The sequence below is a fragment of the Paramisgurnus dabryanus genome, chromosome 7 (genome assembly GCF_030506205.2).
Source record: "Paramisgurnus dabryanus chromosome 7, PD_genome_1.1, whole genome shotgun sequence".
Taxonomy (NCBI): Eukaryota; Metazoa; Chordata; class Actinopteri; order Cypriniformes; family Cobitidae; genus Paramisgurnus; species Paramisgurnus dabryanus.
Genome location: NC_133343.1, coordinates 15,099,937 through 15,172,025, shown reverse-complemented (window position 1 = coordinate 15,172,025; position 72,089 = coordinate 15,099,937). Strand labels below are relative to the sequence as shown.

General features: G+C 38.2%; 3 long non-coding RNA genes across 3 annotated transcripts in view; 2 read left to right on the top strand and 1 right to left on the bottom strand.

Moving 5' to 3' along the window:
- The window catches only part of LOC135734343 (uncharacterized), a 5,081-nt gene extending 940 nt beyond the window's left edge, over positions 1-4,141 (top strand). Inside the window, exons 3-4 of the long non-coding RNA XR_010527280.1 lie at positions 1,396-1,442; positions 4,015-4,141. This is a non-coding gene — a long non-coding RNA (uncharacterized lncRNA). The remainder of the gene's footprint in view (positions 1-1,395; positions 1,443-4,014) is intronic.
- A 35,789-nt stretch (positions 4,142-39,930) lies between these two features.
- Positions 39,931-47,068, bottom strand: LOC135734413 (uncharacterized). The gene is made up of 2 exons (XR_010527319.1): positions 46,668-47,068; positions 39,931-44,046 (listed from the first exon to the last, which is right to left on the bottom strand). It is a non-coding gene; the product is annotated as an uncharacterized lncRNA (long non-coding RNA).
- Positions 47,069-66,390: 19,322 nt separating this feature from the next.
- LOC135734342 (uncharacterized) overlaps positions 66,391-72,089 on the top strand; it is a 6,652-nt gene continuing 953 nt past the window's right edge. Inside the window, exons 1-3 of the long non-coding RNA XR_010527279.2 lie at positions 66,391-66,447; positions 67,658-67,685; positions 69,093-72,089. The exon at positions 69,093-72,089 is cut by the window's right edge and continues 953 nt beyond it. This is a non-coding gene — a long non-coding RNA (uncharacterized lncRNA). The remainder of the gene's footprint in view (positions 66,448-67,657; positions 67,686-69,092) is intronic.

Genomic DNA, 72,089 nt, shown 5'->3' with positions numbered 1-72,089 from the left:
GTTAATGTCAGGACTGTCTGAGGGGTCAATTGGGGCCTGAAGTATGATAGGGATTTGTTTAGGGCTACAAATATATATTACAAATAACAAGTCTTTAAAAAGTCTTTACATTAAGTAGTCTAAACTAAACTTTGATATGTAAACGTTGTTATGTAAACTATAATAACAAGATATTTTATTAGATCACAATTCCAGTTTATGGATTTGGCATTTGCAGTCATTTTGAAATATAAATATAATGGTAGAGAAAACACAATTATCTGTGGATGTGTGTGATTAAGAGTAAGGAAAACTTACTTTTTTATATAATTGAAAATCTCAAAACAACCCTTAAAAACCAAATTGAGTTCTCTTTTGCTGCATCTTGCAAATATTACAATTTTAAATAGGCAAGGCTTAAAAAGGTATAAAAATAATAATGAACTTTCTCGATAATACAACACTGGCACAATTGGGCATGTAACCGTTTTTTTTACCTTAGTGGTGTGCCCTTATTCTAGTAGCTATGTTTACATGCAACCAATTAATCAGTTTGTAATCGTATTGATGGCTAAATCGTATTAAAAAGTCGTCATGTAAAAACCTTAATCAATACGATTGAGGTAGATTGGATGCAAATTTGAATCGTATTGAAAGGGGTGGTGTAGTCCAATCTGTGATCCGATCAGCAGGAGAAAAGTATGCATGTAAATGCGTGAATCGAAGTATTTTGTCGGATGCAAAAATACATTGTGCATGTGCACAGAAAATTTGTGCTCAAGTTCACGTCGTATATTTACCTCTTATTTGCTTTGGTTTGGCTTTGGGGTGGCATTGCCAAGTCCTCTCTTTTTTTCGTTCAGATTTGGGCTACTGTTTAAACTGTCTTTGCGAGTTGTTTTTTCTGCGGGTCAGATATGAAAGGATTTTGTTCATTAGTTATTGGTATTTGGGTTGTGATAAGTCATTGGGATGCTTTTGGGCTAATTTTGAATGTCCATGGGGATGGTTTTGATATGTGAAGCTGCCAACCCTGGCTGTGCGCTTGCACAGATGTTCGGTTTATATAAAATGTACATGAAAACAAACATTTTGAGGTGCAAACATTTAAACATGTTTAGGGTGCATGTAAACTGTATTGTTGTAACCTTTCATCGGATTAAATTCAGTCGGATTGACAAAATTTTGTGCATGTAAACATGGCCCTTGTGATGACAGTTTGTTCGAGGATAAGAAAACTGCCATCTAGGGTTTCAGAACGAAGCAAGAGCCATCAATATTATATATGTATTGTATGTTTATGTATATATACATTAGCAAGTAAATGTAATGGTTTTCTGAATAAATATACATAAATAACATAATGTGTCTAAAAATTATTACACAAGAAATTCAGATCTTTCATGTGTTTTTCAGAGCACTAGCAGGTTCCAATAAAGGCTGGAACAGAACAGACAGAAAAGGTACAGTATACTTTCTTTCCATGTCCGCCTTGCCTACGCACACATCCGTACCGCTTTAAAAAGTATATATTATTTACAGGACATTCACAAATTTAGAAAAAATGAAGAAAAGTAGCAGCTCCACCACTGCATTGAATATACTGTTCTGTATGAGTGTGCAACTCAGCGTTCCCACAACGCGCACGCTTGGCATCTGTTCCTCAGACATGAGGGCTCGCGAAGCACGCACACAGCACGCAGTCAACACATGCGTGATCACTAAACTAAGTTTTCTTTCTTGTTTAAGTGAACATAAACAGCTAGATGTGTCAGTATCAGTATATTAAAGCAGTGCAGTCTTAAAGCTGTTCTGGGTCTTAAAGTGACAGTAGCCTACTGCTTTCTGTGTCAGAAATGTTCTTTCCACCCAAAAATGAAAATCACTCACTTTTCTTAACTGAACAACTTTTGCAGCTGCACATTTAATTCATACAGTGAGGACTGTGCAGTGTTTTGTGTGTATTTATTGCTAATGTTAAATCATAGATTCTAATAACTAATATTTTTACATTTAATACAGATGCCTGAAAAGTAAAACAAGATGAGTATAGTGTTATGATAAAAAAAAAAAATTTGGTTGTTTGTCAGTAGCATTGTTGTAGTGACAGCCAAAATACATCGGCCTAGGGCTGGGCGATATGGCAAAAATCCATATTGAACGATAATGATATATATTTCGATGTAAGTTGTTAATGCTTCCAGCTTTAAAACATTATGCCAACAATGCTTGAAGCCACAAAAATAAGAGGGTTCATTTATATTTTAATCTGCGCCTCGTCAGTTTTTAGCTAGCCAAACCACTTCCATATAAAGGAATTCGTGCTACCTTTTTGTCCACAATTTATCATCTTTGGATATTCGTTGCCACTTCCACTCATTTTTGTTTAGTTTTTTTGCCGTTGTGTCGAGTTTGCAAAGTAGGAAATGGACTTTGTACTACTCATGTGTATTACATATAGGCCAATGTATTTTGGCTGTCACTACAACAATGCTATGGCTGTCACTACAACAATGCTACTGAAAAGCAACCAAATTTTTAATATTTCCTCTTAATCATAATACTATACTCATCTTGTTTTACTTTTCAGGCATCTGTATTAAATGTAAATATATTTGTTATGAAATTGTCTGTCAACATGATTTTAACATGAACCTTAGCAATAAATACAAATAAAACACTGCACAGTCCTCACTGTATGGATTAAATGTGCAGCTGCGAAATTTATTCAGTTAATAGTAGTGAGGGGTTTTCATTTTTTTTGTATAATGAAAATTGAACACTCAAGACAGCTTTGAACACCCAAGACAGCTTTAAGACGGCACTGCTTCAATATACTAATAAACATACAGCTGTTTATGTTCACTTAAACAAGAAAGAAAACTTAGTGAGCCCTCGTGTCTGAGAACCATATACGAGCTATACATGCTGGTAAACAGGCACGTCACCTTGTGGAAACGCACAGTCGCGGTGGATCTGCTAATTTTCTGTTATGTTTTCAGTTGATAAGATGTGCTTTTTGATTACTGAAATTTAATTTAACCAGAATCCAGAATAAAACGAAAAACACGGAATTTGAGAAAAAATTTAACTGAATCTGGGGAAAAAACAATAGGGCCATAGCTGTGCTAAAACCTGACTCCAATTGGCTTTTTTGAGGTCATTCAATTAAGGGTTCACATTTTTTTCACAAGCACTAAGATGTTTTTTGGTAGTTCTCAATAAAGACATTTAACCAAAATCCAGAATAAAACGAAAAACACGGAATTTGAGAAAAAATTTAACTGAATCTGGGGTAAAAACAATAGGGCCATAGCTGTGCTAAACCTGACTCCAATTGGCTTTTTTGAGGTCATTCAATTAAGGGTTCCCATTTTTTTCACAAGCACTTAGATGTTTTTTGGTAGTTCTCAATAAAGACATGAAAGATCAGAATGTTTTTGTGTAATTATTTTTAGACACATTGGGGCGGTTTCCCGGACAGGGATTAGACTAGTCCTAGACTTAAACAGTTTTAAGAGCTCTCCAAACTGAAAACAACTTGCACTTACATATCTTAAAATACATCAGTGGCCTTTGTTTTACCTCAAAATGCACACAGGTAATGTTTTTAGTAAGGCATGTTTGTTAAAACCAATTATATTTCCTAATTAAACTAAGGCCTAGTTCTGGATTAAGCTAATCCTGGTCCGGGAAACCGCCCCATTATGTTTATCAATGCCCTTGACTTAGATAAAGTTTAGATTGCATTTTATGACAAATTTGTTCAGAAAACTGTGAAATTCACATACCTTTTCTTGCCACTGTATATAAAGCCATTACAATGTTAATCTATGAAGCTATAAGTCTTCCACCCTAAAGTACCTGTCATTGTTTTTGAAGCAGAATAGCTTGTAGGTAACATTTAACCCTGGAGAACCCACGGGTCAAATGTGGCCAATGTTAATTTATTCTAAGAGAAGGGTTCTTGGGTTCTCCAGGGTTAAACTAACATGCTTGCATTTACCTAATTAAATAATTTTGTTTCTTTTCAAGAATCTGTCAGAAGAAATTCAACTACTGTTCGTGCACCAGATGGTGAAGTAGAAAAGTTCGTAAAAACTTCTGCAGCTTGCATCTGACAGAGATGCAAAAAGAATAAGAGAACGGGCCTGAAAACAAGCAAATTCAAGGTATTTCAATTGTTGTTAAAGGGATAGTTCAATAGATATTCTTTCATCATTTTCTCATCCTCATGTTGTTCTAAATCTGCATGATTTTTTCTGATGAACACAAATTAAGATGTTTTGCGTAATGATGGTAAAAACACAGCACATTGTAACCATTGACTTCCATAGTAGGAAAAAGTATTTTGAAAGTATTGTGATATATGATGAAGAAAATATTTTGATAAATGATGGTTAGCACACAGGTGACGGTACCCATTAAATTCCATCATATTTTTTTATTCCTTCTATGGAAGTCAATGGTTACAATCTGCTGTGTGTTTACCATCATTACTCTAAATATCTTCTTTTGTGTTCATCAGAAAAAATTCATACAGGTTTAAAGGTAGGGTAACACATTTTGAAAAATGCTAACGGTAGCCGCCTAGTAATGAAATCACGATCCCACCCTTAAGTCAAATCGCCATCCAAAGTCACGCCTCTTTCAAAACACATGAACATGCTAAGATCAGACGGTCACATTTCATGTCTCATTCACCAGTGAGAAAACTTTGCAGTACAAAGTGAATAACACTTCCAAAATAACCAACATAAACAACTGGTTTATATCAGAATTAGTTTAAGCACACGTTCGGTTGTGTAGACGTAGTAACTATATCGTTATGCTAATCCGTAAACGAACACAAATTTCATAAGCAACACAATGTTTCATCAAAGTAGAATATCTGAATCCATCTCAATACAAACATATCGCGTACCTACCTTACCAAAATAAACAACGACCCTTTCAGACCCTTTGCCTCCTGCAGCTGTTTGCATCTCGGGCTAAAGCAGTAAAGTTACAGATGTTAATTTGGGTTTTTGCTCTTGCTGATCCAGGCAGTTTTTGCTGTTGTTGTTATAAAAGATGCCTTTCGTTTTGTGGCTCCTGTACAGGTTGTCAATTCAGCAGAAAAGTTTGCTTTTCTTGCTGTTTACAGGCAGGAGGTGAGCGCACATGAACACGCATCTTAATACCAAGTGTAAACAGCCTCTTAACATTTACCCAATTAAACATTAATGCCTTCAGTCTATCTGATGAAGTAACCATGAGTCATTTTCTGTTCCCCCTCTTATCTCTTTTCTCTCAGTCTTTCCTTCTTTTAGGGTACACTTGAGGAGTGTCCAGATGTTTATTAATGTTTTATTAATGTAATGTTATGTTTCAAATAAACATGTAAACATACTGTATATTTTTCTTTCTTTTTTAAACACCTACAGTAAAGTGTGACACTTAACACATTACAAGCATCACAAACATTGAGGATAGAACTTCTAATGTGCAGTTTAACTTTTTTTAACTAAATATAATAAAAGTTTTTTTAAGAAGGGATAAGTACATGCCATCTTAAGGGCTAAGGTTATAAAGTATTGTTTTGTGGAAAAAACACTTTAAAAAAAAAATTTGGGCTAGTTTCGTCTGAGTGTACAGTTTAACCTGGCATGATTCTGGCACTTTGCTGGCAGTGTCGGCTGACTTTAAGCACCCGGACATTGGCCAGTTTTGGCTGAGTGTACAGTTTTAGCTGGCGTGATTCTGGCACTGTGCTGGCAGTGCCGGCTCACTTTAGGCACCCGGACATGGGCCAGTGTACTTGGGCCGATTCTGGGGCGTCATTCATCCCAGAGTTGGCCCTTTTCTGGCAGCCGGAACTGGGCCGTGGTTTTTTTTCTGGCCTGCCGGATTTGGGCCATTATTGGGCCAAACTGTTTTGGCTACCTGGGTAAGGTTGCCCAGAGGATCCTAAGGGGAGAGGTCAACATCTAATGATAACTGACAATGCTGACGAGAGATTGTTGACTCTGCGGGTTGAAGTTGAAGGCAAGTCTGAACCTATGATGACTGATACTGGAGCAACTTACACATGTGTAAGTCCAAATTATACTACACACCTCCACCTGTTTGAAACATTTTGAAAACAAACAGGATTTTAAGGAAAACTCCCAGCTGACACCTCTGACTGCTCCAGTTTTTCTGTAAGCAAAAGCCAAACAAGTGATTTTAGCAATATTAGGTTCTAAGCACACCCATTATTTATTGCCCGGTGTAGATTAAAATTGCAAATATCTTGTTCCCCTGAACTTATATTAACAGTGAGGTAGTTAGAAAAATTACAATGATGACACCACAAGCAAATGTATACTGGATAGGAAAATTTAGAATAGAATATATACATGATAATTACAAAATGGAAAAAGTTTGTGAAAGATCAAATTAATGAACATAGAAGGTACAGTCTGAATTTTTACCGTATTATGATGTATGACCCCTTATCCAGAACAGATCTAGAAAAAGAGTGAATAAATGAGAAGGAAGGATAGAAAGTTCCCCTGATTTCCTCACATATAGAATAGGGCCCCAAGTTACAGCTTCACAGATAGACACTTGATTTAAAAAAAAAGAAAGAAAAAAAAGAAGAAGGATTTTTGACTCTACAGCACATGTAACTATTTTGCAGGCAAATAATTTTTGTATTAAGATCTTTGCCATATGATGAAAAATAAAATAGGGAACGCAGTAAAATTCTATACTGCTCATTTTGGAAGAGAGGAGAAACAAGAAAGTTGTGTGCACCATGGTTCTGGCGGTAGTTGCAACTGATAAGATAGAGATGCTTTGGCAGTCATCCCAGAAGTACAGGCAGGCCTAACATCAGAAATAGAGCAGCTGATTCAAACTAATTTATTGAAAAGCTAAAACATATGTGAGTTTAACAAAATTTTGCAAAATCCGTAAGAATTAAAATAGAAAACAAGAGGTATCCATTTGACAGGACAATAAAATGTATTAGAAGCACTATTGAGGCATTAGGAGTTTTTAGTAGAAACATCAAGCTATTGTAAAACACCAATATTTTCTGCAGCTAAAGCTTTTATTTTTGTTCATGATTAAAGAAATATAAATGATGTATTTGAAGATTGGCCAGCATAAGTTCCAGATCCACACACACTGTTAACGAGTATCCCTCCGGAAGTAAAATGTTTAAATTAAATTGACTTATGCTCTGCTTTCTATAGTATTTAACTGGACGAGAAATGCAGAAACTTCACATTTACCTGCGAAGGTAAACAACTCACTTATTCTAGGACAATGTGCTATTCCAATATGTGGATGACCTATAAATTTACTATCCCACACTTAACCCCTGCTGTAGAGATTATAAAAGTATTAAATAAATTATATGAGGGGGGAGGCACAAAGCCTATAGAGCTAAATTACAACATTGTTAAACATAGGTTAAATATTTGATAAGATTAATTACATATAATACTGAAATTATGACCCAGCAAATTAGAAGTCATAAGCAATGCACTATACCCCGATTGTTCTCGCCCACAATTATCTTGAGAAGCAAGGTCGAAACAACTGATAAACAAGAGTACTTCATTTTAGATTAGAGAATTCGTCCAGCTGTACTTCGCTACATTAACAATAAGGTATGTGCAAGCTAGGGCGAGGCCATGAAAACCAATAAGCAGAATATATCATTTTAGATATGAGGCAGGATGCAGCTGCACTTCTGCTGCATCAAACAAATAAAATTAATTGTGGCAGACCGAGACCAATGAGAAGAATATACGTCATCTCAGATAAGAAGTGTTTGATCTTACTGTATTAAAATGGAGTCAGTTGTTGGGAGGGCAGATGATCTTTTAGCATCTCTATGAGGGGTATTGATTGTCTCACTTTGTTGGCTCGAGCGAATAAAGTAATGTTTGTTTGGCACCTGGAACCTTTGTCTCCTGAGTATTTTTTCTTATGAAGATTCAAGCTAAGACTTTTTGCCACAACAGTCTTGGTAGTAGTGTGTTCTTAACCCTTAAGAGATCAGGGACATTTGTAGGGACATTTTGTGCCATTTTGATTTTTAAAACATCTTGACTGTGATGATTAAATATTGCCCAAAATTGCCAGAGGTTAATCAATTTTGGACCCCAGGGAGTTAATCTTAACATATTGGCATATAAAGGGTTATTTTTTCACAAATTTAATTAATATTCGATATGTATGTTTCAGGCAGAAGTAGTTTTAAAAGATTTAATCGTTTTAAAAGTGGAAAAAAATTATTGATGTATGATATTTTTAGAGCAGTATTTGGTGTCATTTTGTGGCTTTAGGATAACAAGTGTGAGTTTTGTATAAAATGTTGCTACCAATCTTTGACCCATCCCAGGGTCTAATAATGATAATAATAATAATCACATGGTAGTTCTAAAGTGCTTTTTGGAAAATATTTAGTTTTTTTTCTGTTAAAAAACATGTGTTAAAAAAACAAGGGTTAAAATTTCCACAAATTTAATTTGATATGTATGTTTCATGAAGAAGTAGTTTTAAAAGACTGAATAGTTTAAAATGGAATAAAATATTGACATACACTCTAACAAACGGGTTAAAATGAACCCAACTTGGGTTGTTTTGCAACCCAACGCTGGGTTAAATATGGACCAACCCAATGCTGGGTTATTTTAACCCAACAAGTTGGGTTGTACAATCAACCCAACTCGTTGGGTTGATTTTTTTAACCCATCTGTTGGGTAGAAATAACTTTTTGTTGGGTTGAAACAACCCAATGTTTGGTTAATGTGTTTAAAGCTGAAATTTTGTGGTTTAAATTGCTTTCATACCTTTCATTGTGGTGTCTATAAATAACAAAGCATAGATTTAATTGAAAAAAGCATATTTATTGCACATGAACAATAAAAGAGTACATAGCCCTACACAAACAATCAACTTTCTGATAAAAAAATATATTAGTATTATATCTCACAATCTAAAATGACAGATACCCAGTTAACATTACAATTAGATCAAGTAAAAAGTTGTACAAGTAAGGGATAATGTATTGGCAGCATGTCATCACAGAAAAAAGCCCCAACAGTTTCTTCAGGACAAATGTCACGAACATTGGTTTAATAATTTGTAAATTTAATGTCGGATATGTAATTAATAGACATTGATATTTAATTTTTGTGTAATATAAAACTGTACCTGTCAAAATGATTTGCAGCATTGGAGTTTTTAGCAGTAGTAGAATGTCACGACTGGCCAATCAGAATCTAGCATTTTAGAGAACCGTGTAATAAGAAATGGTTAATATAACACATAAGATCAACACCAAGTTGCACAAACAGTCAATATATGATCAACATGAGTTATCACCTTAGCATGACAAATAACTACACAGACTTCTTATAGAAAGGGATTCCGTTCTTGGGAGTTTGTAAACAACAGTCAAAAACACCCACACTGATGCGCACTGCTTAGTAAAATTAATGTCCAAAACATAAAAAAAGTTTAAAACATGACAAGATCACCAAGGAGGGTGTATTGCTGGAGTGACTGTCTGTCAAAAACAACGAAGGCTTGATGGCAGAGATCGCCATCTTCCAATCCAAGGACAAATGGGAATGGTTTTGTCACCTCAGCCTCTCAGAAGAATGCAACCATGTTGGTCCCAACCTGTTGAAAACAGACGAAACACTTGTTAGAATGCAGGCAAAGACTCTAAATGCATGATGCAGCATTATTATACAAAACCAAACAATTAATATTTCATACACACAAATGTAGTATCTGGTTTAATTGTAATGAAATTTATAAATTTCTGTTTTATTTCAATAACCTTACAATATACTCTTTGTTCATGCCAATTACTCAGATTCACAGTAATTTCAGATTCTGCCACGTCACTTTACCTGGCAGTAAGCCCAATTTTTTAGATTTTGCAACAACCTGCATACTTGCCCTTATTATTTAATATAGCCAACACTTTATTAGCATATATTATGTAATGAATACAGGGCTGGACATTAACGTTTGTCCCTAAAGTTAATGTTTTAGAGTTGCGAGTGAAAGACAATTTTTCTTGTCCGAGTTTTTACTCTATTCCTACTTGTAAACATGTCTTCTTGCTAGTTTACAAACAAAATATTAAATGTTTTAGGTTGCTTGCAAAGCAAAGTGTGCAATACTTCCATTACTTACATAGACTTAAGATTTTCTTCCCACTTTTGTAGACAGGAGTTGGAATATCATCATGGGGTTCTGTAGAGATTAATGTTTAGTTTAAATTGGTAACTTTATTGTCATAATACTCAGCAAACAACTATTGTATTCCCAAGTAGGGCTGGGCGATATGGGGTGAAATTATATCTCGATATATTTTCTATATCTCGGTGGGCGATATATATCTCGATAGGCTTTGCGTGAAAAATACCCTCCCCAAAAAACTACTGCAAAACATATGTCAAAATCCATAAGGTCTTTTATTTTTTGAAGTGCAAAGAGGTAGTTCACATAGGAACAAAGTGCTTCTGAAACATTTAAATGGATAGTTTACCCCAAAATGAAAATTCAGGCACCATTTACTCACCCTCATGTTGTTACAAACCTGTATAAATTTCTTTGTTCTTATGAACACAGTAACCAAACCATTCGTGTACCCCATTTACTTCTATAGCATTCGTTTTTTTCTACTATGGAAGTGAATGGGGTCCACTAACGGTTTGGTTACAAACATTCTTCAAATTATCTTCCTGTGTGTTCATCAGAACAAAGAAATGTAAGCGGGTTTTTAACAACATAAGGGTGAGTAAATAATGACAGAATTTTCCTTTTTTTTAAATTATACTTTAACTATAAAATAAAAAAAATTATATATTGTCTTCTTTTTATTCAAAAATAAAACAACTCAACTTAAGATATTAAGTTTTTCTGAAAACCCTAAGGAGATAAGGGTATTTATCCTGGAATAACATTTTTAGGAGTAAATGGGTTAAATATGAGAGAAAACACTGTTGTTGTTACAAATAAAACTACAGAACACGTGCGCTTGCATACCGCATCATAGGGAGAGAGAAAGCTCTCACATCAAGAAAACGTGTGTGTGTGAAGCACTACTGCTAACCTTAGTTTAGTCGTGATAAACAAAATAAGTCGTCTTCTCTGTCAGTAACATCCGTGACTGACGACATTTACGCGAAAAAAAGTTTACGGAGAAACGGACATTAACTGTGCATTTACACCAGCGGAAGAGGCGGCAAGCACGGATGATTTACATGTTAAGTCAATGCAAACACGCGATTAGGCATCCTGCGGCGCGGTACACGCGGTAGCCGCGGCGCGGATGGCGCGGAACGCGTGGAAGCCGCGGGGCGTTCCGCGCTAATTAAGCGTTGCCGCGGGAAACGCGCGAGTTCAAAAATCTGAACTTTGGTGGAATTCCGCGCCACGTTAACCAATCAGGAGCTTGCTGTAGTAGTGACATGATTACAGGAAGCGAGCGGAGTTGTGTAGTCTCCGCGGAGTCGCAGAAGCCCCTCCCATGACGCGGATTTCCGCGTGAATTTCTCGAATGACTAGAATTTCACCCGCGGCTTCCACGCGAGAATGAAGCGAGTGAACTCAAATGTTCAAGCGTCCAACTACGCGCGAATAGCGCGTTTTTGCCGCCTCTTCCGCGGGTGGTGTGAATGCACAGTAAAGCACTGCCACCTTTTCACTGTCACGAGAGAGAGATGCGCGAAGCGCTTCACACAACGCGCGAGAGAGAGAGAGGAGCGCGTTGAGCGCTCGCAACAATGAATTTAAGCCGTTTTAAACAGTAAAATATACATGTAAATGGGAATCATGGAAGATCTATTCGTGGTGGGCGCCGCCATGTTAAATGAGACAACATGCGAGGGGAGGGGGAACAAAAGCAAGGAGGCGGGGGCGATCACAGCACACAGAGAAGGCAAAGTGGCGAAATCAGAATTTAATGTAAACATTATATCGATATATACGATATGCCAAAATCCATTTCGAGTTTTAAAAATATATTGATATAGTTTGAAAATCGAGATATCGCTCACCCCTATTCCCAAGTGTACCTGGAAGATTTGTTGATGCTCCTGGTTCTTGGCTGGGAAGTTGCAGGATTCTGTCTGTAAAATGCAATGCTCATGTTTCAAATAGCTTTTCGGCATAGTCAGGAAATAACACAGAGAAGTCTTGTGAACTCTGAAAATGACAAATCATGCATTCATTTTCAATAAAACTTTAATGTAAATTTATGCGATAATGAATGCTATATGGGCTAGCTTGTCAGTGAACTACGGCTGCGTGTAGTAAACGGTGCTTCACCTGTTTTCAGATGATGGCAATTTACTACTAATCACAGAACCGGCTTTACCGATGAGATAGGCTTGACAATTTTATACAATTAAAGAGATAGTTGGGCCAAAAATTATATTAAACCCATGAATTACTCACCTCCAAGCCGTCCAAGATGCATATGTCCATCATTTTTCAGACTAACACATTTTCAGTTATTTTAGAAAATGTTTTAGATCAAATGTAAAGTTATGGGGTCCACTCCTTCAAGTCCAAAAATATTTGCATCCATCCTACACAAAATAAATCCATATGGCTCCACGATAATAAACAAAGGCCTTCTGAGGGTAATCCGTGCAGTGTTGTTGTAGAAATATAACAAAAATAAATAGCTTCTGCTAATGGCGCCATCTTGGTCGCGTCCGCATTTAAGATGAGAGCTGTCCTGAATACAGAGGAGTCTAATGCTGCCTTCACGTGCTATCGTAATTATGGTAAATACCAAAATCCCACTTGGAAAATGCACATGAACACCCCTCATGTGGTATTTTCCACTGGGCAACTCGTAAAATATTTTGATGCCCGAGTTGCCGAGATGAGATTACCTTTGACCTTTTCAAAATGGCGGAGAGCAGCAGCAACGTTGTGGTTGATGACAACAAAAGCAATGGTAAATACCAGTTCACAAATGGAAAATGCACTTGAACGCAGCAAACTGGTAAATTCTAGTTCACAAATGGAAAATGCACTTGAACACAACACGCTGGTAAATACCAGTTCACAAATGGAAAATATCTTCTTTCCCATAGCACGTGAAGGCAGCATTAGATGGCGGTGTTACCGGAAGCTAGTTATTTTTGTTTATAAAGTTTAAGTATAGATGTTTCTACAACAAAACGGTGCGGATTACCCTCAAAAGACCTTTGTTTATCATCGTGGAGCCATTTGGATTTCTTTTGTGAAGGATGGATGCACACTTTTTGGATGTGAAGGAGTGGACCCTGTAACATTACATTTGATTAACTGAAAGATCTAAGACATTTTCTAAAATATCTCAAAATGTGTTTGTAATGCCTCTGAAAAGAGGGAGAAGAAAACTCATAAAGATGCTGAAGTTTCCCCACTGCGAACTTTATGTGTAATCATTTTCATAGCCATTGACAATAAACTTTACAAAACAGCATCAATTGTCTTTTCCTTTTACACATTTTTACATAAACTGTCAATCAAATATAGTTTTAGTTATTTATAATCAATGATGCATGAATTAATACAGCTTTTTAGAAATATCTGATACAGACAATTCAAAATAACATGTACTCTTCAAATAACTCTCATCTGAACATACATTAATATCTTAAACTGTAATTCACTTTTCACATTCTTCAATATATTTAAATTTTTCTCAGTAAATTAATCAGTCAATACTAAATTAACAGAAATAAACATTAAATGTAATACGTAAAAATACATTAGACTCTCAATATATGGCCTCATGTTGTTATCTGGGCCTTACGCCATTTCACGCTTGCCCTCGTGCATCTCTAAACTAGTACACATTTAAACATTTTCCCCAAAACACAATCAGTATCATCTTAACATTTATATACTTTTAAACCTTGTTCTAACATCATTTTATTCGATTGTAACATTTTATTACTTGAGTTAATACCTGAAAAGAGGGAGAAGAAAACTCATAAAGATGCTGAAGTTTCCCCACTGCGAACTTTATGTGTAATGAAGAAACCCCGCGAGTTCTCTCCCAGTGAAGTGAATCAGGCAAAAGCAATCGATCGCCCCCTGCGATCGAGCAGGCAAAAGTAATCGATCGAACGCCTTATTGTACCCAACTCATAAATCTAATAGGACATAGATGAACTAAAATAACAAACAAATTACATCGTTATATTTTATAAACAGTTATAAACTTAAACAGTTACACTTCACCGAATGATGGCTTGTAAACAGATACTTCACAGAATAAAGACTTAATAATTTCAAGGTAACACATTTCAATAGATAACAGTATATGAATTATAAACATATCCACACCATATGTAACGTATTTTCACTGTTTCACAGATTAGATTAATTAATATTTCTATGTAAATACACATGTCAATTATTTTGTTTTCACTGCTTCACAGATGAATGAATATTTCTTTGTAAATGCATATTTCAAAGCTTTTATATTTCTGTAAAATACACATTTCAATTATTTTCACTGCTTCACAGATTAATGAATATTTCAATCTACCACACACTCCCCGACAGAATAAATGTCGTCTCGACATTATATTTCTCTTTCAACAAGAGTCTTTCACTCACAAAAAATGTTTTCAAGAGTTCTTTTAACGGTTTTCCGTTTTAACAGTCCATAGATTGTCTCAAACTTGTTCACTTTCTGAAGCAAGTAAATAGTGCCTAAGTATTTTAAAGTGCAAAACTTGAAAGAGGTAAATAACAACTGTCCATAGTTTCTTTGAGTTTCAATGTTCAACAGTCTCTCAAGACTGGTTCATAAGGCACACAGTCCATTGTTTTCTCAAAATTTCAAAGTCACAAAACTGTTAAAGGCAATTGTCCTTAGACAAAACAGTCCATACTTTTCAAACTTTAACAGGTCAAAGAATGTTCATGGCAATGTTCTTAAAACAGTCCATCAGTTCAAAGTTCCAGACTGTAACAGTCTTCAATGCAAATAGCAACTTTAACAGTCCATGGTTCCCATTTAATGGACTCCATACACAAAAGGCATCTGGACACAGTATTGCTGAACAGGTGGCAACCATGTCGACAGTCCATAAGCAGACACGTATGGTAAGTTTGGTTGTGGCGTTTGCAAGATCCCATTTAGTTGCCTGACATTATAAATCGGTGTACCCAGTTCATCATAGGTAAGTAATCTTGGTGGGTATCTTTGTCTTCTAGGTAGCTGGTTAGTTTCCTCTCTTTGACTCTCTTGGTCACTTTCAGGGAATGACATGGGAGCAGAGACATGTTCATCAACAGGTACGTTTAACTCTTGTTCTGTCTCGTGGTCTGTCCCTGCAGGTGGTTCTTGATCCTCTTGGTCACTCTCCTCAGACGACATCGCATCAGGAACTTGTTCCAGGACCCAATTTTGCTGCTCATTAGGCTCTATGGTAGGTAGTGATTCGAGACTTTCAGGTTCAACTACACAGTTTGGTTGAGGTACTTGTGGTTGTACATAATGGAAATTGAATTCATCTTCACTCTCATCATCAGATTCCACATGGCTGCTTTGAGGCTTTTCCAATGCACATTTGGGTCTGACTTTTGCAGGTGGAGCATTTTCAAGAGGTAGGTGATCACAAGGCATTAGTAAGTTACGATGAAGAACTCTGGATCGTCCCTTTCCCTTTTCTGGCTTTACTTCATAAACTGGGAGCTCACCACCCATCTGTCTCACAACTACATGAATGTTATCTTCCCAGAAATTTTGAAGTTTTCCAGGGCCCCCTCGTGGTGTTAAGTTCTTTACCAGAACACGATCACCTGGCTGCAGTGTAGTACTTCTTACCTTACCATCAAAATTCCTTTTGCTCCTGTCAGCAGATTTTTTAGTACACTCTCTGGCAATTTCATATGCCTCTTCCATTCCGCGTTTCCATTTCTCCACATATTCTTTCTGATTACAGGTAGACATTTCTGCATTCAAGCCAAACAACATGTCGACCGGCAGTCTTGGAGACCTTCCATATAACAGGTAGAAAGGAGAAAATCCTGTTACTTCTGAGCGGGTACAATTATAAGCATACAGTAGCTTATTCAAGGAGTCTTTCCAGTTCGACTTTTGACTTTCTGTGAGCGTTCTCAGCATTTGTAACAATGTCCTGTTAAAACGCTCGGCTTGGCCATTGCCTTGCGGATGGTATGGGGTCGTTCTGGAGCCGATGATGCCACAGTACTTTTGAAGCTGTTCAAACAACTGATTCTCAAACTCTCCACCTTGATCATGATGGATGCGAGAAGGGAAACCAAATTTTAAGGCAAAGTCATTAAAAATCCGATCTGCAGCTGTTTTCCCTGACTTGGAAGTAGTGGCGTATGCTTGGGCGAATCGGGTGAAATGATCTACGACCACAAGTATATACTCAAAACCTCCTTTGCAGCGGTCTAAGTGGAGAAAGTCAATTGAGATCAGTTCAAAGGGCTGGGTCGTAACAATACTAGTTAATGGGGCTCTTGTCTCATGACAGGGCTTTTTCTGCTTCAGGCATCTGCATGTTTTGGTGACATAATGCTCAATGTCTGCTTGCATATATGGCCAGAAGAAACGTTCACGGATGAGTGAAAGAGTGCGATCTGTCCCTTGGTGGCCCATTTCATCATGAAGCTCTCGCAAGACTGTTCCTTTAAATTTTTCAGGGAGGACCACTTGTGTGCGTGTGGAAGTGATTCGGCAGAGGATTCCATCCTTGTTAATCGTAAGCTTTCCCCATTCACGAAACAGGCATTTTGTTTTTAGGCTGTATGATTTGAGATGTTTCACTTGCGGTTTGGTGTTGGACAGTTTGCAATCATACACAGGACTAATACTCTGGTCATTAGTTTGCGCCTCTTTGATCTCCTTCACCGACAATGGAGTTATTGTTGGGGCTGCTGGACGGGCTTCAAGAGATGAACAGTTGGTTGACACTGACCAGGGGATGCTGGGACCTTCTTGAGCTTCTACAGCTTGAATCGTTGCACCTATTACATCAGATGACAACTCCTCAGAACACTCTTTCATCATTGTGCCAATGTCAAGGGGTAATCGGGACAGTGTATCAGCATCAATATTTTCACGGCCGGGCCGATATTTGATTGTAAAGTGGAAATCTGCCAATTCAGCGACCCACCTGCAACCTGTGGCATTCAATTTGGCAGTTGACAGGACATATGTAAGGGGGTTGTTATCACTATATACGGTGAAAGTTGGGGCATAATACAAATAGTCACGGAATTTTTCGGTGACTGACCACTTTAAAGCGAGGAATTCCAGCTTGCCTGAGTGCAGGTGGTAGTTTTTCTCAGCAGCTGATAAAGTCCGGGATCCATAGGCAATCACACGAAGTTTCTCACTTTGTTTCTGGTATAATACTGCACCTAGACCTTGAGCTGATGCGTCGGTATGCAGTATAAAAGGCTGTGAAAAGTCTGGGAAAGCTAATACAGGAGGCTGAAGCAAACAGTCAATCAGTTGGTCAAGAGTGCTTTGGTGTTGTTCAGTCCAAGTAATGGGCTTACTCGAGGGAACAGCAGTTTTCATGCACTTTGTCTTTAATCGTTTCTTGCTTTCTTTCAGGTGAGCAGTATTTTCTGGAGTACTCTTTAACAGGTCATATAAAGGACTAGCAATGCAAGAGAAATCTTTAATGTACTGTCTGTAGTAGCTAAGTAGACCAAGCATTCTTCTTAGCTCACCAACATTCTTTGGTTGTTTGTCTTTCAGGGATCGGACAGCTTCTGTGTCAGCAGGATCAACTTTACTTCCCTCTGCTGAGACTATTCTACCCAGGTAACGTACTTCAGGTTTGAAAAGCTCACACTTACTTGGCTTAAGTTTGATGCCGTGTTGCCTAAGTCGTTGCAGTACTTTTCTTACATCCTGGACATGGTTCTCAAAGGTCTTACTAAACACCAAGGTGTCATCCAGGTAGGGGATGCAAATCTCATCTCGCAAGCCTTCTAAACACTCTTCCATACATCGCTGGAAGGCTGCGGGCCCATTCATCAAGCCAAAAGGTACGCGGACCCATTCATATAGGCCCCAAGGTGTAACAAATGCTGTTAGATGTTTACTCTCCTTTGACATGAACCCCTGGTGGTAGGCCTTCCCCTGATCTAATGACGAAAACCAAGAATTACCACCAAGGCTGTCCATAATATCTTGTACCCTTGGAATTGGCTGCCTATCTGGGTGAGTCTTTCGGTTCAGGTCCCGATAATCGATACATAAACGGAGACTTCCATCTTTCTTCCTCACACACACGATTGGAGAGGAGTATGAAGAGTTGGATTTTTCAATCCAGCCTTGGGCTATGAGGTCATGTAAATACTCTTTCATCTCCCGATAAAGAGGCTTTGGTACTGACATGTAAGTACGACTGACTGGTTCATCATCTTTAAGGGAGATACTCAATTGCAAGTTTTGGATGCACCCAATGTCATTGTCTGACTTAGAGAATGAATGGCACTCTTCCTTTAACATTTGCTGTACTACCTGTCTCTGGTGTTTATTCAGGTGGCTGACATCGACGGGTGGTACCCATTCATCGGGACTGATGTTATTGTGACAAGTATCTGCAGTCTGGATATTACATACCCCGACAGAGGTAGGGTTTGTGGGCACATTAAACATGCTAGCAGGGAATACATTCTTGACGAGCTGTAATGTACCCATCGGGGTCTGGCCCATGAGAGTTACATCATGATCTGTGCCATTGTACACCTCAATCACGATATTTGTTGGAGCTCCTTTTCTCAGCCTCACTAAACTGTCTGTGAATTCAAGCCCCTCTGGCCACTGGGGGTTTACATCAGGTTCAAAAATGAGTGTGCTATCCTCTTTAACTGGCTGCATGTACACTCGACATGAGACCTGCACAGTACTATGTTTGGGAATGTTAACATGTACTTTTGTAGTTTTCACTATGTATTCACATGAATTCTCTGCACTCACCAGTTGGATGAATGTCTGAACTTTGCTCCTTTTTAAGCTGGGGAATGCATCTTTCACAGTTTTCTCCAACGTTTTGTTGACAGTGTTTGGTTGTTTTTGCTCAATGAAGTTCACAATTTGTTCTATCACATTGAAACCTATTATAGGGTGTGAGAGGTTCTGACCCCTAGCTACAAGCATAGGAATGACAAGTTCAGTTTGTTGTGATGTCTGTGATGATAATCTGAATTTCACTTCAACATACCCAATATAGGGCAGCTCAATGCCATTGGCAGCCACAAGGTTCAACGTATTTGGAGCCTCCAGGATATTGGAAACATCTCTCAACGGGACTTCTGGTAAGTATTTCTCTTTCCACAGTTCATCAATGACACATACCTGAGAGCCTGTGTCCCATTGTGCTTGAGCTGGTTGGCCGTGCAGGTAACACTCAATGAGACATTGCCTTCCAACTAATGATGTCACAGGGGAATACTGATTCACTTGGGTTTTGCAGTTAGTGTGAACACTCATGGTTATGCAGGGATCTGACACTGAATTCTGTGAGTTGATACAAGTTCGCTTGTGTTCAGTCCAATGGTGAGTTTGGCAGTTTTTACAACAATACAGTACCTTTTTACATCGTGAACACTGTTTCATTTGGTTCTCCGTTTTTCCACAGGCTGCACATATTTGGGACGGGTCAGTGGGTCTGGCTACTCCCTGTCCCGCGGAAGTAACCTCTCTCCATTTAAAGAAGTCTCTCTTGAAGGCTTGATACCACGAATCCTACATCCTGCTTGGAAGTGCTCACTACTGCCACATCTAAAGCAATGCATGCAACGGTCCTCTGTTCTTTGCTGCTGACAACTAAAGCACTTTCTGGTTTGGGGACGACTATTCGGTGCATAATATTGTCGAGGCATATACTGGGGTTGGAATTGAGTGCTCGGATTTGTTGGGTTGGCACCCGGTGATGCCCAATATGGTTGCACAGGACATTGAACAATTTCTCGGTCAAAGGCTCTCTGTGTAGGAGCGGCGCATTGTGGTGAGGCAAAGGCTGGTTGCTGCAATGATTCTCGAATGTGAGCTATTTCAGCACTGAGTGTTTTTAGTGATGCTACATCAGTTCTCAGTTCTTTAAGTTCTGACAACACACTAGAGGATGGTTTTGGTGCACTTGAAGTCACACTGGATTTCTTATCAGTAGTTTCATCACTGGACGTAACTGAATGAACAACAGTGTTTGTGTGCTGTACATTGGTTTTCTTTTTCTTTTGCCTTTCTGTCTCATTAGCACAAGCAATGTTTAATCTCTCCAACAGAGCCTCATCTGTGGTTTTTGTGTCAAGAAGAAGAGGCTGCAGATCTACCTTAATGCTGTCACTTTGGAGACCGGTGAGTACAGTATGTAAGAACATGCTCTGAACTAATGCTGGATCATATTTAAGGCCTGATTCTGCCTCTTGAGACGCGAACAAGATTTTCTGACGCAGATCTAGAGCGCGCATTAGGAAATTCTGAGGCGTCTCTTTGTTTCCTTGGCATTCAGAGGTAAGCTGCTTGTAAAGCTCGGTTGCACTTCTTTCTTGGAAGTGGGAACGCAGAATTCGTCTGAGCGTAGGTAGTGTTAGATTTGGCTTTCCTTCTAAATAACTTCGTAACTGTAAACCAGGAGAAATGGCACGAATGACTGCATCACAAATCTCGCATTCTGGGTAGCCTCTGCTTAGACCGTTCTCAATCTGGTGTGCCAAACTTGAAAAGGTCAATTTCTCTTTTTGACCTGGCTCGCCGATTTGTCCAGAGATTTTAAAATCTTTGCGCCATGGTGAGCTTAAATGTTGGGCATTTACTAAGGGTGTAGCAATTTGTGGTTGAGGCTGGATAACGCTTGGTTTTGTGCCAAATTCGTTCAATTGTTGAATTTCACTCAATTTTTGTTTCATTGCGAACTTTAGTTCATCTAACTCCTTTTGTAATTTATCTTTTTCTGTGAGTTTGCCTTGTTCTGCTGACTCATTTTCAGTAACTGTACTCAGTTCCGTTATTTTATCCCTCACGCTTAACAGTACAGACATGCCCTCATCTTCTAGCTCTGCTATGCCCTCTTCAAGATGTTGCAGGATGTAAGATATCAGAGACATGCGTGATTTAGATGGGACATTCTCTTGGTCTGATATGTTCAGGAACTCACAAACACTGAGAAGTTTGTCTTTGGATAGGGGATTTAACATGCCGATGACTTCAACTTGCATTTCCTCTAGCACGGTTGTCTCCATTTTTACATTAGAGTGGACCTTTTCACTGAGTAGTGGCTTACTTGAGACTGAATGAACTTATCTGTTTCACCTGATGATCTCTTTGGCCTCAGGTTTACGGTTCTTTCTCTCTTTCTTGCCTTTACTTCAGGAACTTTTCCACCCCACTGCTGATCTGGGTTGTTTTAGGGGATGTACTGCATCAGAAGTTGTCTGCCAGGTAAGCGACGACCACCCTCTGAAGAGTAGATCCCAGCGGTGCCTCCAAATGTAATGCCTCTGAAAAGAGGGAGAAGAAAACGTCTCGGTTACATATGTAACCCTCGTTCCCTGAAGGAAGGGAACGGAGACGTCACGTCGTGACCGACGAATTGGGAACCGCTTCGCGGGTGACCTATCTGCTTCGAGAAACCTTTAAAACGCCAATGAACTTGGCATGCAGATAATTGCATCTGCCGGCGCCGCCCCGCCGCACAGGTATTTAATGAGCGGCAGGTGCAGTTATCAAATCAGCTATTTTTTGCTGAGAAAGCTGGACAGAAGGAAAGGGTCCGGCCGATATCAGCAGTGGAACAGCAAACTGTGGCGACGGGACGTGACGTCTCCGTTCCCTTCCTTCAGGGAACGAGGGTTACATATGTAACCGAGACGTTCCCTTTCAGTCGGTCACTACGACGTCACGTCGTGACCGACGAATTGGGAATCCCTACCAAAGCGCCACTGAAGCTGACCCTTCCAGTGCCTGCATAAACCCTCCGACTCTCCTCTTTAAGGGAACGGAAATGGGGTTGAAGCAGAGGCCGGTCACTACTTGTTCCTTAACCCACGATAGTGACTAGGCGAACTGGGAAGCGAACTCGTCAGGCGGGACTAAGATCGCTGCGGAAAGAAAACCCTCTAGGGGTCTACCACTAAGGTGATGGATAAAAAGACACGAGGTCTATAAAAAATACACTCTCTTAGCAACACTAGAGAGGCGCGGAACGAACTCCGCTAAGGGAAACATGGTAAATCAGAAACTTTCCACGGAAATACTCACAAAGAAACCACTAGGGGGCGCAATGTGGGCGCTAGCCTCACCCAGATAGTCAAGGATACATCTAGTGAGAGGCTGGCAGCCGATGCTCCGCAACATCGGCCACCAAGCGGTGGAGGAGACAAAAACAGCTTTTTGTAACGTTTTTGCCTTAACTGCCTTCCATAATGGTGCGGTCGTGCAGCACCGAAAAGAAAGGCACCAAGCCGACACAGGAGCCGTTCCTCGATGTTCTCACTGATCTGACGAGAGAACTCGAGAGGATACCGGCTCAACACGAACACTGTGAAATCTAGTGAACGTATTAGGTGTCGCCCAGCCAGCAGCTCTACAAATATCTGCAAGTGAGGAACCACGAGCCAAAGCCCAAGATGAAGCCACGCTTCTGGTTGAATGGGCTCTCAAACCAAAAGGGCAAGGAATGCCCTGTTCCTCATACGCCAGGGCGATTGTGTCTACAATCCAATGAGACATCCTCTGTTTAGTGACAGCTTTCCCTTTCTGCTGACCACCGTAGCAGACAAAGAGCTGTTCTGAGGTCCGAAAGCTTTGAGTACGATCCACATACACACGTAGTGCACGCACAGGACATAACAAAGCCATGGCTGGGTCTGCCTCCTCCAAAGGCAGCGCTTGTAAATTCACCACGTGATCTCTAAAGGGAGTGGTGGGAACTTTAGGCACGTAGCCCGGCCGGGGTCTCAGTGTAACGCTGGATTCAACCGGCCCGAACTGAAGGCACGAATCGTTGACCGAAAATGCATGAAGATCCCCTATCCTTTTAATAGAAGCCAATGCGAGGAGCGTCAAAGTTTTCATAGTGAGAAACCTGACGCTCACAGTCCGCAGAGGCTCGAAAGGGCAGTGCTGAAGGGCTTTCAGCACCATGGACAAGTCCCAAGGAGGAATAGAGGGAGGGCGCGAAGGATTCAGCCTCCGTGCACCTCTTAAAAACCTAATGACCAGATCGTGCTGACCCACAGATCTACCGTCTATGGGTACGTGATGCGCGGATATTGCCGCGATATCTACTTTAATGATAAGTGTCTTCTCCAAGCGGTGCTGGAGATATAAAAGCACAATACTGATCGAGCATTCCCGGGGGTCCTCTCGTTGAGAAGTACACCATACAACAAACAGGTTCCATTTCAGCGTATACGCCTGCCTCGTAGACGGCGCTCGCGCTACAGTGATGGTGTTAGATACCGCCTGGGGTAAATCACCTAAAACCTCCGCGCCCCGTCCAGAGACCACACATGGAGGTTCCACAGATCGGGGCGAGGGTGCCATAATGTGCCAGGGAATAAGCCAGGGAGGGACTGTCGCGAGGAGAGTGAATTCTGTAAAACCAATTCCTAGTTGTCCGGTACGGCGCAACTAATAGAATGCGCTCCTCGTCCTCCCTGACTTGCACAGTGTCTGCGCTAATAAAGCTTACTGGGGGAAAACCCCGCGGCCAGCTGTGTGCCAGTGCATTCACGCCGAGTGTTCCCTCGGATAATGAATAAAACAGGCGACAATGGGTTGTCTCTGAAGAAGCAAACAGATCTAACTGCTCTGCCGAAACATTTCCAAATCAGCTGAACCGACCGGGGGTGGAGCCGCCACTCGCCGGGGCGCGCTGCTCATGAGAGCGCGTCTGCCGCTGTGTTCAGCGACCCCGATATGTGAATGGCACGAAGAGACCTCAGATACTTCTGACTCCAGAAGAGGAGAGACGGGCGAGATGCGACAGGTGACGAGAGCGCAGACCGCCTTGGCGATAGATATACGCTACAGCCGCAGTTTTGTCGGTGCGCACTAATACATCTTAAGCATCGAATCACGTTGATGAAACGGACGAGCGCAAGATATACAGTGCACAGCTCGAGGCAATTTATGCCAATGTCGCTGGAATGTCGACCAGACCCCCGAAGCGACGAGCCCGCCGTACGTAGCTCCCCACCCCGTTGTAGAGACATTTTTGCCAACAATAGCATGCCTGGAGACCTATCTCAGTGGCATCCACACCCTGAGAAACGCTGGGTCTGACCACGGGGTGAAAGTGTGACGGCATCTCGATGTAATTATAATACTGTGAAAGCCGGTGAGCCACGCTCTCCTCGGGACTCGGTCATAAAGCCAACACTGAAGCGGTCTCATATGGAGCAGCCCGAGCGGTGTCACAGCCGCAGCTACTGCCATATGCCCCAGAAGTTTTTAAAATTATTTTAGTGGAACCGCAACCCTGCCTTTAAATGTTTAGGCAAGTCAGAATTGACTGAACACGCGCTTCTATGAGACGTGTTGTTAAATCGACCAAATCCCGTTATATTCCGAGAAAAGAGATCCTCTGCACGGGGCAAAGTTTACTCTTTTCCCAGTTGACCTGAAGACCGAGACGAGCGAGGTGTTTAAGTACACGATTTATGTGTGTGCACAGCATCTGACGAAACTGAGCTATTATGAGCCAATACGCCAAAACGCCAACACCGCTCTCTCTCTCTCAGGGGCTGCAGTGCGCCCTCCGCAACTTTCGTGAAGACACAGGGAGAGAGAGAGAAAGCCCGAACGGTGAGACTTTGTACTGATATGCCCACCCCTCGAACACAAAGCGGAGAGACGGCCTGTGTCGGGGAAGTATGGAGATATGAAAGTACGCGTCCTTCAGGTTGAAGGCTGCAAACCAATCCTGTGGGCGGATGCATTAAAATATGCTCCTCTGCGTAAACATTTTGAACAGCATTCTTTGAATGTGAATTCTGTGAATTCTCGACTCAGTACGCAGATCTAGGATCGGACGCAACCCGCCACTCTTCTTGGGTACAATGAAGTAAGGGCTGTAAAGCCCCGACTTTATCTCGGCTGGAGGGACCGGCTCGATCGCGTCCTTCGCCAATAGGACAGCAATCTTCCGCACGCAGTACGTGCGCATCGGCAGCCTTCACCGTGGTGAAGCCTGAATATTTGAGAGGTAGCCGGGCACATTGAATGTATAACCGAGACGGATCGTGCGTAAAAGCCAACGCGACGGGCTGGGAAGCTCTTTCCAGGCCCCCAGATACCGAGCGAGAGGAAATTAACGGCACGATGTGTACCCGTGGCGAGCGGAGACGGGGAACTCAACGACGCGTGCTCTTTGGCCGCATTGTGAGATGTTGTGTGTAATGAAACACTCACCCGAAACCCCTGATGGATGCTGAGCAAAGGGGCTCCCTTGTAGATGTCCCGCTCGGTACATCCGCTGGCGAATGAGGAAGAGGAGAACGTAGGGTTTTGAGCCCGTCCGAAGCTCCTATGTGCCTCCGGGGACCTGGAGAAAGAAGAGGAATTCGCTCTTTGAGGTTAGTGGGTGCCGATTGAAGTCGGCGGAACACAAAACGAAACCAAGGATTCCCCACCCGGCCCTCCTACGGGGTGGGGGGGGAGAGTGATATTTTCACCATCTCCTGACGAGCGATCCTCTCCATCTTCAGGTCGCCCGACTCAGAGCCGCTAAGTTTCATTTTCCACCTTTGTAGCGGGCTGAGTGGGCGGGTGAACAGCTTACGACAGGTTCCTCAGAGCTGCCGGGATGAAGGAACGAAAAAGCCGTAGCAGGACACCCTCGGCGAAAAGCAGACCAATATACTGACGTAACGGAGGGGGCAGCTAGGCTCCGACGTGGCATGAAGCCTCAGTCTGCTCAAAAGCGGCCGATCATTGTGGACACTCTCAGCCGTGTCGCCGAAATGGCTGGTCTAAAAAGGAACATTAGGGCGATTATTAATGACCTACTTAATGCCCGCAAGACACAACCAGAGATGGCGTCCCTGGACCACCGGGGGGTGGGCATAGCACGTCCGGCGGCCTGTGGGGTGAACCCAGTCGCTCGTAGCGCCAGGTCAGAGCCACACAGGATTCTTTAGTTGCCGGACCGTGACCTCGCCTGTGCAGATCCTTCAGTGCCGTAGCCTGGCGGACCTGCATCGCGCCATGGCGCGCACGGCAGAGGCCGCCTCTCACAAGCCCGTGGGTCTGTGAGGGGAGGGAGGCTGGTCTCTTGGAGCAGCATAACCCTTAGCGGCCCCGCCGTCAGGAGAGGTGAGAGGTGATGGCTGAACGGTCGGTTCCGGGAGGAAAACGAGTTTTCCACGACCGTGTCAACCAACATGCACCCCGGGAAGAAAGGCACAGAAGGTTGGGGCTGTTCTTGCAGTCCTGAAGTGCCAATCATCTAGGCGGGACGGTGCGGGTGGGGGAGGAGCTCTCCGCTCCACAAAGACCGTCTCCGCGCTCCCGAGCGTACATGGCCGCCACTCGGGGTCGAGCACGGGAGCCCCTACCCAACCCGAAGGCGGGAGTGGGTCCGAGTCGGCGACCGAATAGACGACCCCCTCTCCGATGCTGTGACAGACATAGAATCCTCGTGAGGACTGAAAGAGGACGAGAGCACGTAGAACACGCGCCACCCGTCTCTTACGGCACCTCTGGCTGTGGATGGGGGTGCGGAGAGTCACTGGACGAACCAGCTAACCGATTCAGCACCGTTTATACGGAGATAAGATTTCCGGAGTTTTGCCACCGCACCTTTAACGGGGCTCCGCAACGGAAAAAAGGGGGTGACGTTCCCGGAGGTACGAAACCCGTCTCCGCCATCCAAGAGGTTCACGCTCTCTTAGGAGTATGAACCCTCCACGAACGCCGCCTCAGCATGCACTCTTGCGCACGAGAGAGGACGATCGTGGCCACCCGGGGACCCATACATTTGCCGCATCCAGAAACACGGACAGAAAGACATCTTTAAAAAGACGCTCCTGCCTCAGTGCAAGTGAAATGCTGTCTTTAAAAAGACGCAGAACACCGCAATACTCTTTTAGAGGAAACACTCTTTTAATGTGCTGATGTTGATGAAGCACACAGGGGAACGGCTACGCACACACTCAACTAAGAGTGAGAAAAAATAAAAATAAAAAGAGAGGTGGAACACCCGCGAGCCTCCGCTGAAATGCCTTTGCCCAACCAAATCAAACACGCAGAGTTCTCCAAAGAGCAGAGAGTAGCTTCTCGTGAGCAGTCAGTCTGCCAGCTTTCGAAGCTAAAAAGCTGATTTGATAACTGCACCTGCCGCTCATTAAATACCTGTGCGGCGGGGCGGCGCCGGCAGATGCAATTATCTGCATGCCAAGTTCATTGGCGTTTTAAAGGTTTCTCGAAGCAGATAGGTCACCCGCGAAGCGGTTCCCAATTCGTCGGTCACGACGTGACGTCGTAGTGACCGACTGAAAGGGAACTCATAAAGATGCTGAAGTTTCCCCACTGCGAACTTTATGTGTAATCATTTTCATAGCCATTGACAATAAACTTTACAAAACAGCATCAATTGTCTTTTCCTTTTACACATTTTTACATAAACTGTCAATCAAATATAGTTTTAGTTATTTATAATCAATGATGCATGAATTAATACAGCTTTTTAGAAATATCTGATACAGACAATTCAAAATAACATGTACTCTTCAAATAACTCTCATCTGAACATACATTAATATCTTAAACTGTAATTCACTTTTCACATTCTTCAATATATTTAAATTTTTCTCAGTAAATTAATCAGTCAATACTAAATTAACAGAAATAAACATTAAATGTAATACGTAAAAATACATTAGACTCTCAATATATGGCCTCATGTTGTTATCTGGGCCTTACGCCATTTCACGCTTGCCCTCGTGCATCTCTAAACTAGTACACATTTAAACATTTTCCCCAAAACACAATCAGTATCATCTTAACATTTATATACTTTTAAACCTTGTTCTAACATCATTTTATTCGATTGTAACATTTTATTACTTGAGTTAATACCTGAAAAGAGGGAGAAGAAAACTCATAAAGATGCTGAAGTTTCCCCACTGCGAACTTTATGTGTAATGAAGAAACCCCGCGAGTTCTCTCCCAGTGAAGTGAATCAGGCAAAAGCAATCGATCGCCCCCTGCGATCGAGCAGGCAAAAGTAATCGATCGAACGCCTTATTGTACCCAACTCATAAATCTAATAGGACATAGATGAACTAAAATAACAAACAAATTACATCGTTATATTTTATAAACAGTTATAAACTTAAACAGTTACACTTCACCGAATGATGGCTTGTAAACAGATACTTCACAGAATAAAAACTTAATAATTTCAAGGTAACACATTTCAATAGATAACAGTATATGAATTATAAACATATCCACACCATATGTAACGTATTTTCACTGTTTCACAGATTAGATTAATTAATATTTCTATGTAAATACACATGTCAATTATTTTGTTTTCACTGCTTCACAGATGAATGAATATTTCTTTGTAAATGCATATTTCAAAGCTTTTATATTTCTGTAAAATACACATTTCAATTATTTTCACTGCTTCACAGATTAATGAATATTTCAATCTACCACATGTTCGTCTAAAAAATGATGGACATATGCATCTCGGATGGCTTGGGGGTGAGTAAATCATCAGTTTAATATCATTTTTGGGTGAACTATTCCTTTAATCGTGCAACCTTACATACCACTTTTGAAAATGACATACTCAAAGCAAAATAAGCAGGGATTCTTAATAAAGAAATGCTTTGATATGCCTCATTGTAATATCAACATATCACTTTAAATATTAAAAAACAAGTGCATTTTCATGTTACCTGTAAATAACTTTGTAAAAGCTGGTATCAGAACCTCAAAGTTACATTGTTTTAGCTTCTCCAGGAAAAAAATATCCATCTTTTATCCATCAGGGTCTGGGGAAAAGAGCCAAAACTGTGATTTAAGTGGGCATCATCAAAAACATTTGAAAAAGACAAAAATGTCTGTAACTTACACAGACCAAATGAGAGTTCACAATATGTGACCCTGTCTGTGAACTCAAGGCTAAAGTTTCACGATCTAAACATGATATTAAGAGCATCAGTTTGATTTCAACTTTTACAACAAACGATTATTTATTTAAAACGTACACGTTTCTTCCTCATATTAACGTTATCTGTTTTAAACTGAATTTCTAAACCATTAGAATACGTTACATTCTAACGTTTCTAAAATTATTAAAACAAGCCATGTTTTAGACATATTTCATAAAACGTTTGATCAAACGAAATATTTAAATAATTTAAAAGCAAGCATAAACATCGTTTAGATTTACTGGGCATTACAGACTAGCCAACGGAAGCCAATACAACTTTTAATAAGAGTTATGTCATGTGAACCATCATTTTGCATACTTTTGCATTCAGAGATAGTTTAAATGACTAAAAACAATGATACAAACCTTTTCCTTCAAATAAATCAGAGATAATTCGATGAAAAACTGTTCATGAATCCTGAGGTAAACTCCCGCGTCAGGTATCGTTGAAGTGAGAGACAGGAGTTCAGCTGAGCTGACGCGTCTGTGTGGGGGAAGGGAGGATTTCTCTCAGGGGAAGAACAACACTGACACCCGGTGGTCGCGCCGGTAACATTCCGACTTTGTGTAATTAAACTTAAAAATTGGCGTTCACTTTACAAACCGACTGCAAATTTGAACATTATACATATATATTCTCGCCTGAACTTATGTTTAAAATACATTTTGTGGACTAGAGAAAGTAATATTGAGAAACAGCTATATGTATCTATTAAGTTGGCTCTGCTTCAAAATTACCCAACATATAACCCAACAAGTTGGGTTACACAAAAACTACCCAACACTGATAAAACAACCCAACTAAATAACCCAACTGGCTCAACCCAGCAGTTGGGTTGAAAAAACAACCCAACGTTTTTTAGAGTGTATGATCATTTTAGAGCAGTTTTTGGGATGGTGTCATTTTTTGGTCTTAGGAACACATACATAAGTTTTTAAGGAACTCTTGAGGGTTAATAGCTAGTCCCACACCATGCAGATGCTGTCCACCTGGGGGATAGCCTTTCCAGTAGAAGGTGTAGCCCATGTCTTCCCCTGTTAAAGACCCCTCATCAAGAAGCCTGGTTTCACTCAGGGCAGCAATGTTGATTTCATATCGGCTCAACTCGGCTGCAACCAGGGCTGTCCTTTGATGGGGTATTTCAGACGTGACATTGAAGTCCAGGAGGGTTCTTGTGTTCCATGTTGCCAGATTAAGGTTGTAGGATTTGTTTCTTCTGTTTTGACCGCAGAAGTAGAATAACCCGACAAGCGCGGTAACCTGTCCAAGTGTGAGTTGAGTGGGTATTTTTTAGGCCACCTTTTTTTAGGCCCTTCCTCAGCTTGAGGTGAGCAGTGCGGTCCCTGAATAGGGCTGCTCAGTCACATAAGGGGTATCAAAATACCAAGAGAGTGATTTAAGAAATCATAAGAAAGTCTGCTTTCGAATCGCTCTTGCGTTTTCTGTGTTCTTCGTCATAAACATGCTTGATGACAATGTGCAGAGCGACGACATTCGGAACCTAAATTCATCAGTCGAGTATAAGACACAAGACGCTGTAAACATTATGGGCCCTATCTTGCACCCAGCACAATTGACTTTGTCAGTGACGCAGTTATCATTCGTATTTTGCACCGGCGCACAGCTGTTTTTTCCCTCCACAAACGCACGTCGGAAAACTAGGGAATGAACTTGCGCTCCCTGGGCGGTTCAGCGCAAAAAAAGAGGCGTGTTCCGGCGCAAACCATCCCTGATGCTATTTTGCAGTTTCAAAAAACAATTGCGCCACTGACCAGAAAAAAAAAGTTTAAAGTCAGTGGCGCGTTGCGCGTGGTTCATTATGCTATTTTAAGGGCGCATGCTTGACCATAATGTATAGCGTGCACAACGCGCATACACTTTGCATCTAATCTACACAGATGCAACAGTTATTTTTGCAAATCATAAATTGTTACACTAAAAAATATTAATACACGAGATAAGGGAAATCATAGTGGTGAGCATTGTGGTGATAGTTTTTATTTATTGTGTGGCTGCGTTAAAAAATTCTCATTCAAATAACGATTAAAATATTTTCATAAGTTAATAATAATAAGTTTGTTGTGTGGCTGTATTACATTTATTTTATGTAAATAATAATTAAAATGTTTTCACAAGAAACCTTAATATATGTGAACTTGATTTGTAAGAGTACTTTGGGGTTGGACCTTGCTTGCGTTTCTTGGGTCCGATTTCAAAGCCCTTAAACCCTTTCAGCGGTGAGAGTGGACACAGCGATGTCCTCTGCTGGCGTCAGGTCCTGAGGCAGATCCACCTCCCGTTACACGGCGTGCCCGATTTATGCTGGCAAGCTTGGGATTCCCCCGTCTCCTGACATCATTGTAGCGCTTGGCGCAACGATATGCCAGCTGATGAGACTGTGGCTATTTCCTCTCACGCCTGTTTAACCTACGCTGATTTGGGCGGGTTTCTCCTATCCCCATACAAAATAACTTCTCTGTCTTTGACTGCTCTTACAAGAACGTCGGTCTCCTCGGCTGTAAACCGCTCCTCGCGTGCGCCTGGTAAATCCGTCATAATAATAGCAACCCGCCATGGAACTTGCGCCCTTGCGTTTAAAGGGAATGTTGGATAGCGTTCTGATTGGTTTATTTGACGTTACGCCCAAACCACACCTATGAATAATGAACCTACTTCAGACCAACCCCTTATTGATTTGCGCCCGGCGCAAGAGTTACTTCTCACGCCGGGAAAATAGCAACAGCGCCCAAGATCCGCCCACAAACTCACTTGCGCGTTGCGCTTCGCACTTGCGTTTCAGATCGTTAAAATAGAGCCCTATCACTATAAAACATTTTGTGGGAAATCAAAAAAATCAAGCATACATGAAACTAATCGCTTTAATAATAATCATTCAAGTAATCATAAATCAAAAATAACTTTGAATTTATCATTTGCAAGTGTTTATAAGCCTTGCAAATGTTTATATTTAAGCGATTTTAAACTATTTAAGTCACAAAGATGCTAAAGTGAGCTGTTGCACACACACTCAAAAACCCACGTACAGAGATGTGCGTTTCAAAAAACACGCAAACACATAATTTCTTTGCGCTTGACAGGTAATATATACACAAATTATCTTATTTCTTTCTGAACTGTTGACTTACAATAAATGACTGTTTTTATAAGAATACTTGCCAAGACTTTGGTATTACAAGATAATTTGTGTATATATTACCTGTCAAGCGCAAAGAAATTATGTGTTTGCGTGCTTTTTGAAACGCACATCTCTGTACATGGGTTTTTGAGTGTGTGTGCAACAGCTCAGTTTAGCATCTTTGTGACTTAAATAGTTTAAAATCGCTTAAATATAAACATTTGCAAGGCTTATAAACACTTGCAAATGATAAATTCAAAGTTATTTTTGATTTATGATTACTTGAATGATTATTATTAAAGTGATTAGTTTCATGTATGCTTGATTTTTCATGTATGCTCTGTTTCAAATAGAGATCTCTCCTTTCTCATGGTTAGATTGTCACTGTGATTATTATAAATGACTTGTCTATTTACTGTGGACATTCACTGAAAAAACAACTAATAGAATACATTTTTTATGGCAAGTTGTAGCATTCACTAATAATAGTTAATTTTCTTTATGGCAAGTTGTAGCATTCAGTCATATTAGTTACATTTTCCAGCTGAAACTAAGTAAAATCTACTCAGTTTTGAAAGTAAAGGTAAACAACAATGCTATAGACTACAAATCCAGAGCTACCAAACACGGTTTAAAATCTTATATGTGATAAATGAGCTGAGTATGGATGATAGATTAAGGTGACCAGACGTCCCCGTTTTCCAAGAACAGTCCCGTATTTTTGGTGTTCTGTCCCCGACTGGAGCTGTCCCCAGAAATTTTCCCGTTTTACAGCACGTCCAAAACAACCAGCAAATACATTGAAAAAGATCAATCAAGATTTAACCTTTAGACTATCAGTCCGGAGTAATCGTGTAATTATTATTTTCACCAGCAGAGAGAGCTGCAAGCAATTACTTGGTTGTGCGCTGCTACTTTAGTGAAGAAGAATTTACTACGAGACATCAATCAAGTATCATAAGATATAAAAAGTTAAAGTTATTGTAGTTAAGGTACTAACTACTACTGTAAGTAATAACCAATGAAGTGAACTTTTCACTGCATGCTACTGTTTTGTGTAAATATGCCTGCATTTTGCATCATTCTCTCAGTTCTTCACGTTTACAATGCTATGAAATCAGCTGAAGTAGTAACTTAGAAGTAACTATGATGAAGCATGTCATATCTGTGCATTGTATTAACGAAAAAAATAGATTTAAGGTACAGAAATTGTTCAATTACTTGAATGAAAAACATTGCAAAAAATTTCTTTCTTACCTAGTTTTTTTTTTGTCTTGTTTTCAGTACAAATATATAAAAAAATCTTAAATCAGGGTGCATTTTGTTGATGAGCAAAATTATCAAGGAAATTAAGACCGGATAAGCCCGGATCCATACACCGACCTCTGATTTCTGTCTGAACTGTTGACTTACAATAAATGACTGTTTTTTTAAGAATGTCCACAGTAAATAGACAAGTCATTTATAATAATCACAGTGACAATCTAACCATGAGAAAGGAGAGATCTCTATTTGAAACAGATGTCAGCATTCTAGCCTGGCACCACTGTCCCAGCGAGAAAAAAATCTAATTAATCCTCCTGGTTTCATGTCATGTGATTAAATTAAAGAAGCCCCCCCATGGGCTAGGCCTGCTACAAACATTTCCAATAACCGGCAGCTTTGTTTTCCTATTTAAGCCTGTTTCCGCTCTCTGATGAGGAGATAATTATGCCACAGTCTTGCCTGCACTTCCCTTACATCCAATGTTATTAAAAAGAGAATTAGGTTGTAGGTTAAAGACTCATTTAATTGCCTTTATGTTAATGAAATTAAGAATAGCCACAAAGGCAAAGACTCTAATTCTTTCCAGTATGTGCTTCTAACTGCCAGCCCCCTAGAGCAGTGGTTCTCAAACTGGGGGCCGTGAACCCCAGGGGGGCCGCGAGATGGTGCCAGGGGGGCCCCAGTTTTATGACATTTTATAAAATACATTAATTTATCATAAATTCTGTGTAATTAAACCTCAGAAAAATAAGGCTACTAACCAATAGCAATATGTTGTATAATTTAATATGTTTTGTTTTATTAAAACATTCCAAAACTTAATAATTTTATGTTATAAATTTTCTTTTGGGGGGCCGCAAAGGGATGCATCATACCCAAAATGGGCCGCATGCCAAAAAAGTTTCAGAACCACTGCCCTAGAGGACTGCTTATTTCTTTAGCATTACAGAGATAGAATTAATGTTCATACCACTTTACCATCCATGACACATATTCTACAACTTTCTGAACAGCTTTCATGATAATTCCAGTCTGTGCAGAAATGTGTAGAATATGCACAAAAACACATAATGTAATTTTATTTAGATGTATTTTAATTCACAGAATTCTTACAAAGTATGTTGTCTCCAAAAAACTTGTGTCCTTTTATGTCACATCCATAACACATGCATAATTCCTACATTTAAAACGGAAAACACATACATAGACTGACTGATATTTTTCTGATGTCTGGACTCTATCATTAGAGGTTATGAAAACATAAACAGATGGTTCTATATTTTGATAAAATAATTATCTGATAAATTATATTTTAATTTTTGACTAAAAACTTCACATCCATAACACTGGAATAGTTCATATGCCATATTATTAAAAAAAAAAGATTGTTTAAAATGATGGGGCCTATTTAGCTTGTTTGAAAAACATACTACCAACATAACTGCAACAAAATCCAGCAAGCTGCTATATTTCAATGTGGGATTCTGTCATTCTTATCTGTTTAAGATGTAGGCTATATAAATCTTGCTTCAATGGATGAAAGTATGCATAAATGATATTGTGTGCATATAAAGATAATATATATGTAATGTAAATTCAATCTGACATAAAGCAGGAAGCGTAATGAAGGTAAGCCAAAAGCGTGTTTAAGTTGTTTGTTTACAGACATATCTATGCAGAAACCAGGCCAAGGGGTGATGAAGAATGAGAGACCATCTCCCCAAGCAAAATAATGACCTGAATTCCCCCTCTCCTCCTCCTTGCATTTCCTCACTGTGCCGCCAAGTGGGCCAACATTTTTCAACAACTTGCTTTTATACAAAGACAGGCCCTCTTTATGAAAGCCCTGACCCAAACAACCCTTCTCCTCCTTTTCGTGTCTTCTTTGCTTCCTCTAAAGGACAGTAATCCTTTTCGGCAGGTCCTTAGTAACTTGATCAAATACCATGTGTCATTCCATACCACTTATTGGCCAATTAAGTTAAGTTCTCATGCAGGGGGTCTTGCTGCTCGTGTGTTATCTGTGGATGAATTGATTTGTAGCCATTTGGCAATTGCTGAACCATGGTTTAATGATCTAGATTATAATACTTGTAATTCTTCTCAGTCAGGGCACTTGCAGGCACAGCTGTTGGCATAGTAATCCCTGTCCTGATACGCTGAGTACCAGAGAGGCACTAATCTGTCTCTCTGATTCCCTGCTAGCATTTTTTTATTATGATTATATATGTAAAAGGTAGGGCACACACACACATTTTGTTTGGGTTGAGTCATATTCAAATAAGGTAGCAAATGATTTTTGATCTGTGTATATGATAAAGGCCACACTGTGCGCACTAAGCTAATCACCTCTGCTTAGGTGTATTAAAATCATTCAGGGGCGGATTCCTATGGACAGAAATTAGACTCAAAATTATTAACAAATACATGCACAGTTATCTGTGAACTGGATGCATGTTACAAATGTATTTTTCTATCCACGAACAAATGTCTTTAGATTTGAATATGTGAAATTCAGAATTTGAATGAACGTGTATCGATTTGTACAAATGTACAAATACAAATGTTTTATTTTGTATTCAAATATCATAATTTGCGCGTGCAAAAGGGAGATGTGCATTTGTGGATCAGGTGACACGCGTGCATTAATCCCATTCTGTTAATTTGTATATTGAGACTTTCATTTTGCCGTTTAAAGCATTTTATGAGCGAAATACAAACAACTATCAATGAATGAACTAAACAGATGTCTTTGATTTTGTGTCTGCGAATTTCAATATTTACGTGAATGTGCATCGATTTGTACAAACGGAGACATATTTGTGAATTCAGTTGGCATATTTCGTATCATTATTTCACAATTTGTGCACGCAAAAAAGAGGATGTGCATTTGTGGATCAGGCGACGCGCATGCATTCATCCTGTTCTGTTCATACAAGTTTTGAGACTTAAGTTGCGTGGTTTGCATTGAAAGATCCACGAGCACAGCTGTGCTAAGAAAACAGTTACCACTAGGTGGCAGTCTAACGGAGTTTCACACATGGTGGTGAATTATGTTTCCTGTGTTCCCCTTTAGTCTGGTGTTTTTATAGCATTAAGTTTATTATCTATATATATTAAAAGTTTTAATGGCTTGGCTACTGAGATGTGTATGTGTGCATGTATGTAATGTATCTTTATTGTCCTTTAATGGTACATCACCATGACATACATACAATTGAATATGCCCCAGCCTGTTTATATATAAATAACACTTCACATCATGGGTGTGTGCTATATTTATGTATTTATTAAGAATGTCCCCATAATAATTATTAAAACACCCAGTAGAGAGGTTATAAAAAAATACCACAATAGAAAACTGGGGAAGTAAGAAATATTTAATAAACTGCATTATAGAATACATTAAATTATTGTTTTTTTTTAGTATAAACCATTTAAATCTTCAGTCTTTATAAATATATAAAAACACCGTGATGAAAACGATATACTAAAGGGAAGGGAACAGACTTTGAACACCTGAAATCAGTTGCTTTGCTTAGGCCCTACTCATTAATGCTGGTATCGCCAACGCCAAGATGGACCCGCAATCCTGCACTGACAAGCCAACCGCATGAATGCAACCATGGCGCTTTTTACGTTAAATTAATGAAACTAGCTATGACCTTCTTGTTTTTCACATCATACATGTATAATGAAGGCCAAATAAATTGGTAAGAGTTAAAGCTCCACTGTGTACTTTTTTGAGTGTACTACACTCACGCTGGCCGCTAGCTGAAGCCTCCAGAGGTTGCATGTGTAGGCGGTATACGTCATCAAGACAGTATTATTTCAGAATATTAATAATTATAAATCTGACAATTATTCTTAGTTAATTGTAAATTGATGTAACATGCTTATGACTTGCGAATGTAATGCTCAGTTAATTTAAATAAACCAGGCTTGATGACGTATGCAGCCTGCGACCTGTGTAGCTGATAAACCTGCAATCTAATGCTTTGATTTGAAAGCCTGTTGAAGACACATTCTCGAGGACATTAAAACAAGTCGCCAAAGAAGCGAAACGGGGATTTTAAACGACAACGCAACAGGAAAAACATCAAGACCAAAGTCAATATTGGAGTTGGTTTTCCAAGATGGGGCTCAAGGGACACTGAAGTTGCTACTTTCTATCTTCTTCACAGGTAATTCAGCATATTCGTTTACATCTATACAGTCTATGTTGTAAACTTGAAGTTTTATAGTTCCTTGGCTAACTATAGCATGGTTATGCAGTTAGTGTAAACACGCATGTGGTTTAATGTGTTCGAACAGCCACACGCCGTCTCTCCGCCCATTTATGTAATCTGAGGTACTGAGATAAATGTTTTTCATCTTTTCTGACCTCTAGCACAAACACACGGTGACAGCCCTATTTTTAGCCTTTCATTGATAAAACGCTGCTGATCTGCGCGTCTTTCGTTTCACGTGTGAAAGTTGAGCAATCTTTTTTCACCAATATCAGAGAAAGCTCTTACATATTGTTGGACTTTAAGGCGTCCATTGCATGTTCATAATTAGAGGAAAGGCACAGTATTAAAATTAAACTATTTATTGATCAGATATTAAAAAGTTTTACAGCGCGCTTGGTAGTATCAAGGCCACAATCGGCAAGCGACTAACCCCCAGCATTTGGGGAAACAATTATTTATAGAGTATGTGACGTCGATCTTCTTCTTAGAATCTCCACCCACAAAGGCTGCTTTTCCTCGTGAATCTGACTCCCTCACCACGCCCAGTTTCAGCCTGTAGGCGAAGATGGACACACACAGACAAAGAAAAAACAAACTGTTCTCCGCACAACTTTGAGAGTCCTGCAATTTGTCACTTTCCCCCCAGTACTTTTCCACTTCACATATGATTGACTTCACATAGCATATTATAATGCTTTCTTAAAAACAAATCATTAATAAAACATTCATTTATTCATAAAAAAACATAAGCTGTAAGATGAAAATGATTATTATGTAAAACACATTTCAATATCATAACATCATTTCATTATTTGTAAAATTGGTTATATGAATAAGACACACATTAACTTTAGATAGATAAACACATATTAAATCTTTTACTGCAATACTACTTCTAAGCAAACACTTTAATCATTATTAAAAACCATCTGTTAGGGAAGAAAACACACACACACACACACACACACACACACACACACACACACACACACACACACATTCTTGTTTCCATGTTTTGTGGGGACATTCCATAGACGTAATGCATTTTATACCATACAAACTGTATTTTCTATTCCCCTTACCTGCCCCATTCCCTAACCCCAACCATCACAAAAACCTTTCTTGTACCTTGGATTTTCAATAAACATCATCTTGTTTGATTTATAAGCTTGTTTCCTCATGGGGACATCAAAATGTCCCCACAAGGTGTTGTGGATTTTTTTTAGTGATTATGAAAAATAATTTTCAGCAGAGGGTTCCATTGCCAAAAGATGACTTTATTGCATACAACAATAAGGCCGAGTTGGTGGCCAGGCAACTAAAGAGTCTTTTTCAGAATGCAACCTAATATACAGTTCTCTAAAAGTTGAAACCCCTCCCATGTAGTTGTTTTTAGCATGTTTTTATGTTTGACAGGTGTTGTGACTTCATTCCTTCCAAATGTCAGCCTATGCATTTTTAGCTCCAGTATGCTCTCAGTTACCATATTTTAAACCCTGCATACATTGCAGTCTTTAAGACTGCTAGTCTTCAGCTTACAAGCATGAGACATGTTTACTTGCAAAACACATTTGAATCTGAATACCATGTTCACCAAAGATATAGTTCTGAATTAAAAAATCTTCTTCATTACACCCTTTGAGACTTTCACAAGTCTCACCCAAAGTGCAACTTCATAATCCAGTTCAATTAAGTTAAGCTAATTAATGGCCCAACTAAGCCATCTTTCCCTTACCAATGACTAAATCATGCTGCCGCACTTTGGTGGAGTGTGGAACAAACATCTTCTCTTGGAGAAGTAAAAGAACCTGCTCCCTAAATTAACAAACCTTTATGATCATGGAATATACTTCATTATGTCATTGTTGCTGTAAAATCAGAATTCATAAAAATATTCATCATAAGAGTGTAAATTAGTCAAATACCTTTTCAATTCTTAATATTTTCATTATCTTTTTCTGATGTGATATTACCATTTTCTAACTTTTGCAAAACCCATTTTGATGCACTTTGTAATTTCCTATATGAAGTAACTTTTCATCTTGATATTTCCATTAACATTTGTTTCAAAATAGGGAGTACACAATAAAATAACAATCCATCCAATTAAAATCACAAATCCTTATCCTCTGATAATTTGCATCCTTTACCTTTTAATAAGATTCATCCTTTAACCTATACCTTTAATCATTTGACATACAAAAATATGTCTGTGAGAATTTGACAAAAAAATCACCCATTTTCCTAATTTTAAATCACACCAATTCCACATTAAGATTCTTTCTTCCTGTATTTGTCGCAGTTTCTATCCTACACTCTTAAGCTTATTGATAGCTTCAATGAATATCTATGTTGTATTTTTAGCATAACATTGATCTCCATACAATAAAACTATACCCCTTTGTAGTATCAAATTGTTTTTCTAAAATTGTTAAAACATCATTAGTTAAATTTAATAAACCTTTGTTGATTATAGTAGATATAATTTAGTAATTCTAGATTAAATCAATATTTATTCTAACCATGATTTTATCTCATCTCTTGCTTAAATTGTAACATATGGTAATACCAAACCAATTTAGGGATAAACTATTTTAGTTTTATCATTCAGTATTTTGTTCAATATACTTCAATATAATCATGATGATTTCTTAAATTAACCTTAGTCTTGTACATATATATTTCTTCTATAATTGCAAAACCACCATAAGTTATCATTTCCCATCAAATCAAAATTAAACCAAAATAATTCTGCTTACATTACTGTTTGATCTTCATATGTCCAGTGCTATGATCTGATTCCCACATTCTTTTTACTGTATACTAGCATTGTCCACCCTTTCCATACCTAAAGCCAAAATTATTAAGGATTTATAATAGCTTTTGGAATTTTATATTTGATTTGTTCAAGTTCTATGTTATAGAATATTCCCTTTAAATATCTCACATCTTTAGTTCCATAAGGTTTACTGTAACAGTCATATTCCTTAGTTTCTATGTTATTTCTATCTCTATTTTGCCTTTTTTTCCTATTTTAATGCTTTTATTAACTTTCCAAAATTGAGACTTTTTACCAAAATATGCCCTATAAAATGGATATTTAATCCAGAATTTGTCAATTTGTTAAATTGAACACCCCTATAATATCATGTTGACTTTTGATTATTATTACCTTTCATAATTCAGAGCATAATAAGCAATTGTTCATACCCATTTCTCTTAGCTTTGAAAGTTACCCATTTGTACTATTCATTATGTTTTTTGTTGTTTCCCATAAAATGTCCAAAATATATTTTTTCTTCCGTTGATGTTCTTTATATTCTTTTGATGTCCTTGTCTCCTTGTTGTTTTGGTATCTTCAGTATTTTATCTAGATTTTGTTTCTGCAGAGATTATTGTAGAAAAAATTTTCACTGGTGTTACTGGTCCTCGCTGAAGTGTTACTGATCCTTGCTGATAGGTGAAAAGTTTATTGAAGGGAAGTTTGATTATTGACTGTAGTCGTGTGAATTTACCATATGTTGCTGATAATTGTCAAACTGGTTATTAGCTTTATTTTTCAATTTTCATGGCTAATTCCTTGAACTTTTCCTTGTGTGTCTTTTACACATTATCAGCAACTTTGTCCCTGTGTATTGCTTGTGAACTCCACTGCTTTGCACTCATTGGTTGTTGCTCCTGAAAGTCTCTTCTCATTTACATGTTTTTCTTAACTTTGTTGCCATTGCTTGATATGCCCTGAGTGGTCATTACTTCGTTCTTTTATCTCTTTGTAGGCTTGAATTGCTTTAAATTTTTCTGTTGTTGTCTTCTGTATCATGTCTTTTATTATTTTCTTTTCCTCAGCTCTCCTTTTCTGTATCGTGTTTTTGGTTCTCCTTTTCTCCCCAGCTCTCCTCTTCAGTATCGTGTTTTTGTTGTCCTCTTCTCCGACTGGTATTTTAGGAACTCTGTGCAATGGCTCAGATAACATCAGATGTGCTCCTTCCCCCTGGCCTGCTGTTAGGGCAGCTCTCCCTGATCCTTGTTTTATGTCAATCTCTCCTGAAGACCCTCAGATATACTAGATCCCATGGCATAATATGGCATTTTATCTCCATCTCCTCATCAGGCTCCTTTTCTTTTTTCCTGCACACAAATAGCTTATGCATACAGTTAGTTTTATCACATAAGATCTCATCTTTATTTGTAATTGTTCCAAAAGCTCCATCTGCAGTCGTTCCAGGGGAAGTCCTTTTTGGGGATGAATTTTTGTTATATAGTATTGCGCAGACATTGGTATTGGCATTGGTCGACCAATAAGCATTCCATGCAGTGTTAGTTTGCAGTCTGTCACTCGTTATTGCAAGAGACAAAGCATCCAGTCAGTTCAGTTTCATGCTTTCACATTTTTTTGCTGAGTTTGACGTTGAAGGGATGGTATACTTTTTATGATTAAGGATGGTAAACACATCTTAGTCTTTTCTTTGTTCTTTATTGTTGCAGTATTCACTTTATTGTTTTTAAATAAATGCTGATCTTGGGATTACTTCTTCTATCATTCTTTTTTTTATCATTACTCTTGGCACAAACTTTACCTGTCGAACAGAAATTTAACCAGTATTGAATTTAGATATGGAGACCATTTCTCAAATATGGAGAATAATACCCATTTTTTTTTTTTTAATCTTTAATTTTAATTTGTTCTTTAATACCTGTTTTTAATTTGAAATTAAAACCACCCATCTGGAAAGGTAACATTTTACTGTACAATAGAATGATTTATCCCCAATGTGTACATTAGATGTCTTGAATGTCTTTCTTTGTCCCCCTTTAGGTGCCACAAAATATTCCTAACATCCAGCGTGTTCTTTTTTTCCTTCTATCTTCTAAGTAAGGCTTTTGTATTAACACTATAGAAGCACAACTTCTGTATGGCATTCTGAGGCTTCTTTAGCTTCCAAATCTGCTGTGTTGTTACCATTAATAAAATTATCATTCATTTTTATATAAGTTTAATCTTTTATGATTGCCAATTAATTTAATAATATTGTAGCAGAAATTAACCCCACTTGTCCAGTACATTGAATATATATTCCCTCATTATTTTGAAAGCCTCTTTGTTCCTATACCAAATTGTATATTGTTTAATTTCATAAAAACATACAAATATTTCTTCTGTTTGAATACTTAAATATATAAAGCAAAGATCAATTACAATATTTGTCATCTGGGAAACATTTGTTAGCAATGTGGATCTGGATATCAACTGGTTAGTCTTACAATGTCATTAATTGGATACTTCAATTAGTACTTTGTTCTCTACATCTTTTAACAATTAATACATCTTCTTTATCTTGCATGTTGTTATTATCTGTATTTATTCTTTGCATTTACAAATAATTTTTACTTTAGCACATAAGTCTAATGTTATTCCTAAGCATAATGGATTTATCCCTCTGGCTTTGTATAGCTTTTTGTTTTCATCATATCCCATAAATCCTTTTCTTCCCAATCTTTTCCAGTATACAAGAGACCTGTGGAAATAAATCAGTTACATTAAGTCATTATTCTTTTAACTGATTTTCAACCATACTCTTAACTACTTCTTATTTACCTTCCTGTGATGGTATGTCAATTTCTTGTCCTATATTTTATTTTTTCCACTTTTTAAGTTGAATATCTTTCTCATGATCATATTATAATACACTGAAGTTCCCACTTTGATAACTTTGCATTAGAAATTTGTGCTTCAATACATTTTCCAATTTATTCATTGTTTGTTGTACATCACTATTTATTACACTAATATACATTTGCTTTGATTCAGTTAATATCACTTTAATATACTTGTACCCTTCTGGAGAACACTAAATCCAATGGCTTAATTCAAATTATGCATATCTTCCTAACCAGTAAACAGGAGTGTGATTTTGATATGAGAATAGATATGGTCATGGTTTTGTTTATTGTTTATAGACATACATTGAATTAGCAATACTTGTCCAGAGAATCATATTCTTAACAAATCTTACAACTGGACCATAAACTGGACTTTGAAAGGCTGCTGTCACCCTCCCCCCTTCACTCACAGAGCTGGTACATGGATATAGCGAAAGTCTCTCTTGGCGTGGCCAGGCTTTTTGTAGTCCTCAGCATGTTTTCTTTGTCTCTCCCAGTTCAAGTTGTTTTCTTTCTGGGATGGTGATGCTGCAAAGTCATTTATGATGGGTACAGGAGGCTGTTTTTTGGAGGAATTGCTGAAAGTAGCTGAACACAAGAGTCACAAGTGTTATTCACTTTGCATTTCAAAACAGTGTGATCATTCCAGGGTCTCCTTCTGGATTTCCTTCAGTCTCTTTTTATTGTCTCTAAACAAAACTGGATTCTCTATGTCTCCCAGTTTTCTCTTTGTGCTTTAGAGTCCAAGCAGTGGCTGCCACACTGCTATGATATGTTCAAAAATAGTCCCTCCTCATGTAACGTTAGTCCACAGGTCAGAGGTTTGGAGGATTTCTTTCATTTCTCCATTGCCACAACTTAGTCCTTCTCCCAGCCCCATGAATGCCTGAGGGTAAGTGATCAGCCTCCCAAGGTCCTTAATACCTTTATTAAACTAAGAAATTGTAAGGCCAATGGCCTAAGCCAACCTTTATCTTTTTCCCCATATCCACATTTCTCCATCAGATAAAAAACTCCTTCTTACTCTCCCTCTCTACTCTCTTCTTATTTTACTTCATTAATTCTTTTTAATGTTTTTCTTATTTTTATTTCTTATTTTTTATTTATATCTTCCTACCTCATCTTCTTTTTCACATCTTTGTGTAAACAATGCCACTTGTCTTTTTACTCTACACACTTATACTATTTCTGATAATAATTAAATTTCTTTCATTTAGGATATTTCCTCATTTGTAAGATTCACTCCCAAACCTGTTTAATTTTCCTATTCTATAACTACTGATCATTTCATTTACATTTTACCTATAATTTCCACAGTGCCCTTGAGTACTGGAAATCAACCTTCTACAGTGTGCATGATAAATATAGATTAACATTTAACACACTTTCTTTTGTTCCATTATCAACTTCCTTTAACATTCTATCATATATATGTTCCCCTTTAATCATTAATTATGCCAATGCTTTTTTCTTCAACTCCATCCTTCTTTTCTTTCTTTTGATTCAATATAGATTTATTTACAATATCCATTTCTTTACACATTGCAACATCAAATGTTCCCTTCATGACAATTTCTTAGACACATTCTTTATTAGATCTCTGCCCAATAGATATTTCCACAAGAATACCAACTATGACTTTTCACTTCACCTGTTACTTCTCCATTCAATCTTTTCTATCATATTTAGCCATTTTTTATTTTTTTTTTAAATTAGAAAATTAACAAATAAAAACACTTTTATTCCAGTTAACTTTCAAGCTAAGTAAACATCAAGCTTACCATTTTCTCTCCAATATTACTTTTTCTACACTGCAAATGTTTTTCAAGCAGTTCCTTACTTAGTTCATGTTTCTCTTTCAATTCCATTTGTTTCATTTGTCAAGTAATACTATTTTTTCCTTTAGTCTTAAGCACAAAGATGTTTCATTGGATTAAGATTTAAAATATTGATGTAAAAACCTCCTTTCAACCTATATATACCATTTACTTATAGTTTTACCTATAATCTCTTATTACTTTATTATATAAATAATATATTATTATTATTTTACTTATATTATTTCACTTCACTGCTAGCTCTTTCATCCACAGCACTCAGTCAGGCCTGCACTCACTCTATTTATAAAATACACCCAGTCATTCACACTTTAAACATGACCCCACTTGTTTTTCACTGTTGAGGATCCTTTCCACTTTTACTCACAAGTCAAACTTTTTATCATGCATTAGGGCGGTATCCACAGAATAATATTTTATCCGTTCAGACCTATATAAATATATATAAAGAGCGGTTTCATAAAAATTAATTCTGCCCGTGCAGACCCCTGTCCACTTTTAACACTTTTGTTTCATGCTCTATTTATTTATGTTTTATTTTTATATCATTTTTATCCATACACTGTAAAATATGCAGCATTAATGTCAAATTAACATATATGTTTGTTACCTTAAAATAACAAAATAAAACATGAATGGCTTGCAAAACCAAAGTACTTTTCCTTTTGCTATCATTATTTTACAGTATATCCACTTATTCCATAAGCATTTTTAATAGTCTGTTCCAGTCTACCTGTATCCGTCAAGGCCCTCTTACAGAATAAACACAGATTATTTAATTTTTTCTTATTTTTTTCATACACTGTAAATAAAATGCAGTATTGATGTCAAATCAACATATGCTTAAATACTTAAACTATCAAATTGAAACATGGATTTGCTTCCAAAACCACGTTACTTTTTCTTTATACAAATTATTCATTTACAGTGTATCAGCTTATTACATCTAATCAATAGCCCTCTTGCAATAAGCATTTTTTATAATCTGTTACAGTCTATTTATTCGTCAAAGGCCCTTCGTCAAAGGCCTTTTATATGTTTAAAAATAAACACAGATTATATATTTCATTGCCCCTCAGCAATTTAACTTTTTATTGCCCCTTAGCAATTTATCAATCTGTTCCAGGTTAATGCTAAAACAAGGCTTACTTAGCAAAACCACAGATTACACCTTGAGCTCAGGCTGTTTTAATCCCTTCTTCATCATAAAAATATCACACCATGCATCAAAATCCTTGGAAATGGAACCCTTTTTAACTTGTATTACTCTTAGTTCTTATGTTGGAAGAGCATTTTGAAAGTCTGTCCACCATGAGCCAACCCAGATGAGCAACACAACAGTACACCAGTAAATAAGCAAAAACTGCTTACCTGGTCCTGTGTATGCCGCTCATCCAAACTCAGCCCACAACGGTCATCCACCTCCATGCTCCTTTCCAGCAATAAGGCCGAGTTGGTGGCCAGGCAACTAAAGAGTCTTTTTCAGAATGCAACCTAATATACAGTTCTCTAAAAGTTGAAACCCCTCCCATGTAGTTGTTTTTAGCATGTTTTTATGTTTGACAGGTGTTGTGACTTCATTCCTTCCAAATGTCAGCCTATGCATTTTTAGCTCCAGTATGCTCTCAGTTACCATATTTTAAACCCTGCATACATTGCAGTCTTTAAGACTGCTAGTCTTCAGCTTACAAGCATGAGACATGTTTACTTGCAAAACACATTTGAATCTGAATACCATGTTCACCAAAGATATAGTTCTGAATTAAAAAATCTTCTTCACTCATGGGGACATCAAAATGTCCCCACAAGGTCACAAAAACTCTGGTATTCCTATCTTTGTGGGGACAATTGGTCCCCACAACGTGATAATTACCAGGTACACACACACACACACACACACACACACAGACAAGATGCCTAATCATAAGCATATTCTACATTTTATAATAAGTATTTTAATGCAGTGACTAGCACTGGTCTTGGTCTTGACTTGGTCTCGGCCTGTCTTGGTCTTGACTCGGTCTCGACCCTTTAAAGTATTGGTCTGGTCTCGGTCTCGGCCTGTCTTGATCTTGGTCATGACTTGGTCTCGGTTTAGGTGGTCTTGACTACAACACTAGGGTGTACTCCTTTTTGCATCACCTAATTTGGTTTTAATGTGTTATTTTTCGTATCCTTAAGATGGTAAGTGACTTTCACACTTATGTTAAGAAACATAAATGTTTAATAAAACTGGTGTGTAAAAATACAGCACACTGGTCTCATATTTACTGACAAATGGAGAAAAATCTTAATTTTCAAATGGGGTGTACTCATTTATGCTGTGCACTTCTACATCTATGATGGCACAGGGGAGATTAAATTATGAAAAAAATATTTTTTATTGAACTATTCCTTTAATCAAAAGTGTCATCATTTTACGTAAACCCTCTGCTGTTAATTTAAATTCTTTGCCTATCTATCTTAGGAATGTTCACAGTTCTGTGTTGCTCAATGTGTAGCTCTTTGTATGTGTAATACTTTGTTTCGTCTACGGTAGTTAGATGGAATTGTTTCAGAGCAGACTTGGGTGAGAGACCTTAGCCCATTGTCTGGCTCAACTTGACCCGACCTTCCTGGTTAAGCTGATGTATTGTAGCCTGCAAATCGTTTCAGCTGAGGGGTGCAGTTTCTTTGTGAAGAAATGGGGAAAATAACTTTTTAAAAAGAGCATCTCTGCAGTCTTGGGAGAGGCAGATCGGTTTTGTTTAGCTGCTCCAGACAACTTCAAATCTGATGTCTGCTGGCTTGAGGCAGTGAAAAGAGAAAAGAAAAAAATCATCCAATACTGAAAGGTTTATTGTTGCCTTCTCTGCACCATATGAACACTAAGCTGAAATAATGAAAGGATACACTGTCACCAACACATTTGAAACGTTGTTTTATTTTAAAATGTATTTCCATATTCCAATAGATCTCTATCTTTCCAGTAGTCCACCCAGATGCAAGAAGCGGATATGAATAGAATGGAGCTCCAGTGCCAGTCCTCACAGGCTCAGTAAGTTATGTTTCATAAAAGTCTGACAATTCAGCAGCAATAAACAACTTGTTTTCTAGATTGATCCCCACTGCTGTCGATATGTTCAAAGGAAGACCTGCTGATGCTTAACATTGGTTTCTAATCACATTTTTGTCATGCAGCAGGCCCAGGCTTGTACCTTACAAACTCGTCTCAGCCCTATTTTCTCACACCCTCTGTGGTCTTAATAGTCTGGCTTTGTCACTCTTCTTTAGCAGCCGACCCAAAGACAACCTCAATTTAAAATGTAATTAACCCTGACATCACATAAGATCTCATTGCTATAAATTCAAGATCTTAAGAGTGAAAAACAAGAACAACAAACAAAACACAGCCAACCAGCCCTCAAAGCAGGAGAAAAGCTATGCAGATGTTACAGTTCAAAGAAGGAAGCAGGTGTCTTCTTGATGCAACACATTTATTGAAAGGTGGTTTGCATGTATCTGCAAAGAATATTGAACAGGATTGATTAATTTCTCACGGAGCATCTCAAGTCACTGTTATCTGCTGTGTGCATTCACTCATGTATATAAAGCACTAGAACTATTTCCCAAACACTCTGATATAACCTACTTCACTGTTCATCAATATAGTATAAACATATTCATTTACTAACAGAAATAAACAGTCATATAAACACATTTACTCAATTACCCCAAAAGTAACATAACATTTCTTCAGACTCACTATATTCAATGTATTTCACATACAGGTTATTATTTATCTCTCAAACATTCCCTTAGAAATCATAAATTCTCTATGTAAGCACTTATTACATGCTCTAAAGCAACTTCACATCATCTGAGGCCATATCTCTTTACTCTTGCTTCATAGCAATCATATTATCTCATTTACGTTTCTATTGGTCACACGATTACCATGGCGACCTCCGCTTTACACAAAATGGCGGACACTCGCAACTACATGTGCATCATTAAACTCACGTTACACTGAAACAGTTGTTTCACTCTCAAAATACAAGTAACAACGTGATGGCTTTTCATCTCTGTGTATAATAGTAATATTTGATTTTAAAAGAACTTTCAATACACTTACATCAGTTACACCCCCTGCTGAAAAAACCAGCATGGACCAGCATGGGAATTATGCTGGTCTATGCTGGTTTAGCTGGTGGTCACAGCATACCAGCACCAAAACACAACATATGCTGGTATGACCAGCATGGGATGGTGGTGCTAATGCTGGTTTAGCTGGTGCTAATGCTGGTTTGTTGCTGGTTTAGCTGGTGCTAATGCTGGTGCTGATGCTGGTTTGATGCTGGTTTAGCTGGTGTTCACTTGCAAACCAGCACCAAAACACAACATATGCTGGTCTTGCTGGTATGCTGGTTTTTTCAGCAGGGCCGTTTTGTTCATGAGTACTCAAAGTGAGGATTTGTAATTCAAACTCACTCAAAACATTAACCACTAGTGATAATCGTTCAAAAACACATTTAACTTGATATATATACTTAAATTAACCTTACCTGCAAAGAATATTGAACAGGATTGATTAATTTCTCACGGAGCATCTCAAGTCACTGTTGCACAATGTGTGCATTCACTCATGTATAGACAAGTTTTTGAGCCGTTTCCGCTCTACGTCTTAAACTCCTCCCATCGATGCAACTCACTTCCGTTCTGGCGGGCTGGGTTTGTTTTGCTAGCTAGCTCTGTTGTGCTGAGAAAGCACTGATATCGCATTGACAAAGAGGATATAACAATTATAACATGAAGAAAAGTGGTTCGGGAACGACGTGTGCGATAGTTGGTTGCAAACACTCGAGAAAGCACCTGAACGAGTGGTTAGATAGAGTGCTACGACCACAAACCAGCTACGAAAAGGCAATGTCCATGCGCTCCATTGTTTACATTTTTTTCGCAAGCCTGATACCGACTCGGACCTAGAGAGAGATAGTAAAAACAGGTTATTATTTATTTGCAGAGACGGACACTACTTGAGTACTTTGAGTAAATTTTCCAGGCATCTGTGCTTTATCAGAGTGTTTGTCTTGGGAATTTTTTTTACTTTACTTTACTAATAAATGTTCACTACATTCTAAAGCATATAATCATACTGTGTATTCCTTTTATATTGCATATTAAAATGTATTTAATACCTAATTACATAAAAAATGTGTACTTTTACTTTCTTGAGTAAAAGTAAGTACTTTTTACTTAAGTAAAAATAATTATAAATGTTCAATGTACTTAAATATTAATTATAAACCAAAAACTTGAAAATATGAAATGTAGTGGAGTAAAAATTATGATAATATGCTTTGTAATGTATGTTTTCCAAAGAAAAACACTGATAAAATACAAATACATACTCAAGTAGTGTCCACCTCTGCTTATTTAATATGGAATATGTTATATTTGTTTGTGTTCATTTTAAATATGAAGAGCTCTTTTCTAAAACGCAATAAACACCATTTTAAAAAAAATGACTTTGTCATGTCATTTTGCTGCTCCATCAACGTTTCATGACAACTCACTATATTTAAAATGTACTGCAACAAGCAGTTTCTTTCCAAACCGCAATAAGTCAACCAAATCTTATTCTCTCCCTCTCAATTTTTTCGGTGCTGATGCAGTGTTAAAACGTTCATATAAACAGCACCTAAAAGCTGTCTCATACAACCAACAAAAGTAATGAATATGTAAAATATTTCAATGAGACATTTTCATTGTTTATTAATAAACAAGTGTTCGGTTCATGATGATATCAGATCCAGTTCATGCCTCGGAGGATTTCAGATTGTCCATTGCTTTTCCATCTATTGCCATGGATTGTACGAAGTAAGTTAGGAGCAAATCTTGCTGTATGTTATGCTGGGCCACGTCGTTATGTTATCCTCCCTGTTCTGCACTGAATTCGGGTGGCGGAGAGTAACGCAATCTCCAGTCAAAGTAGTAGAACCGTGTTCCCAAATTGCTGTGTTTACATCGGCAGACGCTGCGCAAAGCACCTCCGGCGGAAATGAAATGCATATGTGTAGTGTAATGGCGCCGCCCACGATTTGGCGCGTAAACTTGTCTATATAAAGCACTAGGCAGACCTTCGCGAGAGCTCCCCCTAGCTGTCTGTATGATGCAGACCGCCTTTTTAAACACAAACACACTGCTCTGTAGACCTCTTTTATAATGATAAGGGTGTCCCTGAATAAGAATTTTTATGTAAACACTCAAAAGTAAACACTCAAAATTTAATTGGGGGGTCTTCTGTTTCCTTTTCTTTTTTTCTTTCATTTAACTAGTACCACACAGACACTATTCTGCCCTACAAAGGCAAAAGACCCGCTCCATTGAAGAGAAGAGCAGAGATCATCCATATTCATTAGTCAACCCCACAGTCAATGGACATTCCGTCTCTGCAGCCATTCACTGCTGTGTTGAGTTTTAATCCGAGTGCTGGAAACATGACATCTACTTGTTTACTCGTGACTGTAACTAAAGTTATCTCCAGACGCGAGTGTGACTCGATCGACGTCCAAACGCACACACAAACACACAATGCCTCATATTTGAAGCGCTTTGTGATATCATTATAAAAGATGCGATTGCACACATCACATAACTGTTTACTCGCGCCTAAATCTCCAGACAGACGCGAGTGTGTGTGCTTCGTCAGTGTGATGGGATCGATGTCTAAACTAACACACAAACACACGATGCCTCATATTTGACGCGCTTTGTGGTATTCTTATAAAAGATGCAAGTGTGTGTGCTTCGTCTGTGTGACGCGATGTCCAAATACACACACAAAGACACAATGCCTCATCTAGTGAGTAGGTGAGGCTTTTGTAGAGCAGTAATGGACAGCACATTTTAAAACATTAATTGGTGCTTTTAGATTGTTGAGCTATTTAAAAACACAATTGAGATGTGCTATAATGCTTAATTTCAAAAAGTAAACTGACTATGAGCACAATTGTCATGATTACATGTAAACTACAGACAATTTGTGCAAGCAAGTGTCTGACAGGCTTGTCCCAAATGGATCCATAAAAGGAAAAATAGATCATTAAATTGCTTCTGGTCTACGGAAAGCCAGTCAGGACATGTATGACTATTGAAAATGGGCACAGCTCTTGTTTGTGGTGTCCCACAGCTCAAGGTTTGGGTACAGAGTGGGACATCAATCATTTCCTTACGGGCAAGGTGCCACTGCTTCATTTCCTGCTGGAGCTTGCTGAGCGTCACTTCCAAGTGTCTAATTACCACTATGGAACTAAAGCCACACCAGCAGCTCTCAAGTGAGGAGTCCTGGCCTCTCTTTGAACCACATAGCTAATTGTGTCAGGAAAAATCAAAACTATATAATAAATGCAGTGGCAAATGATCACATCAAAGAAGAAATTAAACAAACAAATTTTGTGTCAGTTATGGTGGATGAGACGACTAACTTCAGTAACACATCGCAGCTTCATCGGGTATGTGACTGAAAAGTGACGGGTGAGTGCTTTACCACTTGTCAAGTATTCTATCATGCAGATTGTGGTTTGTATCTGATAATAAGCATTATTAAGGGCTTATGCACATTGTTATTGAGTGGTTCGTGTTGCACTAATTGTAGCCTACTGTGGTATGTGAATGTGACACTATGCACACAGTGCCCAGCCAACATGTATATGTGGGCCCCACATGGGTTTTACTTGGGCTACATGGGTACCAAGTGGGCATGGTCCTATTATGGGCATCTTATATGGGACTCACTTGGGTGAGTGTAGTAGGCCCCACATGGGTTAAAAAACATAGGCTCCCTATATGGGTCCCAGTTGGGATGTTAATGGGAAATGAGGGCATGGGCTCATAATAGGAAACACATATGGGGCCCTCTTGGCCAACCAATATGGGTCTTAAATGGGCTAACACAATCATTCCCATATAGGCTCCTTATATGGGTCCAAAGTGGGACCCACATAGGTTATAAGTATATGTGATTTGAATAAGGAAACACATATGGGACCCTTTTGGTCAAACCATATGGGTCCAACATGGGCAAACACAATTATTCCCATATAGGTTTCTTATATAGGTCCAAGGTCGGACCCACATAAGTCATAAGTATATGTGTTTTGCATAAGAAAACACATATGGGACCCTTTTGGCCAAACCATATGGGTCCAACATGGGCAAACACAATTATTCCCATATAAGTTCCTTATATGGGTCCGAAGTGGGACCCATATATGTCCCTGTGTATTTGTTTTGAATAAGGAAACACATATGGGACCCTTTCAGCCAAACCATATGGGTCCAACATGGGCAAACACAATTCTTCCCATATAGGCTCCTTATATGGGTCTGAAGTGGGACCCATATATGTCCCTCTGTATGTGTTTTGAATAAGGAAACACATATGGGACCCTTTCAGCCAAACCATATGGGTCCAACATGGGCAAACACAATTCTTCCCATATAGGCTCCTTATATGGGTCCGAAGTGGGACCCATATATGTCCCTGTGTATTTGTTTTGAATAAGGAAACACATATGGGACCCTTTTGGCCAAACCATATGGGTCCAACAGGGGCAAACACAATTATTCCCATATAGGCTCCTTATATGGGCCCGAATTGGAACCCACATAGGTCACCTGCATATGTGTTTTGAATTAGGAAACACATATGGGACCCTTTTGGCCAAACCATATGGGTACAACATGGACAAACACAAATATTCCCATATAGGCTCCTCATATGGGTCAGAAGTGGGTCCCACATATGTCACCTGTATATGTGTTTTGAATAAGGAAACACATATGGGACCATATTGGCCAAACCATATGGGTACAACATGGGCAAACACAATTATCCCCATATAAGTTCCTTATATGGGTCCGAAGTGGGACCCATATATGTCCCTCTGTATGTGTTTTGAATAAGGAAACACATATGGGACCCTTTCGGCCAAACCATATGGGTCCAACATGGGCAAACACAATTATTCCCTTATAGGCTCCTTATATGGGCCCGAAGTGGGACCCACATAGGTCACCTGCATATGTGTTTTGAATTAGGAAACACATATGGGACCCTTTTGGCCAAACCATATGGGTACAACATGGGCAAACACAAATATTCCCATATAGGCTCCTTATATGGGTCAGAAGTGGGTCCCACATAGGTCACCTGTATGTGTTTTGAATAAGGAAACACATATGGGACCCTATTGGCCAAACCATATGGGTACAACATGGGCAAACACAATTATCCCCATATAGGCTCCTTATATGGGTCAGAAGTGGGTCCCACATAGGTCACCTGTATATGTGTTTTGAATAAGGAAACACATATGGGACCATATTGGCCAAACCATATGGGTACAACATGGGCAAACACAATTATCCCCATATAGGCTCCTTATATGGGTCAGAAGTGGGTCCCACATAGGTCACCTGTATATGTGTTTTGAATAAGGAAACACATATGGGACCATATTGGCCAAACCATATGGGTTCAACATGGGCAAACACAATTATCCCCATATAAGTTCCTTATATGGGTCCGAAGTGGGACCCATATATGTCCCTCTGTATGTGTTTTGAATAAGGAAACACATATGGGACCCTTTCGGCCAAACCATATGGGTCCAACATGGGCAAACACAATTATTCCCTTATAGGCTCCTTATATGGGCCCGAAGTGGGACCCACATAGGTCACCTGCATATGTGTTTTGAATTAGGAAACACATATGGGACCCTTTTGGCCAAACCATAGGGGTACAACATGGGCAAACACAAATATTCCCATATAGGCTCCTTATATGGGTCAGAAGTGGGTCCCACATAGGTCACCTGTATGTGTTTTGAATAAGGAAACACATATGGGACCCTATTGGCCAAACCATATGGGTACAACATGGGCAAACACAATTATCCCCATATAGGCTCCTTATATGGGTCAGAAGTGGGTCCCACATAGGTCACCTGTATATGTGTTTTGAATAAGGAAACACATATGGGACCATATTGGCCAAACCATATGGGTACAACATGGGCAAACACAATTATCCCCATATAGGCTCCTTATATGGGTCAGAAGTGGGTCCCACATAGGTCACCTGTATATGTGTTTTGAATAAGGAAACACATATGGGACCATATTGGCCAAACCATATGGGTTCAACATGGGCAAACACAATTATCCCCATATAAGTTCCTTATATGGATCCGGAGTGGGACCCATATATGTCCCTCTGTATGTGTTTTGAATAAGGAGACACATATGGGACCCTTTCGGCCAAACCATATGGGTCCAACATGGGCAAACACAATTATTCCCATATAGGCTTCTTATATGGGCCCGAAGTGGGACCCACATAGGTCACCTGCATATGTGTTTTGAATTAGGAAACACATATGGGACCCTTTTGGCCAAACCATATGGGTTCAACATGGGCAAACACAAATATTCCCATATAGGCTCCTTATATGGGTCAGAAGTGGGTCCCACATAGGTCACCTGTATGTGTTTTGAATAAGGATACACTTATGGGACCCTATTGGCCAAACCATATGGGTACAACATGGGCAAACACAAATATTCCCATATAGGCTCCTAATATGGATCAGAAGTGGGTACCACATAGGTCACCTGTACATGTGTTTTGAATAAGGAAACAGATATGGGACCCTTTGGGCCAAACCATATGGGTACAACATGCGCAAACACAATTATCCCCATATAGGCTGCTTAAATGGGTCTGAAGTGGGACCCACATAGGTCATGATTATATGGGTTTTGAATGAGGATACACATTTGGGACCCTTTCGGCCAAACCATATGGGTACAACATGGGCAAACACAATTATCCCCCATATAGGCTCCTTATATGGGTCCAAAGTGGGACCCACATAGGTCATGAGTATATGGGTTTTGAATGAGGATACACATTTGGGACCCTTTCAGCCAAACCATATGGGTACAACATGGGCAAACAGAATCATTCCCATATAGGCTCCTTATATGGGTCCAAAGTGGGACCCACATAGGTCATGAGTATATGGATTCTAAATAAGGAAACACTTATGGGACCCTTTCTGTCAAATCATATTGGACCAAAATCAGTCCCATACAGACTCCACACATGGACCCCCATATGTAATTGTCATTTCATGCCCTGTTTTAATCAGGGATCCTGAAAGGTTTATGCCTATGTTTTCAGACTGTCTTACTTCGCAAACCACGGTGACGCTAAAAGCAAGACATGTAGCCTAATAGTTTATGAAGTCCCAAAGGACTGCAGGGTAACTTCTAAGTAAAGGCGGCTGCATCAATGTAACAGAAGACTTGCATTTTTTACCCAAAGCTTGCATGGGTATTAGTGCATTTAAAATGTTATTTGTAATATGATGAGAAAACATTACAAAAATTAGTTGAAAGTGACAGACCGTATTCACTGTATTCTGATATCTAGACCAATCAGTTTTCACTGTGGGCAGGCTTACAATCAACCTCTCTCTTCAGCTCAGAAAACCACTGTACAGTAGTAGTTTACTTACAATGTACAGTAAATGACAGAGTGTCCAAAAAACCAGGAAAATAATACAATAATTACTTTATTTTTTAAGTATATCAAAGTGTATCTCTGTGTAAACCCTCTGCTTTTAAACAAAACAAAAACATTTAACCTATCATTATTTGTTCCTTTTTATCTTTTTTTAAATATGTGTCTTATTTTATAAATATAGGGTCAAAAGAGTTTAAGGTCTCCTTCATAATTGTACATATATTTTAAAGCTGTTAAAAGAGCAACCGTATTAAAGTAATAAACAACATAACACAAAATAATATATAAATTATATTGATGATTAAATTATTTTAAATGTATGTTTTTTTGTGGGGGCTTGTTGGTGAGCTTCCTTCCCAATCAGTTTTTGTAGGGTGGGATGTCTGAGTGTAATTTTAATAAATTAAACAGTCAAAACTGCACAAAAATCTTTTATTTACATTGTCTCGAATGTTTGCTATACTGAGAGGATTTGTACATATGTAGAACTCATTTTATGTTTTGATAGATACTAAGTGAATTGCATGAGAAGAGCATTGACCAACTATGGTGTGGTGTGCAGGGGTGGCTGGTGACTTTTCTTGTGAGGGATTCAAAAATTTGTGTTTGGGGTGTCATGTGTGTTGCTCATCATGTCAAAATATGTGTTTGTTGCGTCATGTGAACCATGTGCATCATGCATCTTGCCTGCTGGACACACATCGAAAGGATTTGTAATAAAAGAGGCGCTCACAAAATACTTGCAAGACACTAACTTAACACTGAACTCATGCCACTAGGAACTAGGCTACATACAGATGTGGCCTTTAAAAATGCGCGTTTCTGAGAGCAGAATGCCGCGGAGACTTCCGAAATTCTGCGAGATCCCGCAGAAGGGGAGTTCGGTGGGGGACGCAGGAAATATAAAAACCTGTAGAGGGCAGGCGTGTTTCATGTAGGCCATACTGACGACAATGTGTGTGCTCGACTTCATGCTTAGCGTATACTGTATGATATTGAAGTAACATGACACGGATTATCAATGTTTAGGCGATAGACTTTGATGTCATACAAATGCATGCTTTTTGGCAAACATTTTGTTGGCGAAGTTTTCTTTTGCCAGTTACATAAACAGTCACATATTCTTCATAAAAATCCGACTCTAACGCGCATCATTTGTCTTATTTTTTCCGTGTACTTACAGTAGAAGAGACGTGATGTATGATAATCGAGTCTTATAACAAAATAATTCGCGAAGACCTTTGAAGAGAACGAGCGCATTTACGCAATATCATTAACTAGTTTATCTAATTTTACATTTAGTTCATTTTTGCATCTGAACGTTTTAATAGCTTTAACATGGTTGTGTTGCACTTTTCTGCATTACTGAACAGTAGGCTACTTTTTATATTATCATGTTTCCCTTTACATGGTATGAAACACGATAAAAAGTATGCAATGGTGTTTAATACATTTCACTGAGAATTTGTATAATATGTTATACTTTTGTACTAAGAAAATAAAATCATATTGTGAGTGTAAATATTCATAAATTGGAGGAGTTTCTGAGGTGTTTGTCATCGGCAAAATGTGCAGTTTCTTTGTTGCTGATTAAAAACCGTTGGCTATGTGATTGTTTAAAATTGACATTTTTTCTACTTATTATTAATGTATTTTTTGCCTACATTTACTCAAATAATATCAATGTGAAAATATAAATAATTCATACTTCAAGTTAGGCGTAAAACTTACACATTTTTGATGTCAAATAGAAATAATAATAATTTGAAATATGCAATTATTACAGTTTAAAAAACTTAAATATATTACTCTGACCTTTTTAAATATATTGACTAAAATAATCTGTAAATGTAATACTTATATTATTAAGGCGTATACATCAAATAATATATGTACATTTTACACAAAATATCTGTTCTATTTTAAGTAATTTATTTTCCAACTAAAAAAATCGCATAACTGCATTAAGAGATTTTATTAAGTTACTTTAATCATTTATTTTAGAGATATTTACAAAGCCACTGAATCATTTTTAACAGTGTGTACATTATGACCTTACGGTAGACTATTATTTAATGCATATAAATAAAAATATGTAAAACTAAATAAAAAATATATCATACACGGACTGTATGTAAGCATACGTTTTCTTGTTCGGTGCACGTGGGTTTAAATGCCGTTTTTCTAAAGAAGAATTTTAAAACTTTATTGGTGGTAGTTGAGAAGAATTCCTTTTTCCATTTCTAAATCATTTTGAGCGCAAAATAAATATATCATATTTTTATTCTTATTATATAAGAATACGCAATTTTTACAACATTTTTAACATATGGAAAATATACGTTAAGCATGTTGTGTGAATTTTTCTAATTACAAGCTTTTGATGAAATTGCACCAAAACTAAACGTGCATAAAAACATAAAAAAGTAATTTAAATAAGCGAAAAATCTTTTTTATGAGCTCAAAATGTTGAATATAATGTGCTATTGCTGAAAATTGCCCATCTCTAAAGGAGAATATTCATCTTTAAAGTTGAAGAAACAAAAAAGTACTGACAAGCATTCTCAAATATAGCCTATATATTCTGCAAGCACTCAGTTGAGAAGAATTCCTTTTTCCATTTCTAAATCATTTTGAGCGCAATATAAATGTATCATATTGTTATTCTTATTATATAAGAATACGCAATTTTTACAACATTTTTAACATATAGAAAATATACGTTAAGCGTGTTGTGTGTATTTCCTAATTATAAGCTTTTGATGAAATTGCACCAAAACTAAACGTGCATAAAAACATAAAAAAAATCATTTAAATAAGCGAAAAATCTTTTTTATGAGCTCAAAATGTTGAATATAATGTGCTATTGCTGAAAATTGCCCATCTCTAAAGAAGAATATTCATCTTTAAAGTTAAAGAAACAAAAAAGTACTGATAAGCATTCTCAAATATGTATATTCTGCAAGCACTCATTTATCCATAATGATGTAATTTATTTTTTAATAACATATTGTCGCTGTCGGGCAAAGATACTCTCTGGACACCAAGACCATGTCTATGGGTTCAAGAATAACAAAATATTGGCCATTTGAAACTCGAAAGTCATCACTTTATTTTGTCCCATTGTTTTCCATTTTGCGGGTGATAAAACTCCTGTGCACGTCGTTCAAATTCATTGAAATTGTGTTCACTTGTAGTTTAGCAAGTATGTATAATACAATTTCAATAATGTTTTTACACTGCACATCGTCTGAGGAAATCCGAAGTTGCGTCGAGGGGAACCAAGCTGACAGCCGCGACGGCAGAGATTGTCACGTACGTACAAAAGGGTACCTGCAGCGATATCATTCTGGCTTGGTGGGATGTCAGCCAGCGAGAGTCCTCTGATTCTGACCTTGTTCTTTTACTCCTCAGAGTCTAAAACCAGGAGGGCATATTAAGTATTCATTGTATTTTCATTTTAACAGAGCAGCTATGGTTGCGCGTTTCACACACCTCTCCAAACCACGTTGTTAACACTATGCTTGTTCGACTTCATGCGGCGCCACAAGAACCGACAGCCGGATGACGTCAGAGTACCGCGAGAATGATTCAAGAAATCATATTTCGCCTCGCTCTCGTGATACTGTGACGTCTTCCGGCTGTCGATTCTCGGGGCGCCGCATGAAGTCGAACAAGCCTATTGACAGCAGCAAAAGCTACGCATGCGCTTTTAACTTGTAAAACTCAAAGGTGTATGGGTAATGTAGTCTCTGCTCTAGGTGGGACGAATTAGGTAGCTTGCATTGTGAAGGGCGCTTTGAAAAGCGGCAGCGCAGCCAAATAATTAAATTAAGCCTCTGATTTAAACAGATGTGCAAATGAGCGTTCTGGTACGCTAGAAGTACGTTCTGGGCGCAGGGAGAGGTGGTGGTACGCAAGAGCTATATTTGGAAGTGGCGGTACTGAGTACTGGCGCCTACCGGCCCACATTAAAGCACTGGCGGTAGCAAAGGTAGACGGCCCTTTGAAAAGCAAAAGAAAGCTGATAAAAATGAGAAACCCACACTGAAATAAATTGGAGTAGGATTTAGGCTACTTAACAAAATCTAAACATTTTTCACTCAGAAAAGGCTAGTAAATATAAACAAAATTATCAGCAGCTTTAACTTTATTACTTTTTTAATTTTAATTCACTCTTTGTTTCAGCGATGTTCATAAATATACTATATTTTTGCATTTTGATTACAAACTGTTCTACACTGAAAAGAAACTAATGTAATCTTCATGATTTAATCACGTAAAACACAAGTCTAAACACAAGCACCACTTTTCTGAATGATGATAATCACAAACATCCCAGAGTTTGTAAACCAATTGTTTGTAAACATATTTAATGCTAACTACTTAAAAATTCAGAAAATATTTTTTACAGTGTATAAATAAAAAGACATGAAGGAAGTTAATTCCAAAATGTAATTAATTGTACATGGTTTAGCTGCTTGTTTTAGCAGCTACCAGTGACACAGAGTCAAGAAATTAAAAACCACCCACCCCTAGGTCTGCCAATTCTTTGCCAACCCCCAATGCTAATCGATCACCTCATCATCAGGGAATCAAAAGAAAACCGGTTTATCCAGTTTTCACCATCGCGTTGGGTTTTAATTTCAACCCTTGCAGTTTCTTTGTTAAAATGCAATTTAAGCAAATAGGCCTAATACATATACGCTGTATGTTATTTTAAATGAATGTTTATAACTTATAAAATTAAGTGGATATCAGGTAACTTAATTTGACATATGTTGATATAACCTAGGCTCTTTTTGTTATGAAACATGTTCAATGGTTACAGTGCCTCATGGTGGGGTTGAACCCCTGGTTCAGTTTACCCCATCTGGTTCACTTTGCCCCACAGCCACCGTTTTGGAAAACTGCCTAGCTTAGTAATTCAGGCTAATCTTTAGCTAAATCATTCACATGGTTTTATACATTAGCCTATCACCAATATGTATGGTATAAATATTTAGACCTGGATAAATCTACTTTGACATAACAGCCATTATACCTGGTATGTATACATTTTACTTTGATAGGATAAAAACTGTTTTTTTTTTTTTTTTTAATCATACTTTAATCATAACTCTTTAATTTGTCCTTCTCTTTAACATAGCCAAATATAAATTATGGTTGCTACCTGTATTTGTGGTCACACGGCTACAAATCTGTATGGTTGCCTAGATAAAGGGGGTGGGTCAACTTACCCACTGGCTCACTTTGCCCCACTCTCCCCTACTTGGTATTGAGAAACGGGCATTGTTTATCGAAGCCGGAGCGCGAGCTACAAACTACAGAGCGAGTGCGCGGGTGCACAATGGTGAAAGAGCAACACACGATGTAAATAACTAAACCAGTGCTCGCAGTACAGACACTTTATATTTTAGCGTACTGCGTACCTTCACTTTCTTTTGCGTGCCACCACTTCTCATGTTGCTGGTACTTTGCCTTAAAGAGTCAAAGGGCGTTTCTATGTGGCGCTGCGCAGACAGTTCGGCAACTAAGACATCAAAGTACCGCGAGAGCAAGTCGAAATGTTACAAATGGTCCGACTTTACCTTTGCTCTCGCGGTACTCTGATGTAATACGCCGACCAGTCAGCGCCGCACCATTTAAAGTCGAACACACAAAGCGTCAAGGCAGGGCCGCTGGAAGTCATTTTGAACAGGGGGTGCTGTGAATTTTTTTAACCAAAAAACCTATGAGCCTATAGGCCTATTTAAAATACATTTTAAAAATAAATACATTGAGATTTACTACTTTATTGTCATATACACTTCAGGGCACACAGCCAGGGTCTGAAACACAGACATCATCAGTTCTCAGATGAATATGCGCTATTAATCAGAAGCAAAAATACTTATCCCAGGGGGAATTACTTTCGTTACAATTTACATACAACATATAATATTATAACAACATATAATATTAATTAAACTTCACAGTTTTCAATGTCCATGCGGACGAACATATTTTACTTTCGTTTTTAAGTTAAGATCACACGTCGATTAACAGATGTAAAATATTCTCACATTAACATACCTAGTATATTTTTATATAGATCTTTTTTTACTAAATAGTACTATTACTGTCTTTTTTAAACATATAAATAATTCATAATTTGAACAAAAATAATAATGGGTTTAGTTCTGATATTGTATACTTTTATAAAGAAAAACATGGTGTATAATTACATTTTTAGAATAGGCTTTATATAAGGTTTGTACTGTAAAAATACTTTATTTGTTACAAACAAAAGATAAAGAATTTACAAACGTGTGGAGAGCCATTTCAGCACTTGGACAGCGAAATGTTTTTTTTAAAAGCATTACTTAAAATGTTTTCTCATCTCACCATATCTACAGGTGCAGAGTCATTATATACAATAAATCCGTTGGGTAGCATTTAAAAAAAAACATTTAAAAGTAGATGCATTTGTTTAAAGCAAAGCATTTATTTACTTAGCTACAGATGAAGCAGCTCTTTGCGCCTTCTAACGTCTCATAATTGGTCATCATTTATGTCCAAGAGACTCAATAATAATCTGTTACATTTTAATCCTTTAATTTTTCATATTAAAAAGCGTTTTTGTGCTGCGCAATCCATGTAATAAACAAACCCGCGTTGTCATTCCGTTAATACGCATATTATCAACGCGCTCTTTACTCGAACAGAAAAAACTCGCCTCGCGAATTGCGCCGGTTGTATAATAGAGATTCCAAAGTCTCTCATGAGCTAGAGGACTAATATCCAGGGAGTTCAGTATTTCTGTGTGGGCATGCATCAGGGAAAGGTGTGTGAGTCTTTTCTGGGTCATGGTGCTGCATACCAATGTCTTCAAAAGATGCAAGGCGGAGAAAGTGCGCTCGGATGAGGCCACGGATAGGCACAGTAATGAAATTAAAATCCAAAATACACGTAATAACCTACGTGTGTCAAAAATAATTTCCTAAAATATTCATAAGTAATATATCAATTGTGCAAAATATTTTAACCTAAAAAAATATATATTTCTCGCCTTCCCGCGACCATGCGTCAAGGTCTGGAGGAAAATGATACCTGCTCGGATCCCACGCACGCATCTGCAGTTATATACATTTTACAAAACCAGTATTCATTAGATTTTAAGAACTTTTTTGCCACTTTTAAAACTAAATAAAAAAGATATCATATGCCGAATAAGCATGTAAGCATATGTTTTCTTGTTCGCTCCACGCAACACGGGTTTAAACGCCGTTTTTTTTCTAAAGAATAATGTTTACACTTTATTGGTGGTGGTTGAGAATAATTTATATTGCTTGCAGAATAATGTATATTGCATTTTAGCGCAATATAAATGTATCATATTGTTATTCTTAAATTAAAGAATACTAATATATTTTTTACAACATTTTTAACTTTAAAACATACATATAAAGATGCTTTGTACAATAGCTTTGCTTCTGACAACAATTTTCTGTAATAAATCAGTAAATGAATCACAAAATGTGTTGAAAGTGGCGAATAAAATGCTTGTCAATTCAAACAAAGGTGTATAAAACCGCTTTAATTAACAATAACTAAACTGTGCTCTTTTGCATACCTCTACTTTTCTCATGTCTTTCTTTATACCACCTTTATCTTTTTAAAATCTTGCCACTTTTAGAAATAATTTGTTTGCATTTTTACTGTAATAAATAACGGCTGAAAGGATTAAAAAAAATCATAACACTGACTGCCTATATGCGCAAGAAAGGTATTATTAAAGTTTTAAATATGTAAAACTAAATAAAGATATCATATGCCCACTGTACAGTATGTAAGCATAGGCCCATGTTTTCTTGTTCGCTCTGCGTGGGTTTAAACGCTATTTTTCTAAAGAATATTTTTTTAACTTTATTGGTGGTGGTTGAGAAGAATTCCTCTGTCCATATGTATATCATTTTAGCGCAATATACATGTGTCATATTATTGTTCTTAATATATTAAGAACAATAATACTAATATATTTTTACAACATTTTTAACTTTAAAACATGTATTTTTATACCACATGAATCTCTTTAAAATATTAATACTTTTAGAAAAACGGACATAATTATTAATATTATAAACAAACAATGAAACGGTGTCAAAATTCGACAACACAAATAATTAAGATATTCATTGTAAATAGAGTTCAGGGTATTAGGCTCACACTAAATTCTTTGTTGCACTTAGTATAAATGCCCATTGCACGTACAGTCATCTTAATATATGTATGCGCTGTTATGCTGGCAAGAAGGGGTTGACGTCACTTTGCTGTTTTAATAGAAATATTAAATATTCAGCAATGCCCTTATTAACTTCTGGAAACAACCGCAATGACAACGCATATAAAAATGTAGTTTTTTATGCGCCACCTGGTGGATTTTCTGTGAAGCGAAACACATTAAGGGAAAAGGGAAAGTAGCCCCCCCGAAAACACTTGCAGAATTCTGCGTGACTCCGCGAGACGATTTGGCGAATGCCGCGGGAGAAAACGCGCGTTTTTAAAGGCCACATCTGTACATGTTGTGTTGAGATTTGCATCGTGCGCCCTCGAAAAAGAAGTCACCACGCAGCCGTCATGGCGTGAATGGCAGAATTGCAAGCAGGATGCCACTGCTCTCCAAACAGATGCTCCTACCTTCAGTTTGCTAAGGCCATGTGAACAGGGCTACTGGATTTTATTTATTTGGGATCTATGGGCTACAGTTTCTCCAAAATATACCCTTAAGAAAATTAAATACATGGTTTACTACAGTTTCAACAACAAAACATGGTTACTGTAGAAAAACTATGGTTTTGCCAATAGTAGGCCTAATCAATACCATAAAACATCCCTGCTGAAAAAACTGCATACCAGCAAGACCATATGTGTTTTGGTGCTGGTTTGCTAGTGAACACCAGCTAAACCTGCATTAGCACCAGCTAAACAAGCACCAAACCAGCTTTAGCACCAGCTATACCAGCACCAAACCAGAATTAGCACCAGCATCCCATGCGGGTCATACCAGCAAGACCATGTTGTGTTTTGGTGCTGGTATGCTGGTGACCACCAGCTAAACCAGCATAGACCAGCATAATTCCCATGCTGGTTTTATGCTGTTTTTTTCAGCAGGGATTTTACTGTAGCCTACCACAAAAAACATGCTTAATTTTCGTTAGGTAGGCTATTGTCTCTTTTTTCAATGGGCTATTATACTTTCATGTAGAAAATTAACCATGGTTTACTATAGTTAAAAGCAAAAAAACATAGTAAAACCATGGTAAGTGTAGTAAAACCATGGTTTTGCTGATAGTAACCAATACACACAAAAAAAACATGTTACTACACTTTTACCACAATAAAACCATGTTTAATTTTCGTAAGGGCTATATGCACATTGTGTTTTGGGGTATATTTATGCAGAAACATATGATGTATTCATTTAAAAAAAAACGGCGCCAAGAAAAAAGGACATGTGCATGCGCATTGCTCTGCTGAGCCAGTTGGAGCTGGTACATTGCTGTCTTCACTGGAGTGCTGCAAGCTCGAAGTGTGGTGAGTAGGTCTGTTTTATTACATTATATGACATAAACTGTTGATAAAAAGTATATTCAAGTAGTCAAACATTAAAATTTTCTTGGATGTTATTCAGTGGCGAAGCTCGTTAACGTTAGGTGAATGCGTACGGTCGCGGTTGCGAAAATCAACCTTGTTTTTAAATTGTCAGAGTATTAACACACTACATTTACTCTGTTAACGTTACATGTACTTAAGAAGCACTTTAGGATATATTTAACAGTTATAGTGGGTATTTTTACTTTTACTCGTAACTCGATGATATTTCTAATGAAAATGACATGCACTCAGTTTTGCACGACGCACTTTATTTTAATGCAGTACGAAATGCGAACTTTAGATTATTATTATTATTTTTTCATAATTTGCCGAAGCATTTGATTTGTGAATGAATGACTCTTTTGAACGAGTCGATTCTTCACAAAATATTGCAAATGAATTACTGTTTTGTACCGGGTCGATTCTAAACTAGGTATTGATTGAACGGTTTGAATCAGTTTGAATGATTTGTTCCGTTTGCTGCAAGATCTGAATCATCTTTACATCTGCAGCACTTCTCTCTCATAACGTGAAACTTAAAACACGCCAATAGGAGTGTTAGATGAAGTGGATGCAAGTGAACTATCACTCTACTGAAACAGAAGCTGTAAATGTATTCGTAGAAGAAAATGCTCGCGCGACCTGTGCGTCAGACCCGGATAAACGCACGCGAGGTGACAAAGTAAGTTAACGCGTTTTCAGAAATGTTCACTTGAATCACAGCCATGATTACAGCAGGATGAAAATCCATCGACGATTGGCGTCTGATTCGCTCTAAAAAGTAATGTGTGTTCAGATGTGAGTGCTTTTTGTGACACATTAGTTTGATAATATTAGATAATTGACGGCTGTCCCCTCCTATGGAAATCACGTTTTCGTTTGGCTGCATGTTTTGTTTTAAAGAGCACTATTTTGTTCGCTCAGTTTGATCACTGATATCTATTACAAGTTTTAATGTCATTTTGAATATAGGGAAGCAATTAGGTGCAGCGTTATAACAAGACTGTTGTTGCACTTCTATGCTTAACTTTACATGAAAAAAAAGAGTTTAGCCTACATACTGTATAGTATGGACTTGGTTAGTAAACTTTAACAGTATTTGCCAGCTGTTAAATCATATAATTTTATCATTTTTATGGATTTTTTTCAGATCCTGAGTAGCTGTTATTCAATACCATGTAAGTATTTAGAATGTAATATTTTGCTAACGTTTCTTGAATATAAAGTTTCCCTACTGCAATAGAATGCATCATGGCCTGCTTTTTTACCTCACTAGAAATGTAGTTGCAGTGAAGTGTGCCAAGCAGCACTTCTTTAGGGATTTGCTGCTCCATAAAAAGTGGAAAATAAAAAATTGCATTGTATTTATTAGGGCTGTGTATTGCCAACAATTTCCTGATACGATACATATCCCGATACAAGGTCACGGTACGATGCACATCACGACACAAAGACTATTTTGAATTACATTTTTGTTCAGAATTTAGTAACATTATTATTATTATTATTATTGAATAAGCAGTGTTGTTACAGAATTCTGGTATCGGAAGCGGAAATACTGGTATCGGTGCATTCCTAGTTTGATCGGCTCTCTAATTTTTCTTACAGTACTTTGATTTCATACTTCAATCAGTGTATACAATGCCACTTCAAGATGAACACACCTAATATTTGCTAGTATGGCTGTGTGGGGAAAAAATAATGTTTAACATAAGCATATACCTACTTGAGTGCGGATCGGGCCGCATTTTTCTGTCCGAGCCCGGCCACGTTCGACAGGGCAGTAACCAAACCCGACCGTAACCCGACAGGCATTACAATATTTATGTCTGAGCCCAACACAGTTAAAAATCGCATTGTCACAGCAACATAAACATATTTCCACACACATTAAAATGGGTGACGACAGTTCATCTTAAAATGAAACTTTTATGTTTATCAGCTTACCCCCAAGCCATCCAAGAGGTAGGTGACTTTATTTCTTCAGTTGAACACAAATGTAGATTTTTAACTCCAACAGTTTCAGTCTGTCAGTTGTATAAGTGGATGGTAACAAAATCCGAAAGAGAAAAAAAAAACATGCACAGACAAATCCAAATAAAACCCTGCGACACGACATCCATGTCCTAAGACACGAAACGATCGGTTAGTGCGAGAAACCGAACAGTATTTATATCATTTTTTTACCTCTAATACAACACTATCCCCAGAGAAACGGGAGCCCCATATAGTGTTTATATGCCCTCACGTGCACCTGAAACAGTAGGTAGCAAGAAGGTGATGTGTGAATGCGCGTGTTTCATTTTAAGATGAACTATCGCTTTAAACAGGCCCATTGGCTACCTACATATTATAATAAGCTGTTTTAAATTTCAAATGTTCAATGCCTTATTGCGCCGAGCCCAACCCGAACATAATTTCTAAATGTCTATTCGAACCCGGCCCGTTGGGTACCGCCGGGTCCCGCGGGCTCTGTTTGCGTATCCATCCTTTAATACCTACTGTATGCCAAAAACTGTCATTGTAAAAAGAACAAATGTGTCATTTTTAATATTTTTATCTTAAAAATTTATTTGGTTTTGCAGATGCTCTTAAGGACAACGCCCTGATGTCCAAGGTCAATCAGCAAGAAGCTGAGAAGGCACTGTCAAAATGGTTCACTGGGGCAAGGGACAGAGGAGGACAGAGAGCATCAAGAACGCAAAAAAGGATGTCTGTTTGAGAAAGGTTATAACTGCAGTTGCTGATTTGAACTGTCATAGTTCTTTTATTTTTCTTAAAGGAAAACCTTTTTCAATATTTTACCATGTTCTTCCCTCAACTTAGATGAATAAATACATACCTCTATTTTCTCAATGCGTGCACTTAAAGGTGGGGTGCACAATTTCTGAAAAAAAAAAGTTTTGGAAAAGGAAGTCGGGCAGACTACCAAAACACACTTGTAGCCAATCAGTAGCATGTCTACTAACTGACATCGTTTCCTGCCTTGCGTATTTGTGGGGCAGGTCTATCAAAAGAAGGTCCAGATTCTATTATGGCAAGGGTGTGTTTGTTTAGATGATTTCAAAATGTAAACATTAGTGATGCAACAATACACTTAGTTCACGGTTCAATACAATTTTCGGTTCTTGTCCACGGTTTTCGGTTCGGTATCGGTCCTGATGCCTTGACCTATTAAAGTGTTTTTTAATTACCGGTATTCTATGCTTGGGTAACAGGAACAGTGAGATGTTAAGAAGCAAAAATACTGGTTTTAATTGCAGTTCTCTTTATTTTATGTAGATGCAACATGATCTTACACATTTCTAGTGTATTGATACAGTAATATAAGATATAATTAAATAAAGATATATAAAAATTATATCCTATTCAAACTGGGGAACATGTGAATTCATTAAATTACATAAATTGGCCATTTTATATACCTGTACTTAGTAAATTAAACTTTACATTGTAAATGAAGGATATACCTTACCGCACTACTGTTCAATCCAACATCATGTTGTCTATGTAGAAACCAAAAATGCGTTCCTCAATCAAGATTACTTGTGGGATTTATTTTAGCATCAGGCGCATTCTCTTCTTGAGTTGAACTTTTTGAGGACGGAAGACGTGTTTGAGGCAAATAACGCGCGTTTGCGAATTTGCATCTTTACATTGATGTTGTATGTAATCTACACGCGCAAGTAGTTAATCCTCACCTCAGATTTAAAAGACAGTTGTGCTGCTGCTTTTTGTTGTCGTATTTCTGTTGGGTGTGTGCGCACGCGAATGAAATCTGACACCAGCATTGCAAGCAGAGTTCAAGCAGAGTTAACGCAGGTAGCGCACAGTGATTGGATATCAACTCGCTGTGGCGTTTATAAGCGTGCAGATCATGCGGACGCGCACATTAACAAAAGTGCAGGGAATATAAAACTGATAGATTTGGATGGATAAACCGAAAAACCGCAATTCACATGCACGTATTGCACCAGGGGGGTCGAACCGAACGGTTCAATAATGTATTGAGAATTGTGGCATCCCTAGTAAACGTTGGCTTTCATGCACCCTGCCTTTATTTGTTGTGAAGTGTGGCGTGAATATGTTAGCATTTAGCCTAGCACCATTCATCCATTAAGATCCAAACAGGGAAGAATTTAATAGCCACCAAAAACTTCCATGTTTTCTAGGGGTGCACGATTCAGAAAATTCGATTCATGATTCGATTCCAATTTTCGATTCAAAAACGATTCTCGGTTTTAAAAAACAATTCACAGTATGTAAATGTAGTTTACTTTTTCCTATGTGACTGATTGAAGTAGATATACAATTTTATAGAAAAGAAACACAACAAGTTAAATGTAGTTTGATGTTACTTTATGTCTTTATGCAAAAATAAAAACTGTTATGAAGCAATTAGATGACCCCTTTTATCAAACTATTAAATACAAAAATATAGTACATTAATGATAGACAGTGCAGGTCTATAGATTATAAATGTGACTGGTGTTATAATGGTTATTATTTCTATTAGATAGAAGCAGGAAAAGTGCCTTTCTTTCTATTTCTCTCTTGCCGATTAAAAAAAGCTAAATCCACTCATTATTTCAGATTCAAAAGTCTACTTGCTGTTAGTGACAGGGGACTTTACATTACAGCTTTGCGTTTTGTAAATCTCGAGTCAGCTTGAGTTTTGCTCGTTCAGTGCAATAGATTTTGGAAAAGATATGGTTTATTACAGGGTTCCCGCGGGGTCTTAAAAAGCCTTAAAAGCATTGAATTTATGAATTTGGAAATAATACCTTAAAAAGACTTAAAAAAGTCTTAAATTTTGATGTCTGGGTCTTAAAAATTGTGCTGTATGTAACTTCTCCATATTGTATTTTTCCTTAAAAGTTTCTTTTTCAACCACATTTTGATTAAATCAGGGATGCAAACACATCGCTTTTAAGCGCCTGCGCCTTTTTATTATTAATGGCATTTTGGTTGCGAGCACATCGTGTCTCTCCCGATGAGTCTGCTGTACGTTCACATGCTCTCTGTTTCTCGATGAATTGGGTGCGACATGAAGCGAGTTCAGCGTAACATGTTTCTGAACTTGAGCAGAGTTGTATTCATAGAGGTTTTCACGGAGGACCGGGTCCGATTAACATTATGTGTAAAACCCGAGTCGATAGGAAAACGGCCGTGATCAAGGTCAGTCAGCGCTAATGTTCACGTGCAGTTTCAAGCTGCGTGCCTCCGTTTCTATTGCGATAACAACTGGCTTGGTTTGAAAGTCACGACCACGCGCTGCACTTTCTTTCTCCGTCCCTTTGTTTAATAATATTATTATTAATGAACCATCTTTTTATATCTAAAAAGTTTGCTCAAAGATCACAAAGATGGTAGCAAAAAAGCAATGTGAATGTTAATTAAGCCCATTGCACGAGCAAAGCTCAAGCTGACTCTAGATATAAAAAACGCAAAGCTCTAATATAAAGTCACCAGTCACTGGGACAGCAAGTAGACTTTTGAATCTAAAATAATAAGTGGATTAAGCTCTTTTAATCTGCAAGAGAGGAATTAAAAGAGGCACTTTTACTGCTTCTGCTCTATCT